The sequence below is a fragment of the Nicotiana sylvestris genome, chromosome 6 (assembly GCF_000393655.2).
Source record: "Nicotiana sylvestris chromosome 6, ASM39365v2, whole genome shotgun sequence".
NCBI lineage: Eukaryota > Viridiplantae > Streptophyta > Magnoliopsida > Solanales > Solanaceae > Nicotiana > Nicotiana sylvestris.
In genome coordinates, this window is record NC_091062.1 from 114,119,234 (window position 1) to 114,191,322 (window position 72,089).

Genomic DNA, 72,089 nt, shown 5'->3' on the forward strand with positions numbered 1-72,089 from the left:
CAGATTTGCTACTATAGGTTCAGAGAATAAAGATTCAGAAAAGAAGGAAGGAGATGAACTAAATTATGAATAACAAACTAATGTTAAGCTCTACAATTCCATTTTTCATTTCACCCTTCAAGTCAAGCATTCACCTTATACAAGTTGTAGAGCGTGTACCTGGAAATTGACAAGGAAAAAGAAGTGAACACTCAGCAGTAAACAACAGAATTCAGCACCAGCAACACCAATGCAAACCAGAAAAATGGATACGAAACAGTACAAGACAGTCTTAATCGAACAATAACCCAAAGCAACCTCAAACCAAACTTCAAACACCCAAAACTCAATTCATTTCAGCACCATATTAATCAGAAATTCTTCAGAAGTTAAAAGTCTTTGAAATTATAGAAGAGAATGAAATGGAACAGTAATTTCTGTTCTCGAAGTCTATGAAGGTGGTAAAATTTTTGCAGTTTCTGTATTTTTAGATTTCCAGCTCTCAAAAAAATCTCTCCCTTCAAAGGCAAGAAAAGCTGTCTTTATAAGCAAGGCACTAGGGCAGCTAAAGGAGGATCAGACTTGCACCTAGACCCTTTTCATATTTTTATTTTTGCTACTTAGTCCCTAAATTTTTGGCTTGTTTACCAAGTAAGCCTGCTTTTCAGTTTCCAGGAAGCTTCCTATTCTGTTATCAGGGAGATTCCCTCAACCAAATGCCCAAACTAACCCTCATGCCCCTGTTATTTCCTCTTTTTACCCAATGGGTATGGGTCAATGCTGACCTAAGGTGAACCAGATATGGGCCTTCGAAAATCCCGGGCTAGTCCCCTTCTTTTGGACCTAGGTCTAAGTGAGAAGTTCAGAAGAGACTAGAGAGTAGAAAGATGAAAGGCAATTAAGATTCATTCAGCCTTTCAAACCAAAAACTCTTAATCAGCCCAAGACTAACGGGAACAGTCAAACAAGCTAAACTAACGAATTCAAACAAAACTAAAGAAGCTAATAACTAACCACTATTCCTGATTTAAAAAGAAACGCATGCAACAAAGAAGAAGAAGAAGAAGAAGAAAAAGATAAAAAATGGGATAGAGAAAATACTAGGAAAACTTGCCAAGTCGAACGGACACAAATCTTGAATAATCTTCAAACGAACCTCTGATTTTTGGCCGAGATAGATTTTAACCGTGTGTTCTCGACTGAAAACACGCGATTAAAGTCGATTTCAGACTCAAAATCTCGAGACCCTTCTACTCTGGTTTTGGGACTTAGGGCTTGAATCTTTGATCTAAAATTTGAGAAACTCCAGGAGGATTGGAAGCAAACGGGGTGGGGATTCAAGATGAGGAGGGGGAGATGGTTGTCTGGTGTGATTTTGGATCCGATTGGACGAGTTAGGGTTTCGGTCATCCTCTTCAATCCAAGATTCGAAGAGTTTTAGTGGGATTAGAGGGAGATGGTTTGGGGTTTTGGAATGGGGAGATGGAGGGGAATCAAGGGTGTAAATTTGGGGTCGATTGGAGTACCGCCGCCGGCAGAGACAATTTCCGGCAGGCGGTTCCGGCGGGGGTGATGAGGGTCTGGTGAAGGAGATGAGAGGGGGTAGGGGGGGCTGTTTGGACACTGATATATCAAACTGACCCAAGCTTCAGGACCGTCTGATCAAGACACCTCGACGGTCCTGATCTGTTGCCAACGAAACGGGGTCGTTTTGATTTAAAGGGGGAAGACCGGACCGGGTTAAGGTGGTTTGGGCCGGGTGAGGGGGTTTGGACGAGTGCGGGGGATGGACGACTTGGGCTTGGGGAATTTCGAATTCAAATGGCCCAAATCAGGGTCTTCTAAATCCAACTCCTTTTATTTTCCTTTCTTTTGATTTTTTTTCTAATTTCTTTTAAAATCAAATTTAAAAATTAAAATAAGACTTAAATTAATTCCTAACCAAATTATCCTATCAAATTGAATTAACTAGATCTAAATAATGCTCACCACCACTAATTAGATACCAAATTAAAGAAAACTAAAAAAAATTCGAAAAATTAAAATTAAAGTGCGAAAAATGAACTATTTTGTGATTTTCTCATTTTTATAAAACACTAAATTATTAATCAGTTCAAAAATACAAAAATTAAATCCTAAATGCAAATGCAGCATATTTTGTATTTTTTCATTAATTAAACAAAATAAAATGCACAGACAAAATGCAAATAATTAATAGAAACTGCCACGAAATCCACAAAATTGCAAACACTGAAAGAAATTATTTTGTTTTGAATTTGTGGGAATAATTCGTATAGGGCAAAAATTACGTGCTCACACATGCATCCTGTACGACTCTGATCTTGTAAGTGCACTTATGTGACTCTTCTCTCCTTTTTCCTCGACCTTGTAGCCAATCTCTAGGCTTTACTTTGTTTACATATACAGAGCTTGAAAAGATGTCTCATTGGGCATTTATAGGTATACTGAAGTTCTTTGCTCGATACTTTGTTGAACTTACGAATATTGCTATATCTTATTTCATAGACCCGATTATCCATTCTTATGACTTTACTGCATTTAGGTAGGTAGGTCATACTATACCATAACTCTTACTTCGATTTAACGTTACTGAGGTCTGCTACTGATCTCCAGGTTACTTTGGTTGCTTATCCTATATATATAAATCTAAGTCCTTTAATGCTTCCTCATTACTGTTCATTTTAAGAATGACGGCCTAATCTCATTTCATACTTTGTGATTTTTGTCCATCCATTATTGATTCACCTCAATATTGATCTACAATATACCACTGATAACATGAAACTTCTTACGTAATACCTTGCCACTAGGGCTTACGTTGCATCAAGGAATATTTGAAGTGATTGGACTGATCCACCTGGGGCGATACCATGGTTTCATAACCGTATCTCACATCATCCCAATGTGATTCAGCTTATGTGGGTATTTGAATCCTCTCCAATTCATGAGATCCCTTTCTTTTCTTCGTCAGATCATTACTCAATCGAAGGCCCAAACGTCATCCTTTATCTATCATAATTACACCCTCATTCTATTAGTAGGGCATCATTCCATCTCTTCTGAATGCTATTAGTCTTAGACTCCTTTGAGTTCATTCAGGCTATAGTGAGCTTTGTATAACTTAGAGAAACCATCTGTTGTTCTTGTTTTCATGGGCTTAATCCTGAGGACTTATCCATTTTCGTTACCTTCTCACTCGCCCTTTCTTATCCTTACTCCTGTCTTCTAGAACCTTGTCGTGTCACCATACAATATCTTGTGACCTACATATATCTATTTATATTACTTGCAACCATTAAACTTGCTTGCATCATAGATTTCCTTATGTCATTTTGGAAGGTCAAGTGAGACATCACATTGTCTCTAACTCTTCTTTACTCTCTTAATCAGGCTTCTCAATACCTAGACCATAGGTTGGAGGATATGCTACTGACGATGCCGCTATTATTCCTAGATACTGAATCCCCATGCATCTAGGCTTTTATCCAAATTATGGACTATTCACGATCTTCTTTCTTTGAGTATCTCGTACGTTGTTCACCTTTACCTTACTTACCTTAAAATCTTGCATCGTATCTTCTATCTCTTTCATGACCTCCCTTCCACCTAGGTATAATTCACGTCCATAAGTTGAAGCTCTATTATAATACTTGCACCTCTGGTGCATACATAATCCGGTGGGAGCTTCGTACAGACTTCTTATGAGGCCGGTACTTTTCTAACCGGTTTTATTGTAGGGACGTTATAGAATATGGTTGTTGTACTATCCCTCTTGTACCTCTAATATTAAGAGTGATCCTGCAGTGTTCTCAATCATGAGGTCTATAATTTTCTAGGTCCAATAATCAGACTCCTGATTTACTTAGTTGATGTAACTCTTTAGTTTCCTCTGCCCTTTGACCAACCTTTATGTAGGCTTAAGCTATCTTCCGATCTACGGCTCCTGGTATTAGTTATTACTTTATCCTTCCATGGACACTATGGAATATCTGTGATATCATCATCTATCAATTCAATCCTTTGTCTGTGCCCTGGGCTCAATTATTTCTTTTAACTTGTACCTGAGGCTTCCATGTCTGTATGATTGTCAACATATATGTTGCATATATAAAACTCTGAACTCCTAGGTGCATTCATAACGTAATTATCTTCTGGATCATTGATCGAATAATCCCTTTCGTTCCTTCTCAACTTTCTTTAATTGCGAGCTATTACTTTTCCTGGTCTTTTTGCCCCCTTGTTGCGTACATACTTAACTTATCTTAGTGCCCACACATATTGGAATTCCATACAACTCATATGATCTTGAATATCACTTCTTATTTTACTCTCCATTCATTAGCCACGGTAGGTGCCACTTTCTTATGGAGTGCATGTAATGTTGTTATGAGACAGTTATTATAAACCATTCCCTTTTTGGGTCACTGAGCTTAAGTTGAAGCCTTCTTCCTTATTTCGTCAACTAGTCTTTTATTTTTGTACTTAGGGAGGACCCTCTGATTCTTGCAAGGCTGCGAGCTTATTACATCGTTTGCCTGGCAGGATTTTTGATGTTCTTTCTTACTTGTAATTATCCTTACTTACTTACCTTCATGCCCTTGTGCTTGTAGGGTAGCTTCTAAGATGATACTTTGATTGTCTTCCCAGTGGCACTCTCTTTTATCTCCATAACATTCATGTGGTACCCTTAACTACCCAACTCCTATCTTAATATTTCTCAAGGTTACGATGTCATATCTGCGAGACTGAATTCCCCATGTTGGGGTTTACTATGTTTATCTTGCACGATCTGTTGGTTTATCTGTATTCCCTTGTTTAGCCATAGTTAGGCTCTTTCTGAATCAGCTGCTAACTACTCATTGGTCCATTCTCATATCAATATTCCGCATAATCTTTGTAAGCACGTGATTTTTGCCCTATATGAGAATTACTCCCAAAAAATTCAAAATCAAATGATTTTTTCTTGGTGTGCAATTTTGTGATATTTTGTGATATTTTGAATAATTATTTGTATTTATCTGTGCATGTTTATTTGCTAAATTAATAAAAAATACAAAAATATGTCGCATTTTGCATATAGGATTTAATTCTACAATTGTTAGTAATTAAATTTGTTTTACAAAAATTAAAAATTACAAAAATAGGCATCGTTTGCATTTTTAGCATTTAATGTCCAAATATACAATTTTATGCTTAATTAATACTTAATTGTGCGTTAATTGTTATTGGGAGTTAATTTGCGCTTTTATAACTTAATTTAGTTCTTAATAATAGTTTAAGTATTTTTATAATTTAGTTTTAGAAAAAATAAAAGAAGAAAAGAGAGCGAAAATATAAAGAAAGTCGGAATTAGGCCTCTTCTTCAATTTCAAGCCACAGGCCCAAAAAATGGTCCAATCTTCCCTACGACCCAGTCCATTTCGAACTGGGTCGACCCAGTCCATAACTCAAAAGACCCAATACCCCTATCTTGCATTTCAAAGACACAAAACAAAACAAAACAAAAAAAAACCAAAAACCCTAAAAATGACCTAAGTCATCCCCCCTATCATTCTTCTTCTTCTTTTCTTCTTTCTTCTCCATACTCTAAAACACACATCCATGGCTGCCATGGCTAAGCTCCAGCAGCTTCATCTCACCCCGTCACTCACGCACACACGCACCGACAACTCCATAGTTGCCCTCCTCCGTCAAGCTTCGTCATCGTCGAGTTTGAGCTCATCCATGGCTTCCCCTGCTGCGTTCAGCTGCTTCTCCTTCTTGCTGCGTTCAACTGCTTCTTCTTCTTCGTGTTTTCGTCGTCATCCATGTCGCTGCTGCTTCTGTTTCAACCAAACATGACCGAACTGCTGCTGCTCGCGCAGCTGCGTTTCAGCAAACACGCCGTCATCCAAACACGCCTATCGCCGTTGCTTCTCCTCCTTCCTCCGCCGTTGCTTCAGCTGCCTCGCGACTGCTGCTGCCATGGCCTCCGCTGCTGCTGCTGTTCGGCATCGATCAACTGCTACTGCTTCACCAAAATACGTTGACAAAGCTCCTCCATTGCCGCAACGCTGCCAGCCCGTCCGTTACTGCCTTGTCTGCTGTTTCAACGACTTCCATGGCCATGTTTCGGTTCTTTCATTGCCATGGACACAGCTAGATTGCTGCGCACGTTGCCATTTCTGCTGTTCCTTCATCTTCTTCGTGCTTCATAGTTGTTTTAAACCGGTTAGTTTGGTTTTGAGTCTATTTCGTTTTTATATTTTTCGAAGTAAAAGCCGATAAGTATTTGATTCTTGTTTGTTTTGTTTATCGTTTGAATTAATTTTTAGTTCATGTTCATGTGTTATTTGTTAAATTAATTTTCAGATTTTAAAATGGAAGTTTAATTAGTTGTTTTCATATTCATGTCATGTTTTGTATTATTGTTTAAGTGAATATTTGTTAGTTTGATGTTTGTTAGATTCAAATTGAAATTTAATCAACTATTTCTTCAATTTGTTTCATGTGTTTATGTATAGTTAGAAATTGTTAATATTGTTAAGTTCAAGTTTAAGTTCATAATTGTTTCTTCGTCGATCTTGTTATTTGTTTAAAGAATTTAGTTGTATTAAAGGAATATATTGTTTTAATCGTTTAATCCGTCATGTTTGTTGTCTTAAAATAGATTCATTCATGTTCATACTTTGTTTGGATGATCTTGAATCCGAATTTTGTATAGTTTGATTTCTTGTTTACCATTTATGATTATTGCTTGAATTGTTCTCATAATCTTGTTTAAAGTTTAATATAAGAATTGTTTGTTGTAATGTTGTTAGAGTTGATTTTAAGTTCAATATGATTGAATTTAGAAATCTTCATACTTTGTTTGTTGTTGTTGTTGAATCCGAAAATAGGATTGTTTGTTGCTAAAATATTGTTCAATCAAGTTTTAGTTGTTCTTTGTTGTTCAATTCGTGTTCATGTGATTTGTTGTTGAAATGTTGTTAAAATCGTGTTCATGTGATATTGTTGTTATGATGTTCATCCATGTTCATATTGTTGTTTGAACATTGTTAGAAATTGATCATATTGTCTATATTTTGGTTAAGTTTGATTAATTGATGTGTTATAGCTGATGGGTAGTTTGGTAAATTTGTAGTACGTTCAGGGGTAGTTTGGTAATTTCAGTAAGGTCGGAAGGGGTAGTTTAGGAATTGTACATTTTGAAATTGTTTATTTGAAGCATGGGGGACAAAATGAAATGGGGTGGGTTGTGATATGATTATTTAATATAAAGGGGGGACAAGATTTAAATTAAAGGGGAATCTTGCATTATTTTAAATAAAGCATGGGGGACAAAATATAATGGGGTGGTGTGATATGTTTATTTAATGTAATGGGGATGAGTGGAAAGATAATGGGTTGAGTAGAGAAAAAGTATTGATTTTAATTAATTAAAAGGTTTATGGGATGTGTTATATATGTGAAGTCTTGAAGACAAATGAAAGAAGAAGAATACAGATAGAGAGAAAAAAAAAACGGACAGAGAATAGAAGAGAGAAAAAATTCCGAAAAATATTTAAGTTTTTCAAAATAAAAATAAAACTAAAAAAAAATCTACTGCTTTCTTTCTTTGTTAGAAATTAGTATTAATGGTTGTTGTTTTATTTAAAGCTTAAAGCTTTTGTTTTTGGGATTACTACTCCACTGGTCTGTTACTGGGTTGTTACTGTTGCTGGGCAGTTGTTGCTATTGTACTGTTATTATTGCTGCTGATTCTCATCATCATTTTCTTTTGCTTCCAATATCAGGTACATATCTGAAAATTCATGTCATGAAAAGCTTCAACATGGCAAGTAAATGAAGTTTGATTATAAGGATGTCTTCTACTCATTTAAATTTTATTAGTTTAAGTTTCAGTTTTGTTTTAGTTGGTTAATATAGTATTAAATCAATTGGTAGATTAGTTCTCTTTCTTAATAACAAATGGCTTAGTTATTTTAGGAACGCGATCAACTCATTTCTTTTAATATATGAAATAATGTCAATGATTTTTTTACAAAATATAGAGTTAACGTTTGCAAATATTCGCATAGGCAGAATATAAGAATTGGTTTATTTATCTCAAACTCAATCTTTGTAAACAAATTAACCAAACAATTATAACTTTGGACTAAAAACAAGTATATGAGAAGGATATGAGATTTACAAGCACGAATTGCAACATTTTATGTCAAGGATATGTAGAAATAGAATTCGCATTAAATGTAACAATAAAAGTTCTGCAGAAACTATTAATTTTTTTATCAAATTAATTCTTTTTCCAGTTTTATATGCGATTCAATTTTTGGATATGTTAATGTTGTATCCACGATAAAAATGGTAGTATTTTTAGTTACATGTTTGTTTCTTTTTCATATCATTAATTCTTTAAAATTTGAATAGTTTTGAGGTATATAATTCATACGCGTAAAATAAGACTTGTAGCAACGCCTAATAAATTTTGAATTCTTTGTCAAGAAATTTGGTGGCATCCCAATCGGTAATTCTCCACGATTCTTACATTTAAAAATAGATAGATGCAATAAACATTTATGGAAAATCTATACTACTATTAAGAATCTTTTGCGTGATTAGGGATGCGTTCGCGTAACCTGATTATATTTCTAAAAGCAATTCGGATTATGCGTTCGCGCAACTTCGAAAGAACATTTAATAAAAAGGGGGCTCTTCGGAGAATATCAATATTAATTTCATATAACTCGAGATGTGCGGTTCAATATTTAATTATACAAGAGCGACGAACGTTCATAATTTTATTTTAGCACAATTTCGAACTTAAGTTTTTTTTTATATAATAAAAAAATTTCGAAAAAATTTCGAAAAAAAATAAATAATAATTATTATATTGTGTATACGTACGCGTGACACGATTTTCACGTTAAAAAATATTAATATATAAAACGAATACACGTACGCGTGATTCGATTCGAAGAAGGGTCTTTAATTATAAACAATTTAAATAGAAGCGGTAACAATAAAATCATGCAATAAAAATGTATTTAATAAATCAAAATAATCAAGCCAAATATAACAGTTGAGCGACCGTGCTAGAACCACGGAACTCGGGAATGCCTAACACCTTCTCCCGGGTTAACAGAATTCCTTATCCGGATTTCTGGTTCGCAGAATAATAAACAGAGTCATATTCTCCTCGATTCAGGGATTAAAATTGGTGACTTGGGACGCCTTAAAATTCCCAGGTGGCGACTCTGAAACAAACAAACAAATCCCGTTTCGACTGTCCTTTAATTGGAGAAAACTCCCGACGCGCCCCGCGGGCGCGGCTAAAAGGAGGTGCGACAATCTTTATTGGGTTATTCTTTTGTCTTAAGTTATCTCTCGCATTGGCCCTATATTAATCAATAACATCTAGGGAAGGAACCCTTACTTCCTCTCCTTGACGTCATATTTGCATAATGTTCTGGAATCGTAGCATATTTGTGGGATTTGGATAAATACAATCTCATTCCTTTCTCATTGTTATCGCATTCTTCCTTTACTATTCCATAGTTACTAGAACCATTTAGTTCTGACTTAATATCACGTCATTCTATATTCCCCCTTTTAGAGGAGTACTAAGAGCTGGAGCTACGAGGATCTACCTATAGATGTCTTACCTCTTCATATTTGTCATATTTTCACATTATCGATGATATTTACTCGCCTTGAGGCAATCCTTCTGTACCAAGGATAACAAAATTCCTTACTCGCGAGGGTGACACTTAGTATAACTGGCACCTACAGTCCCTTAAGCTTAACTTCACTCACATTGCTTACTTTAGGGAAGCATTTTCCTGAATGACCATTCTCTGAATTTCTCATGAATCTTCTTCTATTGTCCATTCTATTATTGCCGGAACGAAATCTGAAATCCTCATGATACCAACTATTGTCAAATCACTCAGTCAATTCATGTTTAGTTTATCCTGTTCACCAGCTCATACTGATTTTTATTACTCTGGGGTTTAACTCTCCCTTCTGGTAGTCGTATTAGAGTCACAAACGTATTTCTCAAAGTGAGGATATGACTTCATGACCAATACTCTTTTGTTATCTCAAGGCATGTCACCTCTCGTATTTCTCTTCACTTGACTATAGACTCTGTAATAATGTCATTTTTTTTATCTACCGTTGTCATCCATGTATCACGTCTTACTCATAGTGCTCCATTAATTCTCTTCTTATTTCTTGCTAATATTTCGGTCAATTACTTTATTCCGAAAACTTCAATAAGACATTCTTTTGCACTTTAGCTCCCATTGCTCCATCCACGGGCTCTTCGGGTTGCCTAACATTCTCTCCCTACTAGGGACGGGAGCCATACTAAGGTAGTATTTATCCATTCTAGGCTTCCACTGCCTATGTTTGTAGTACTCATATCCAGATGTACTATTTTAGAGTGTACCATTTTAGAGTGTACCATCTGGGTGTCTCATAAGGAGAATTATTATCACGTTTGTAATATCCTTAAAAAATGTAAACTAATACAAATAATCCATCCACCATTTTGGGTTACTCTAACCCCAGCCGAATTCTGATATCCCGTCCTTTTCTTAAACCATATATATTAGCTCCTATTGGGAATAACTGAGATCGGTGTGGCCAATTGTACATACCTCTGTTACTGTTGAAGGTAACTAAAAAGGCTTATATTCCTCCGCCTGAGTTGTAAATACTGTTATCCTTCATTAACTGGGCGCCTCGTACTCTTCTTCATCTTGCTTATTTTGCTTCTTGAAACTTGTATTTATCTTCTGAATCTCTCATTGTCTTTCACCATAAAGGTGTATACATATTCTTGCCTTAAGGCTCCTTATCAAGAGGCTTATACGCCTTAGTACACACATGATCTACTAAAGACCTTACATTTACTTATCATAAGCATCATGAAAAATCGAGTTCTTCCGACTCAACTCTTCCATAGTCACATTCAATCTCTTACTACCTATCTTTCTGGATATAGGCATTGTCGTATTATGAATAAGATAGAGTTTAGGAAATTGAGTTCTTACAACTGAACTCTACCACACGATCTAGATTAAGAAGAAAGAGTGATAGTCCTAAATGCTCTATAGCCTCCTGCTTATAAGTGTGGTGCACGACACACCCATAAACAATACTCTACTAGACACGACTTGTAGACTCCCTAGGACAGAACTGCTTTGATACCACTTTTGTCACGACCCAAACCTATGGGCCGCAATGGGCACTAGGTACCTTACTCAACCGAGTACTAACATAACATATCTTTCTTATTGCGCTTTCGTTGGAAAATGGCCCAAACAGGCCATCATGGGCTAACCAGAATAAACATAGGGAATACTCAATATAGAATGACCAATCCTGACATAAAAACGTATATATGTGACATACGGGCCTATAAGGCCAACATGATCATTTGTGAACTCAAAACATAGGCCGACAAGGCCATACAAGCATTCGTATACATGACATCTGTCTACAAGCCTCTAAGAGTATATACTTATCACAAAGGTCAGTGCAGGGCCCCGCCATATCAAACAATACATGTCTAAATCATACTGACCAAACAAGCAACTCCGGAGCGAATGGAGCGCACCAACATCTTCCGCTGATCTGTTGACCTACTTAGAGGACTCTCAACCTGTCTATAGGAACCTGCGGGCATGAAACGCAGCGTCCTTAAGCAAAAGGGACGTCAGTACAAATAATGTACCTAGTATGTAAGGAACATAAATAAGTACATAACAGACATGGAAGAAATATAGAGTAAATGACTCAACCTGTAAGTCTGGATAACTCTGTAAATCATGAAATAATTATAGTATCATGCATATGTATATGAATATCATGTCGTGCATAGGTACATGTTTCATAATATCATCAGCCTCTGAGGGCATCCCATCATATCATTTTGGCCACTGTGGGCAAAATCATCAATGTATACCAGCTGATCAGGTGGTGGTGCGTATATAATGCCATAACCTTTCCCATATCCCATATATATATATATATATGCATACATATATACGCGTATATAACGACATCTGGTCATGGGTCAATGTACATGAATGCAATGCATGAAAAGTACGTTAATAAAATCTTTCGGAATGTCATAAGATCATTTTGCCTTTGAGTAATATCATAAAGTAAACTCTTTTCAACTTTCGTATTTTTCTGAGACCCATGAACAAATGATAGAATATTATGACACATGAAAATTCAAGAACATAGATATTTCTAATACTTCTATGAATAGAGTCATTTATGAAATTTGTACATTTGCTCGTTTTGTTTGTGTCGTATAGATTATACCAAAAGAAAGAAGGGATAGCCTTAACATACCTGAACCGATTCTCTTGACAATCCCTTTAAAACCCGTTGACTGTGATAACATGTAACGGAGGATCGAAGTAAGGGAAAATTCATATGATATTCTTGAGAAAGATTATACCGTGCTCCCTTAAAATCGCAAAATCTCGTTGCTACTACGCTAAGAAGTCTCGGATGAATTCTTGTTGAAGTGATTGACGTTACTAGTGAAAAGTATGGTCTTTGAAGCATTACATAGCAGATGTATGAGACTTCCTATAAATGAATGGATGGCTTTAGAAAGGTCCCTTTTTATAGTGGTGTGGACCCCACTTAATAATGCTTATCTTAGCCATCCAATTCTCTTAAAATGCCATCTAGCAATGTGACTAAGGAGTCATTTAAATCAATATTTTTGGGCTGCCACGTTTGGGAGGATTTATTAAGCCTTATCCAAAATCTTAATTACCCATTAATTTATTATTTAAATAATTAATCTCCCATTAACTAATAATCAATAAACATAATCAAATATTGTCTCAAATTACTTAAAATACTACTCACTTTTAACATACACTGTATACCTTACTATCATGGTCATGTAGTACATTGTATGACACTAGTCCATAAATACCGGGTATTATAGCTCGGACCATATTTTATCCCAAAATGTCAAACTTCGATGAAACTCATTTTCTTTGATTCGTTTACCCTCTAACCTTCACGAATTTACTTATCACTTGTTTGAAATAACATAATACTTATAACCTCAAAAATAATTTCATTCCCAAGCTTAAATCAATTTACTCATGACGTACTTTCATGTACGAAAATATGGGGTGTAACATTCTAAAACTATTTCTGTAGTCAAACTGTATCACATAAATTGAGATGGAGTGGGTCTACTTATCACTCTTTGTTTCACAAAAAGTATTAACTCTTCGAAAAATATTAATTTAGCTTCATATATTTTTTCAGCTGGATGAAAATATGGCAAGAGACGACCATCCATGAGAATAAATTACCAAGTCAAGATAATTAACTCTTTTGAAATCATTCATCTATCCCATTTTATTTGATCTACTTTTAGTTTTTATCTGTCTTAACAAACTTTATTAAATGGAGTGACATGAGTCAAAACTTTCAAATAATGTAAGTGAACACCTAGTGCAGGTAAACTTTTATCAATTTATAATGCTTTCTAAATGAAAGGCTTATAGGAAATCTTTGGGCTAGTATCTCAACACTAATATTATTTACGTAGTTTAATTGATTTATAAAGAAAACTGTACATTTTTCATACTAATATTATTTAATTAAATAGTTGGTATATGAATATTTGACCCGACCTATAAAATAACCGACCCATCTGGATCAACCCAATCCCAAATCCTTCTTCTCCAAAGACAAGTAAGCAAGCAAATGGAATGTACAAGTAAATGGAAAATTAGTATAATACTCCATAGAAACTCAATATACATATTTTCCCATCTCTCACGATCTTCTTCTCCACTTTTTATCAAAGCAATGGGAGACAACTTTGTTCCACACATTGAGTCTGATTCAGCTTTAAATTAATTAAATTTGTTTCTGCTTTCTTTTTCTTCTGAGTTGCGTGTCTGGTTCTGAGAAGTTTGAGGAAGGCATAAAGAGTTCGAAAGCTGACTGTGATTACGCGTTTGAAGCCCTTTGCGTTTGATGCTTCCGTATAAAGGTATTTTATTTTTTAATAACCATAACTTTGTGGTTGATGTATCTACTTTGTGCATATTGAGCTGTTGAATGTGTCTGTTGTTGCATGTCTTGCCGCCTGCGAGGTGTTTGATTTTTTGCTCAGTAGAGTGATGTTTTTACTATGTTCAGTTTCACTCTTTTAACTTTAGTTTTTATGCATAATCTTTGCGTTCTTCTTGCACAGAACTTCTCTACCTTTCCTATGTGTCAAAATGTAAAGCCTTTTACTAGTATAAATGAGAAATTCAAACCCGGATGACAAAGGATCTGCATAGTACAGGATTGTGTGGCTATTATATACTAGCTGAAATATTGCTCAGTATTTTGGAGTTGAAGTATTCTGCAAGTTGAGATTTAAGGTAGTGCATATGACAGGGAATGAGAGAATGAAGAAGAAGATATTTGCTTTATTTGACTTTGGATCCGTGGATAAACATGTTTTGATAATGGTTCCAAATCCAGATTCTGCATGATAATCTTCTAGGTGAATATCACTTTGCTGCGATATTTTAAATGGGCGTACAAGCATCAGTTAGAAAATTACCAGAATCTTCTTTTTTCTTAAATGAGAATTTGAATGACTTAATTGGAAACTTGAAACTTTGAAATCATCAGGTATTAAAAAAGGGCGACAGTGTAGGATTGCCTATAGGTGTTCGTAGCACGCAGCGGAAGACAATAACAATCCTAGGCAGATCTTTTAATGTTTAAAATTTATTTACATGTCAATAGATCGGATCTAAGACGTACCTGGTGAAGAAAGTCTCGTTTAAATTCTTCGATAGTGCGAAGACTCTATGCGTATCCACACCGAGACCGACCCTTGCTATCAACTCTTGGATCAATGAAACCCGCGAACAAAATTGAACGAAATATTGTGTTGAAATTTTTCTCAAAAATCTCAACTCAATGTTATAAGAAGAACAAGAAACACTTTTCTTGTAATTGTATTTTCTCTCTTGGCTTGTGTTGCACTCTCACTTTCACAAAGTGATTTTTCTTCTCAAGAAATTAGTTGGTAAATTTTCTTCCATCACCCTTTATATAGCATCACCTATAAACCCTTTTCCTATTTGGTTGAGGTAATGATTTACTTAGGGTAAAAGTTTATTCCAAATATTAACTTCATGGAATATTTTATATGGAAATTCGTAATTCCATCTAATTGGCATTATGACTGCCGATTTCAAATCCAATTCCAATTGGAATTGAAGTATCATTTAATGTATTATCTTAAAAAGGAATATCAATCCCATTCTTAATGGGATTGAAACGAGCTCACAACGTTCTTTGGCAATCCAATCCTAAATTGGTTTTTCCAAGTAAGTCTTCATCATTAATATATTATATACATCCCATATAAATAAATAAATAGTAACTATATATATCACATATATATTTTGACCAAGAGATAATTTAATTTTCTATTCCAAATAGAAAACTTCAACTTGTTCACAATATTAATTATATCTTCTGTGCTAGCAAAAAATATAATTAATATTTCATTTGGACTAACTAACTAAATTTATTTGACTAATTAAATTCTTAATTTAATTAACAAATAATAAAGTAATTACTCCTTTAGCAAAGATCGGAACACTCGTTAGTGTGCAACCCCATAGGTTCAATACTAAACCGGTAGTAAATTGACCACATCAATATACTAATCAAGGGTGGCGTCTAGCAACACTCCTTAACGACCGGATAACATGAAGTATACAATTTACTCTCAAGAACCAGTAGAAGAATAATGTAGTAATTTCTTCTGTCCTTATAGCTCTGGATCACCCTAGGATATGGTTCAACTGTCAAATCCTAATAGGCGACCAACTATGTGTTCATGTCAAATATAATCGACCATTGAATGACCTAAGAAACTCTTTTCTTCTTTTCATTCAATTGCCCTGGCCAAGGTCTTAATTTGGTCGTTTATAATTCATGACAACATGGAGCTTAAACTCATTACCAAGAGTTGACAGATTCCATCTTGATCAATCACTAATTCTACAAGCATTTAATCATACCCAATATCCTTTCAACTATCGCCCTAGGGCCATAGGTGTCTGGTATCAAAGCACAATAAATAGCTTGTCAATTACTATGACGATCTCAGGTCAAAGGAAACTTTTACATCACATTCTTCAAGAGAATATCCTATTGACAGTTTATGGTAATTCTAACCATTAGGAATTATTAAATGAGTCGGTTCAATAATCATATCTCTATATGCATCATCTATCTATGTAATTTAGTTAATGAGATCAACTAATCTTTATCCCATAAAGACGATTACATAAATATTGATCTAACCGGATTACTAATGTCCAAATTAATAATCCTACGATCAAGAACAAATTTAGATTAAATTATAAGAGACTTTGCTCTCATTATCATGATCTCTATCACGATGACAAATCCCAAAATTTAATCAAGGACCTTATCAAATTAATCAAACAATTGATAATAACTATGATAAAAGAATGCCATATATTTTTATATCAAATAACGTTCACAAAAATATGTTCAAATCATCAAATATGATATTGGATCTAGGGCATATCTACTATATCCCTAACAATCTCCCACTTGCACTAGAGCCAATCGCTCTTGTACTTCATTCCCAATTTCCACTTGTGCTTGTCAAACTCCTTTGCGCCAAGAGCTTTAGTGAATGGGTCTGCAGCATTTTCTTTTCCATCAACCTTTTGAATCTCGACGTCTCCACGTTCAATGATCTCTCTTATCAAGTGATACCTTCGCAGAACGTGTTTGGACTTTTGGTGTGATCTTGGTTCTTTTGCTTGAGCAATGGCTCCAGTATTGTCACACAACAGTGGAACCGCACCTTCTATTGAAGGAACCACACCAAGTTCAGTTAAGAACTTTTTCATCCATACAGCTTCCTTAGCAGCTTCACTAGCTGCTATATATTCTGCTTTAGTCACTGAATCAGCTATTGTAGCTTGTTTGGAACTTTTCCAACTCACTGCACCACCATTTAAGGTGAATACATAACCAGAAATAGATTTGCTATCATCTCTATCTGAAGAGAAACTTGCATCAGTATAACCTTCAAGTTTCAACTCAGAATCTCCATAGATGAGGAATTGGTCTTTAGTCCTTCTTAAGTACTTAAGAATGGTCTTCACCACCTTCCAATGTTCCTCACCAGGATTTGCCTGATAGCGGCTAGTCACTCCAAGTGCATAAGCCACATCAGGACGTGTACATGTCATGGTATACATGATAGCTCCCACTGCACTAGCGTATCGGATCCTACTCATGCGTTCTCTCTCTTCAGGTGTTTTAGGACAATCCTCCCTACTGAGAGTAATTCCATTGCCAATCGGTAGATAGCCTCTTTTGGAATTATCCATATTATACCTCTTTAAGATGGTATCAATGTACAAAGACTGGGAAAGTCCAAGCAACTTCCTAGATCTATCTCTATAGATCTTTATTCCTAATATATAAGCTGCTTCTCCCAAGTCTTTCATGGAGAACTGTTCAGATAGCCAAATCTTGGTACTTTGCAATGCCGGTATATCATTCCCTAATAGCAATATATCATCAACATACAACACTAAGAATATAATTGCTCCCACTAACCTTTTTGTACACACAAGGTTCTTCTTCGCATCTAACAAAATTGAACTTTTCAATTGTCTTGTTAAATCGAATATTCCAACTTCGAGAAGCTTGCTTTAATCCATAAATGGATCTTTGTAGCTTACAAATTTTATTATGATCAGACGGAGATGTGAAACCTTCAGGTTGTGTCATGTACACATCCTCTTCTAGCTCACCATTAAGGAAAGCTGTTTTCACATCCATTTGCCATATTTCATAATCATAGTATGCTGCTATAGCAAGCAAAATCCGAATTGATTTGAGCATTGCCACGGGAGAGAAAGTCTCGTCATAGTCGACTCCTTCTTTCTGACGATATCCCTTGGCAACAAGACGGGCTTTATAGGTCTCCACCTTTCCGTCTGCTCCAATCTTTTTCTTAAAAACCCATTTACAACCTATAGGTTTTATATCCTTTGAAGGTTCAACTAAAGTCCATACTTTATTTTCCTTCATAGATTCCATTTCGGATTCCATGGCCTTTTGCCACTTCTCATAATCAGAACTTTGTATAGCCTCTTCATAGGTCTTAGGATCATCATCATTATGATCAACCTCATTTGATACATCATCTTGTACTATATAATTTAATCTAGTTGGTACTTGACGTTCTCGTATAGACCTTCTAAGAGGTATTTGTACAACCTGTTCACCTTGTGCTGGATTTGGTTGTTGTTCAATATGGTTTGGAACTGGTTCATTAACCTGTTCTTGAACTTCATTTAGTTCTTGAACTTCAACCGTTGAAGATGACAACTTCCTTGGCAACTTCAAAACATCCAATAAAGGTTCTTCAACTTGGGTCTCATGATCTTTACATTGTGTTGATTCATTAGTTTCTTGAACTTCATCAAGTTCAATTTCTCCATTATAATTTCCTTCTAAAAGAAATTCCCTTTCCAAAAAGGTTGCTCCTCTGGCCACAAACACTTTATGGTCAGAAGGGTGATAGAAATAATATCCCATTGTTTCCTTGGGGTACCCAATGAATCTACACTTATCAGATCTTGAGTCAAGTTTATCAGACTGTAGTCTCTTAACATAAGCTGGACAACCCCAAACTTTAATATGTTTAAGGTTAGGCTTGCATCCTTTCCATATCTCATATGGTATTGTAGAGACTGATTTAGTGGGAACTTTATTAAGTAAGTATGTTGTTGCTTCCAAAGCATATCCCCATAAATTTATTGGAAGATCAGTGAACCCCATCATAGATCTCACCATATCTAATAAGGTTCGATTTCTCCTTTCAGACACACCATTGTGTTGTGGTGTTCCTGGAGGTGTCCATTGTGAAAGAATCTCATTCTCTTTGAGATATCTAGTAAAATCTTCACTAAGATATTCTCCACCTCTATCAGACCTTAGTACTTTGATACTTTTACCAGTCTGCTTCTCAACTTCACTACGGAACCTTTTGAACATTTCAAAAGATTCAGACTTGTGTTTCATAAGATACACAAATCCATATCTTGACATATCATCAGTGAAGGTGATGAAGTAAGAATATCCACCTCTAGCTTGAATTTTCATGGGCCCACAAACATCTGTATGAATTAGTCCCAATAATTCAGAAGCTCTTTCTCCACTTCCAGTAAATGGAGATTTGGTCATTTTTCCTTTGAGACAAGATTCACAAGTTGGATATGATTCAAAATCATATTTGTCAAGGTACCCTTCCTTGTACAACTTGTTAATTCTTTTCTCTCCAATATGACCAAGCCTACAATGCCAAAGGTATGCATGATTTACTTGATCATCTCTTTTCCTCTCAAGACTTGAAACATGCATAATCGAATTAGCATTCACATTAGGTAAGACATAAACATCATGTTGGAGATAGCCATTCACATATAAATTATCACTATAATAAATAGAGCAAATACCATTGCTTATATTAATGCAAAAACCACGTTTGTCTAACATAGAAGCTGAAATTATGTTCGAAACAAATTTAGGAACGTAATAACAATCATCCAACATAAGTACTTTGCCTGTAGGCATTATTAAAGAAATTGATCCTACAGCTACGGCTGCAACTTTTGCACCATTTCCAACTTGTAGATTAACTTCTCCTTTCTTTAGCCTCCTGCTTATCTTAAACCCTTGTAACGTATTACAGATGTTATAACCACTGCCAGTATCTAATACCCACAGTGAAGAATTAGTAGTAGCTAAAGAAACCTTGAAAACATTTTTCATTAATGTCTCACCTCGTTTCTTGTCCTTTAGAGTTGCAAGATACTCCTTGCAGTTTCTCTTCCAATGCCCTTTCTTCTTACAGTGAAAACATTCAGCATCATATACTGATTGCAATATCAAATCTTCAGAAAGCTCTTTACCAAGCTTGTACCCCAACTTCTCATGTTCTTCTGTAAGAACAATCATATAATTGACAAGGGGTCCAACTGGAGAGTTTTCAATGTCTAATTGTGTATGAACCATCTTCTTAAGATATTCAATGATTGCAATTGGATCCATATTTTGATGTTTCCTCTGGAGTTCAGAATTCATAGAAGCGAGAATGATGTGTTTAATAGCAAGACATTCTTCCAAGTATTTCTGATAAACCTTGGTGCCTTGAACATCATTCTCTGGTGGGATTATCTTTGCAGGCTTATCAATCACATCAATGAGCTTTTCATGCATGAGAACAATTCTCAAATTTCTATACCAGTCATCAAAGTTTGGTCCTACCAACTTGTTGGTCTCAAGTATTTCGCGCAGTGATATAACAGACATATTGAGAAATCTAAAATATAGAAAAGAAAAGGCAATAATATAAGAACATATTTGCATATATCATAAAGACATGGACTTTTATCTAAATGATATTTCCACTAATTATTTTAAACTATTTACCCTCATTATAGTTTACGAAATCTTTATTTCTATTAGTGGAGTAAAGGAATCCTTTAACAATATGTATGAGCCCCTTGGAAGTCAAGTCGTTTCTCACATATATTTTAAAGGTAGGTACTCTTACCAATTGTATCCCCATACAATTTCCTTAAATAGCTCTATGTCAAATAGTCCCCTGGTAGTCAGGTCGATCCTATTGGCATAGTTGAGTTCAACCATCATGATAACAAAGAACTTATTAAATGTTATACTCCCCCGGGTGGTCCAGGCGTCTAGTGTAAAATTGAATAATTCTTTCAATCCATACATCTAATGCAATAAATAATTTTAACATATTCTCAAACTATAAGTCTCCTGGTAGTCAGGCCGCTCCTTATAAACAAGAAATAAGTAAAATTGTTTACCTTGATGGATAGCTCCATAATAAAATATCTTATATTTTATTATTTAAGAACTCAAATTTTAGTAAGAGGGAATTGTTACTAAAATAATTTTTAATAACATGAAGATCAAATCTTTTATAGCGTGTGAATTTAGTTCAAGTTGTCTACGTGCTTAGTCCTAAAATAATTTACATCACATGTAATAAATAATTCAAAATTATATAATGAACAAGTACGTGACATAAAAACGAAATTCAACATCTTCTAACATGTTTATCTTATATATCACATATATCACAAAAGTATAATCCATGCCAGAATATTATTATTAATTAACATATCATGAACTAATAACAATAGAATCATATAACCTATTATAGATTCCCGTCGTATCTAGTACAAAATTTTAAATGTAAGTTACGAACTATCTCAATAGTTTAACTTATATGTATATGTATTTTATTCACAATAAAATAATATCAATCCATATGCATTCAAACAATTTGACTATAGCACAAGACACATGTATTATGGTTTGAACGCTTCAAATATAATCTTAAAATATTTCGTAAATAAATTTTAGACACAATAAACCACGGCTCTGATACCACTGTAGGATTGCGTATAGGTGTTCGTAGCACGCAGCGGAAGACAATAACAATCCTAGGCAGATCTTTTAATGTTTAAAATTTATTTACATGTCAATAGATCGGATCTAAGACGTACCTGGTGAAGAAAGTCTCGTTTAAATTCTTCGATAGTGCGAAGACTCTATGCGTATCCACACCGAGACCGACCCTTGCTATCAACTCTTGGATCAATGAAACCCGCGAACAAAATTGAACGAAATATTGTGTTGAAATTTTTCTCAAAAATCTCAACTCAATGTTATAAGAAGAACAAGAAACACTTTTCTTGTAATTGTATTTTCTCTCTTGGCTTGTGTTGCACTCTCACTTTCACAAAGTGATTTTTCTTCTCAAGAAATTAGTTGGTAAATTTTCTTCCATCACCCTTTATATAGCATCATCTATAAACCCTTTTCCTATTTGTTTGAGGTAATGATTTACTTAGGGTAAAAGTTTATTCCAAATATAAACTTCATGGAATATTTTATATGGAAATTCGTAATTCCATCTAATTGGCATCATGACTGCCGATTTCAAATCCAATTCCAATTGGAATTGAAGTATCATTTAATGTATTATATTAAAAAGGAATATCAATCCCAATCTTAATGGGATTGAAACGAGCTTACAACGTTCTTTGGCAATCCAATCCTAAATTGTTTTTTCCAAGTAAGTCTTCATCATTAATATATTATATACATCCCATATAAATAAATAAATAGTAACTATATATATCACATATATATTTTGACCAAGAGATAATTTAATTTTCTATTCCAAATAGAAAACTTCAACTTGTTCACAATATTAATTATATCTTCTGTGCTAGCAAAAAATATAATTAATATTTCATTTGGACTAACTAACTAAATTTATTTGACTAATTAAATTCTTTAATTTAATTAACAAATAATAAAGTAATTAGTCCTTTAGCAAAGATCGGAACACTTGTTAGTGTGCGACCCCATAGGTTCAATACTAAACCGGTAGTAAATTGACCACATCAATATACTAATCAAGGGTGGCGTCTAGCAACACTCCTTAACGACCGGATAGCATGAAGTATACAATTTACTCTCAAGAACCAGTAGAAGAATAATGTAGTAATTCCTTCTGTCCTTATAGCTCTGGATCACCCTAGGATATGGTTCAACTGTCAAATCCTAATAGGCGACCAACTATGTGTTCATGTCAAATAGAATCGACCATTGAATGACCTAAGAAACTCTTTTCTTCTTTTCATTCAATTGCCCTGGCCAAAGTCTTAATTTGGTCGTTTATAATTCACGACAACATGGAGCTTAAACTCATTACCAAGAGTTGACAGATTCCATCATGATCAATTACTAATTCTACAAGCATTTAATCATACCTAATATCCTTTCAACTATCGCCCTAGGGCCATAGGTGTCTGGTATCAAAGCACAATAAATAGCTTGTCAATTACTATGACGATCTCAGGTCAAAGGAAACTTTTACATCACATTCTTCAAGAGAATATCCTATTGACAGTTTATGGTAATTCTAACCATTAGGAATTATCAAATGAGTCGGTTCAATGATCATATCTCTATATGCATCATCTATCTATGTAATTTAGTTAATGAGATCAACTAATCTTTATCCCATAAAGACGATTACATAAATATTGATCTAACCGGATTACTAATGTCCAAATTAATAATCCTACGATCAAGAACAAATTTAGATTAAATTATAAGAGACTTTGCTCTCATTATCATGATCTCTATCACGATGACAAATCCCAAAATTTAATCAAGGACCTTATCAAATTAATCAAACAATTGATAATAACTATGATAAAAGAATGCCATATATTTTTATATCAAATAACGTTCGCAAAAATATGTTCAAATCATCAAATATGATATTGGATCTAGGACATATCTACTATATCCCTAACAGACAGATTCTGGTAAAGAAAAAAGTCATAATCCATAAAATGGTTGGAGACTTTCTCAACATTTTATTTTACCATAACTTTTTAACATGACTATACCTGTGCTAATCAGCTACATGCGACATGAATGGTAGGTATTCTGTCTGAACCTTATTTTGGGTGGTTCAGTGCTCCAAATAAGCGTATTTATCCTCCTACACTTAGATCCCCACAGTGTATTAGATCCCCATAGTGTATTTTCTCTTTTATGGATTGTTTTCATATTTAATATAAATGAACAGACCTTGAAACCCCTCAAAATTGGGTGAAAATGATTGGTAGCCATAAAAATCTCAGCAGCTTCTCTGCAGTGCTCTCACTCTCGGGTGGCGACCTTTTCCCGTATTTTTTAATATACTCCTTGAAAGCTCCATTTGGGCTTATGGAGGGATGAGTTCTTCTTTAGCTGCTATCATTTCTGAATTGAGTGTTCATTATGTTTTCTTTCTTTCTCTAGGCCATGTTGTGCTTGATGGATTCTTTAATTGGATTATTGCGGTTGTTTTACCACTTTGCTACTGCCAATTGTCGTATGACAAAGTGCTTTCACAGCATGACATTGGAACAACCATTTCATAGATTTAAGTTTAAGTAGGTTGGACATAATAAGACACAACATTTGATGAATTCTATAATGTTGTAGGAAAGACTTTATAAGCGTAGTTGCAAAATGCAATTTAGTTTACACTTTGAAAATTCTCTAATTGGTGTCTATTTTTCTATGATCATGTGTTGTATGGCTATGTAACTGATTGATTGCATTCTTTGGTCCAATGTTAGTTGTGTAAACAGGTGTAAATAGGAATATCGTGAATTTAGACTCTTTTTTTGTTGTCAATGTGAATAATGGGGCCGAGGTGGAAAGGAAAAGGGGCAGAAGTTAAAGCTCTTGCAGATCCCATTTCAGAAATAGTCATCCAGCTTCAATCTTCTCTGAACTGCTCAAACTCTCGAGGACTGCTTTCTGGTACGAATGTGCTTCTTACAGAACAAACTGAGCTCCTCAATTGTGCATATTTTGGTAGGCCTAGGGTAACGGCAGAAAAGAATGAGCAATAGTTTCAGCTCTGCATGGAAGAAGCTTTTTACCTTCAGTATTCTCTAAAATGCATTAAGGTTGTTGACCACAATGACACTGAATTGAACAGTGATGAGTTATGGAGGCATATGACATCCAGGAGGGAAGATTTTCCTATCTTATTCAGAGCTTTTTCTCACCTTAGAAGTAAGAACTGGGTGGTTAGATCGGGCTCTCAGTACGGGGTTGACTTTGTTGCCTATCGTCATCATCCTGCTCTAGTACATTCTGAATATTCTGTGCTTGCTTTATCTTCACAAAATGGTAGTGCAAGTGGTCGCTTGAGGGTTTGGTCTGACTTCCATTGCACTCTTCGACTTTGTGGTAGTGTGGCGAAAACGTTACTAAGTCTTGATATTGAGCAACAGCAAAATTGTGCAACTTCTCCGTGCTTAGATAACTATGTTGTTGAAGAGAGAACAATCACAAGATGGAGTCCGGAGCAAGGCCGCGAAACAAAATCTAAGTTTGACCCAAGTAAAAAAGTAGATCGTCTGGTTCAAGATTAACTCCTACTTCACATGGTGTACTAGTTTAGCAATTGTAATGTGATTTAGAAGCATTACGATTAATACTATGTATTACTATTAATACTCTGCATACTGTATTTATTCCCCCTGCTTTGTTGCAGGCATTTTGGGCCGACTTTTATGCCCAGAAAAATGGTAAACTGTGCCTTCTGATTTCACCCTCGATGCTCTTTTAAGTAAAAGTCAAGCTTACATGAATGTTTTTATCTCTTATAGCAAGTTGCTACATCCAGAAAGAACTAACCTACCTCCAAAACCAATTCAAAGAGAAACCCAGGCATAAAAGGGAATTAATTATTAAAAAAAGAACAAAACAACTCATACGAGATTTACAGCCAATTCCCTTTGGGGGAGAAATGGAGCATATGAAAGTATGAAGAAAGCATGTTGTTCTAATAAGATAGAAATGCCAAACATAGGGCTACATTTCAAGATTTACTGTATTGTCATGGGGAAGCTCTTAGAAGTGTATCCTGCTAGGTTGGGATTTCTCCATCCTGGTTTCTCCGTAAGGCTCGTCGTTATCGATCTGCTTGTTGTGTCTAAAGGCTGCTATGGCAACAATATACATGGTGACTAGAATGATCAATATGACAATGTTGATGACAGATACTTTCCTCCAACTCTTTTTCAGACTTGCCAGAACACCAGCTTTACAAGAATTGCAGTTATAGCAGAGCTGCTGTTGATCATTGTTCCATCTAACACAATCTGGATCACCTCCTACCAGCGCTCCTCCGGAACTCCACAATGTCTCATTCATGTAAGTATAGCCGCATTCTGTAGGGGGCTTGCAGCAACCAGACTACATAAAAAGTTCCAAGACTTTGTCAGAGAAGTTGTCTTTACCACTGTACTATATACCGACTAATGTTAGAGCAAGAGTAGTTTTGCTCATGAATGCTCCTTAATCAATATTTTACGCAACAGTTTGGGGATTTACAAGAAGGAAGAGTCCAACCTGAGGAAATTCTTTGTGAGTATTCTATTCTATTCAGTAGTCAGAGGATTCACCAAGTTAGACTATTTTTACATCCATAGTCAACCTACAGCAACGCTCTTCTTTTTATCCAGGTTTAGGACGGGATACATTTGCAAAGATCACACAGACGGAGTTAATGTGTTAGATATTTAAACACATAGCCTCTCTTGCTCTTCAAGCTGTGGGGCAAGTGCACAGATAGCCATTCTCAGGGATACTATTTAGAAATTAACCCTTACTTATTTTGTCCTCTAATTTTAAACTAAAAATCTTAACTTCAGGACACTTTTATCCCAAAAATTGAACTAGAAAACTGAAAATTCAAAATGCACTGGCTAATTTCTTAATAGCAGCCCTTTAAAGTGGCTACCTGGTGTCGTTTCTACTCAAGATGCATATATGTGATGTCGACAACTGGGGCCCTAATAATTGGAGCTTGCTGGGAGTTAGGCTTCCATCTATTCCAACCAAGTATATTCATAAATATCAACATCAAACTTATATACACTATTTTCATATAGTAGCGTAGGTGATGGATGCCAAAGGCAATAAAATATCAGGCAGTGATTGAAGCAATAAATGTTTTCATAACCAATGTCCCTTTAAGGCCACTTGGAAAGTAAGATCGACGACATATACATTTCCTTCTTGTACAAACTCTTACAAGTGACTCATAAACTAGAGAAGCTTCTTTCTTTTCGTGTTGGACCACTTAATATGAAATCTCTTGCTACATAACCTACTGTGCATAAACTAAAGCAGTCACCTACCAAGTTTTCTTAATTTTTCATGCATTACAATTTTCTCCCACATGTGATCATAAAGGCTATTAAATGGAATAGTTAATTTCCTTGGATGGTCACCATGTAAATAAAGAGCCTTTCTTGCAATTTCATATTCGTATATGTAACAGTGGCGGACCCAGAATTTTGTGCAAGCGGGTTCAATTTTAGAAATATATAACTTTAGTCGTAAAATAGTAGTTGTCATGTGGGTTCAAATAAATATTTATATAAAATTTACACAGCTTTTAATCCTAATTTATACATATTTTTTGGTGAAGCGGGTTCAACTGAACCCGCTAACTACCACTTGGGTCCGCCACTGATATGTAAATTGAAGTGTGAAACTGAGATTAATTACAAGGGCCCAGCTATTATCAGGGTAAAGTGAGGGAGCACTGAAGATGCTTTGGGCTATTAACATTCCTAACAAGTTATGAACTTATGATCCAAAGATGCAGCAATAGTCTTTCTGAACAAATTAAAGAAGACGAAATGTTAGGCAAACTTAAAGCAAACAGATTTTCTTTTCCAAAGTTGCTGCTAAAAGAACCATAAATTAAAGTAGGATATTCAACTAATAGAAGTAAAGCAAAATAGGGATCAGTCCGAAGTAGCTAACATCCAGGCTCATAAAACATGCATTTTGTCACAGGTCAAAAATACCTCTTTATTGAAAAGTAGGTAAAATGTCTCGTCACTATATAAAGATTAAAGAAGAGTGTTACCCCAACTCAATTAAAAAGCCAAGAATGGAAAAGAAAAAGAAACCCCCATAGAATGTTCATTTTAATTGTCCCACACTTTCTTTTGTCACTGACCAAGCCAATTATTCATTCAGTTGAAGTTGATAGCATTTCTCTCTCTTGTTCTCTTTTGGCTTTATATCGTACTTGGTAGGTCGGAAATTGACAAGGGGTATATGTTGGCACCTCACATGTTATTTACCTATAATCTAAACATGGAAAACGTAAACATGTATAGTTGGCATTTCAGTGTCAATGCCGTAATAACAGATCATGTACATGCAACCCTACGCACTTTCATAGTCATGTTTGGTGAAAGAAATTAATTTCAAAAAGAAAACTTACTGCAATTTCAAGATTCAATAGAGCCCAACAAATTAGCATATTTTCTTCTTAAAATATTATTCGTGCTAGAATTCAATCATATAAACAACCAAAAAAAGAAGAAGATGTTATTGGTAATTACCTCAAGAGGACTAAGCTTTCTACGGTAAAACATTTCAGCAGGCTGTGGAATTCCGTTATTATGTGTTCTTCTCATCTTACCACAAGCATGAGAATCCCTAATACAAGAACTGATTTTCATCCAATAGCTCTGACTTTTGACCCTTTCCTCTAGCCACCCAGAGTAATCTTGCAAATAATACTCCAAGTAGCCCCGGTTCATAACGGGTCGACCCGACCCTTTATCAGTGACAGCATAAGCAAAGATGATAAAGCCAATCAAAGCAGTTATGATGAAGAACATAGCCCATAGATAAAGGTACATGAGAAAAGTGTTCCTATAGCAAGCACCAGCAAAACCAGCTAAAGAAACTACCATAATAGCAACCCCAATAATTATTAAGGGCCATTGAAGGAATTTTAAGCAGTCTGTGTTGTTTGCTCTGCTACTTAGCCATATTCCACCACCCAAGATTGGAATTGATGCAAGAAATGTGAAGAAGTTCACTAGACCTATCAAGTGGTTGCTTGTTCTCATGGTGTAAAGCTCCTATTTTGTTTGGCTCTCTTATGTCTAAAATTTATATATATGGGTAATTCTTGGAAGTTGATACGAGAGTGTTGAATCAAGAAAAAGCAACAGTTTCTTTATTAAGTTAAGAAGGTGGAGGTGAGGATTGTTGAAAGAGCAAAGAAAAGAGGAGGCTCTTTCCTCTTAAGTCATAAGGGGCAAGTGATAAGTGAAAGTGACAGAAGCACCCTCTTTGTCAGCATTCTGCTTAGTCCCTGCATTGACCTGGAACAGTTGAGATGAGGGTGAAAATAATTTTACACTTCGTATAATTTAATTTGTTTTAGGCTTGTCTTGTTTCTCCAACTCTAGTTATACCGTACATATTTTATGGACGATTATATGTATATTTATCTTTTACATGACTGGATATTTGTCGCATTGTCTACTAGCAGGGGCAGCTTAAGTATGTGTGTGGTCTAAAACCACCAAAGTTTTATTCGAGACCTTAATTTTTAAAAGAATATTATGATATATCTTTTTCTTGACGTCTATTTTTCTACCTTTTTGAGATGCAAAGTTGTTAATAATTTTTTTTATAATCGAGTTCCTCTTGTAGTTCCTTTTCAATTAATAGTATAGCCAACTTATTTAATCTTTCTTAAGACAATATTGATTTAAGTAAGATTTATCAATTATACTTTTGAAAAACTTATTTTCTTTGAGGCAACTATTATGGAAATTAAAACCCTACTTTTGTACTAAAAGTACTAAATATTTTTTTAAAATATTTATAAACCTATTATTTCTAAAAATAGGGCCTCCAAATTTGGGGGCCTAAGTAACAAGTCTTACTTGTGATAACCTTAGAGCCTGCACTGTCTTTGAGTAAAATTAAGCTCTTAAATCTATATCTATATTATATTAAAAGGAGAGTAGTATGCATTGTGGTTAAGCCAAATGACAAGCTAAAATGAAGTCACTTGGCAATTTTAGGACAACATTAATAATTAAAAATTATATATAAAAACATAATTAACGGATGTAGTTTAATGAATCTTATACATAATCTAAATAGATCTAGATAAATCTAATCTATATATCTATATTTAAATTAATATGTATATTTGTATCATATCTATATCTATATCTATATTTATATCTATATATTGATCCACTCATAGATTTTCTTCTATGTTAGCTAGAAATATGGAGGTAAAAAATTAATTAAAAACTATAATAGAATATATATATATAAAGACGTAAATTGAGATAACCTATGATTATTTATACTTTGGAGTAAGTTAAAATATATAATAAAACTAAAAATTACTGAAGATATTAAAGATTTATTGAGTTTAAAAACTAAATAAAGTCAAACAGCAAAATAAGATCTTACATAAAGTATTACAAATTAATTATAAGGTAAGAGAAAAATTAAATAATCAGCATAAGATATTCTAATACTAAGAAAAATAAATTCATATTAATACTGATAAATCTTGAAAACAAATATTTTATACGTAAATATTACTACAACATTTAGATATAATGTGTTCAAACAATTAAGAAAATATTTTTCTATGATTAATATTTGAATTGAGTTTAGTTAGTTTAAGTTTGAAAGCATACCATAATTTTTTGAAAATATGGTCCAATTAAGAAAATAGAATGATAAAAATTATTTGAATTTGAGATGAGAAAGTATTTTAATTTTTATCTATATTATATTAGAATGAGTTAGGTAAAAATAGATATTAAATTCAAATAGGCTAATAAAAATTCACATGACAATGTAATAATATTAGGCATTGAATAATATAAAATCAATAATAAAAAATAAATTGAAAAAAACTAAGATTTTTATCATAGGAAAAAGTGTAAAACTTATTTAAATTTGAGATGAAAAAGTTTTTTATATTATGACAAGAAAAGTCATAATATAAGTCCACATAACTCAAGTCTAATAGTAAAATAAAAAACTAAAAATACTGAACAATAAAAATAAATTAGAGATAATGTAAGGACATTTATAAATCTTAAGTTTAGAAAATAAAATAAAGTAAATATACAATACTTAAAAATATTATTAAATTTTAAATAATTTAAAATTTTTGAGCAATATATATGAAACAAAATAAATATTTATTTTATAATTTAAAAAGTATATATTTATCTTATATTATTAAAAAAAGTAGTTGAGAATGATATTAAATAAAGTTACGAGGTAATGAAAAGCCACATAAAACGTAATAAGACTATATATTAGATTAAAAAAATAGAAAAATTATGTTAACTTATTAGAAATGAAAAGAAAAGACTATTTGAATTTAATATTAGAAAGTTCTTAAAACTGTGATGCGAATACTCAAATTATGAATAGTACCACGAAATTGAAGTCTTATATGAAAAATAAAATAATAATAAAAAATAAAATTTTAAATTATAAAATAAATTTCTAATATAGGTAATGTTACAAAAATTAAATTTGTATCTTAAAACTAAAAAAGAAAAAAAATTTAAGTAAAGAAGTAAAATGACAGTGAAAATATTACTACAACATTTAGATATAATATGTTCAAACAATTAAGAAAATATTTTTCTATGATTAATATCTAAATCGAGTGCAGTTAGTTTGAGTTTGAATGCATATCATAATTATTTGAAAATGTGGTCCAGTTTAGAAAATAAAATGATAAGAATTATTTGAGTTTGAGATGAGATTTTTTTTTTGAAAATATTACGTAAAGAATTAAAATGACAATAAAAATATGATTACAATATTTAGAAATAATGTGATCATAAAATTAAGAATTTTTTTTTCTATGATTACATAAATTTTTAAAAGTACAAAATAAATTTCTAATAGTGGTAATCTTAATAATGAAAATTAAAAATTAAATTTTATCTTATAGCTAAAAAAGAACAAAAATTTAACTACATCTAATACAAAATTAATTATAAGAGAACTCAATACATTTGGAACATAATAATCAAATAACTTATGTATTAATATTTTAGACTTATGATTAATATCTGAATCGAGTGCAGTTAGTTTGAGTTTGAGTGCATAGCATAATTTTTTGAAAATGTGGTCCAGTTTAGAAAATAAAATTATAAGAATTATTTGAGTTTGAGATGAAATTTTTTTTAAAAACATATTACGTAAATAATTAAAATGATAGTAAAAATATTATTACAATATTTAGAAATAATGTGTTCATAAAATTAAGATTTTTTTCTATGATTAAATAAATTTTTAAAAATAAAAAATAAATTTCTAATATTGGTAATCTTAATAATGAAAATTAAATTAAAATTAAATTTTATCTTATAGCTAAAAAAGAAAGTAAATTTAACTGCATCTAATACAAAATTAATTATAAGAGAACTCAATACATTTGGAACATGATAATCAAATAACTTATGTATTAACATTTTAGACTAATTAAAAGTTACAATTTAAAACAAAATATGACATTATTTTGGTTATAGGTAAAATATTAATATAAAACTAATTATTTATAGTAGGAAAGAAAATGTATATTAAAAAGAAAATAGAGGTAGTGTGAGGATACTTATACTTTAAATTAATTTTAATATAGATAAAATAAAATAATTAATTATATTTAAAAATATTACTGACAAATTTAAATGATTAAAATATTATGAATAAGAGGATAAAAGCATAAAAATATATCAAATTTCAAGAATAAAACATTTATTTTTATCACATACTATTAAAAGGATAATAAGCAAGACATTAATTTAATTATAAGCTAACAAAAAATTATATGATGTTATAATAATATGAAATATTAAATAGGCGAAATGGCTTCCTGGCCACTTAAACTTGCCGGGTTTTTTAAAGCCGATACATAAACTTATAACTTTCCCATTTGAACACTCGAACTCATTTTTTCCATAACTAATAAACACATTTGACCATTGACCATGCTCATGTGGCGTCAGTTGGTCCTAATCAGCAGCCCGCGTGAGGAACACGACGCATAGGAGCGTGAAAATCCCCTTCCCAACTCCCAATAGTACAAAATACCCCCTTCCTCCATTTTTAAAAATCTGAAGCTCTATTTTCAATTTTTTTTCATTTTTCAGACCGTGAAAATGGTGGAAAGTTGTATATTTTGTCATTGCAGAGTTGAAGCTAAGTTTTGAACTTCCCCATAACTTCCCCTTCCAAGTTCGTTGATTGAAATCCTTCAAAAGCTTTCTGTACTCCTTCTGGATGTTCAAGGTGATGGTAACAGCCCTGTGGAGGAACTCGACAATCTGCTCAAAGTCATTCTCAACCAATCCCCTTGATGTCATTGCAGGAGTACCTGTAAATGAGAACTTCAGTTAGTTAAAAATGTCTAATGAAGGACCTTAACATTATACATAGAAGAAGAGATTCTGGGGGATTTCAAGTTTCAATAAGGAGGGCCTTCAGATTCTCTCTGAAATTCCAAGTAAGTTTGGCTTTTGCTTTTGTATAGAAATAGATTCATTGAACTAAAACATTTTGAAAATTACGAAACTGAACCACCACAAACCTCCAAACAGCAACCTCGGCTTTTGATTGAGGAAAAAAATTGATCAGGTGGAGTGTTGTGTGGTGAAGGGTAGAAAAAGGAGCAGAGATAGGCGTTCTTCTGTTGCTTGGGGTGTTGGAATTAGCTTGAAATGGTTGATGAAGAAGAACGCTAAAGCAGTCAAAGAGAAGGAGTTGTTGCTTGACTTTTCGCGCCCTTACGTGTAAGACATCCATTGGTCATTTGCTGATTGGATGGACGCGTATGTGTATGTGTAATACACGCGCACATGGTCAATGGTCAGATGTCTTTATTAGTTATGGAAAAAACGAGATCGAGTGTTCAAATGAGAAAGTTATAAGTTTATGTATCGGCTTTAAAAGAACCGACAAGTTTAAGTAGTTAGGAAGCCATTTCGCATATTAAATAATACAATAACTATAAGAAAAGGACAAAAAAAATTACGTAAAAATGATGTGATGAATAAGACATATTTGACTTCCTGATAAAAATAAAGTGATTGTAAGAATTTTGTTAAAATAATATGATCTAATGTGCTCGAACAAGACATATCACAATATGACATGTTTAGTATTCTTTAACATCGACAACGGAACGAAATGCAAGTACTAAAATTAAGGGATTGGTTTGCTACAAATATATGTTAAAAAGATTGGTTATCTACTACGAGATTTGATCAATAATTTCATATCCTCCTTCATTATTAAATTCTCATGTTATATAATTTTTATCTGAGAGATATATATTTTAAGGTTATTTGTACATGATTCAAACAATATACATCGTAATTTGAAATGATTTGTCCGCGCATCGCGTGGGTACTAATACTAGTTATATTAAAAGGAGAGTAGTATGCATTGTGGTTAAGCCAAGTGGCAAGCTAAAATGAAGTCACTTGGCAATTTTAGGACAACATTAATAACTAGAAATTATATATAGAAACATAATTAATGGAAGTAGTTTAATGAATCTTATACATAATCTAAATAGATCTTAGACAAATCTAATCTATATATCTATAATTAAATTTATATGTATATTTGTATCTATATCTATATCTATATCTGTATCTATATCTATATCTATATTTATATATTGATCTACTCATAGATTTTTTTCTATATTAGCTAGAAATATGGAGGTAAAAAATTAATTAAAAACTATAATAGAAAAAAATAAAAATATATAAAGATGTAAATTGAGATAACCTATAACTATTTATACTTTGGAGTAAGTTAAAATATAAAATAAAACTAAAATTTACTTAAGATATTAAGGATTTATTGAGTTTAAAAATTAAATAATTTCAAGCAGCAAAATAAGATCTTACATAAAGTATACAAATGTAACACCCCAGAAATTTTTTGAAGTACTTAAGCTATTAAGAAAGTTGATGTGCTCTAATTATATTATTTTGTGTGCAAAGATGGACTATTAATATGATGGATATCAATTGGATATGATAATAAGTGTACGAAGTATATTATAAGTGATTTGGGGTCTAAGGAGAAGCCTAAGTCTAAGCCAAGTTGGAAAATTTAAAGATAGACTAAAATTCTAAATGAGCACGCACAAGATCACACTTTGGACGAGCATATCTACATATATATAAGGTGTTATATGATGAACAACCTATCAAATTAAAGGTCTTTGAATATAGTTTCAAACGCTTCAAACCGTTCATCATTTGGACATTTGTACAAAAAGTTATGATTGATTTACTAAAGGCGGGTAATGCTGTATTCAGGGGCAGAGGCAAATCGCTGTTACCAAATGCGATTTATAAGTCGTATTCGACACCTGCGACTTGCCTGGACAGATTACAAAATGCGAGTTTCAGCCATTTTTAACACATTTGGAGCTATGGAGCTCGGATTGAAGCGATTTTTGAGGAGATTTTCACCATATGGATTGGGGTAAGTGATTCTAACTCGATTTTGGTTAAAATACATGAATCTATTGTTGTTTTTATCATGAAATTAGTGAATTGGGTTGAAAATGGTAGAAATTCTCTATACCTTAGATTTAAGATTTGGAGGTCGATTTGTTGTTGAAATTTAGTAATTTTTGTATGGTTGGACTCGTGGTTGAATGAGCGTTCATATTTTGTAACGTCGGATTCCGAGACGTGGGCCCCACAGGCGATTTTTGATCTAATTTCGGATTTTATTGGAAAATTTGGTATTTTCACATGGGATTGATTCCAATAATTTGTGTTGATTGTATTGAATTATTTTTGGCTAGATTCGAACCATTCAGAGTTAGATAATCGAGGAAAAATGTCAATTATTGGATTGAGATAACGTGATTTGAGGTAAGTATCTTGCCTAACTTTGTGTGGGGGAATTTCCCCTTAGGCATTGAGTTTTATGTGGAAATTGTGTGATTGAAAACCATGTACGCAAGGTGACGAGTACGTACTTGGTTTATATGTGCAAACTATATCGGTTAAAATTCATAGACAACCTTATGTATTAAATTAGAAAATTATTGGGACTTATTAAATCTCTTATTTGTCATGTCTCATTCCTTATTTGTCTAGATTATTTTTATATGATAATTTGGTGCGATTGCTACTTGACTTTTATGTGAATTCTGTGTTTGTTTGAGTTGCTATTTTTATGGAAATAATTTTCATTATTGATTTTATCTACATGCAATTTAAATGAGAAATTTAGTTAATAAGATGAATAAATCTATTTATTTCATGAAGTTGTAAATAAAAAAAAAGTGTTGTCCCTTGATGAATTTCTTTTCAATTCATGTTGTTGAAATTGATATTGAGTTATAAAGGCTGTAAATCATGTTGAGGCGAAGTGTTAAATTGTAAAATATTATTTTGTTGAGTTTTCACTCCCAGATATTTTGTTAGAATTTTTGTGCGCATTATGACCGAGCCGTGGGCTTCTTATTGTGGAAAAATAATGTATTGTTGATTCATGTGACAAGTTGTAATATTTGGGCACCTGATGTGCAATTTGTGATATGTTGTAATATTTGAGCACTTGACGTGAAATTTGTGATATGTTGTAGGATTTGAGCACTGGATGTGAAATTTATGATATGTTGTAATATTTGAACACTTGACGTGAAATTTGTAATATGCTGTAAGATTTGAGCACTGGATGTGAAATTTGTGATATGTTGTAATATTTGAGCACTTGATGTGCAATTTGTGATATGCTTTGATATATGATCACTTGAGGTGCAAGTTGTATTATGCTGCGATAATTGGGCACTTGCGGTGCAAGTTGTATTATGTTGTGATATTTGGGCACTTGAGGTGCGATTTGTGAAATATTGTGATATTGATACGCATGCGGTGATATAAGGCCAGAGTGTTGAAATGCATGCGGTGAGATAAGGGTGACTTGAAACGCATGGCTAGTAGGGGAACTACTAGAAGTCATGCGGTGTGATAAGGGTGGCTAAAACGCGGGATGCTATTTCGGGGAAAATTGTTTTATTTAAAATTATATGTGAAGGCTCCCGCGGTGATATAAGAAAATGAGATATTGTGAATTTATTTATGATTTAGGACTACGAGGCGGTACCTCGGTAGTGCCCTGTTGATATTTCTTTATTTATGTTCTTGTCTTTGGTGATTTTGTTTCATTAATATGTAAATTTTTATCTTCTTCCGTGATGTACTAGTTGACATTATTATTATTATTATTATTATTATTATTATTATTATTATTATTATTATTATTATTATTATTATTATTATTATTATTATTATTATGTGTTTTGTGCTCCTTGTTGCATTGTGTTTGCTTTGACTTTTTAGTACGAGACTTTGAAGATTTATATTTTTGGTTTTTAGCGATTTTCAATGATTGAGTTGTTTTAAATAAAAGAAATTACTATTATGTTTTAAATTAATAAGTTTTACATCCAAATCAATAGTTTATATGATGCTTTAATTTAAGTGCAATGTCATTTTCTTCCCTCAAACTATTTGTAAAGTAAATTGGTCGTGCATATTTTTCTTATATATTGATATTTTTGGCATGTGAGTTGTCCGTGTAGTTGTGATAGAAATATGGGCACGAGGTGCCGTGGAAATATAAAAGTGGGCTGAGGCCCATATTACGAAAAATATGAAGGTGAGCTAAGACCCGTATTTTTATGATTGTGAAATGAGGTATCACAATGTGACTTTTATTTGAAAGAATTATATTCAAAATATTATTTCAAAGAATTAGATTTGAAGGATATTTATTTGAAGGAAGTATATTTGAAATATATTTATTGGTAAGTGTCACACCTCCTTTTACCTGCGCCCGCAGGGGCGTAGGGGAGTTTTTTCCAATTAAAGGACAATCGAAAAGGGATTTATTATTTAATTCAGAGTCGCCACTTGAGAGATTTATGGTGTCCCAAGTCACCGGTTGAATCCCGAATCGAGGAAAAGATTGACTCTGTATTACAGTCCGCGAACCAGAAATTCGGATAAGGAATTCTGTTAACCCGGGAGAAGGTGTTAGGTATTCCCGAGTTCCGTGGTTCTAGCACGGTCGCTCAAATGTCATATTCAGCTTATTTATCTGATTTTAATACATGTTGGACCTGTGCGCAAATTTTAACTCTTTCCCGCTTTTATTGTTGTTATTTTAAGAGAGAATTGCAATGTCGTGAAAACACGTCTCGAACCACGTCACATCAATGCACCCGTGGTTATTGACACATTTCGACTCCGTTGAGATTTGGATTTGGGTCACATAAATGTGCACCCGAGTTTAAGAAAGTAATTTATTGAAAGCGCGCCTAAAGTGACTAGCACATTATTATTTTGAGGAAAGCCGTGAAATTCATTAGACGGTCCGTCCAGAAATCTAAAGTATTTTAATGCAATATTTACTGAGGGCCCCGCAACTTCTGCGTTTTATTTGGCGAGGCTCGTCTCATTTATTATTTAAAGGCTAATCCTAAAATGACTATTATTCTTCTATTTATTTGTCTTTAAAGAAATAAAGGGGGCCCCAATTGGTTACTATTAGAAAATCCTATAGTCTATCAATTGAAAATTAGTAGACCAAATGCCATTTCAACTTTAGGTCCAAAGAACCCAATCCATATGCTGGATCGAGTTTTGAACTACACGACTCGGTTATTTGATTCTGCTAACATTCATAAGTTAACTGATTCAAATTCAAGTAGACTATTGATATCAACCATTAACATGCAATTACTTGTTCCTACGTCGAAATAGTGAGCTTAACGAACAAAGGAGAGGACATCAATAACTAGCATGTCGGGCTATTTTTTTTAAAAAAAACGCGTTTAACCTGAAATCAGAATAAGCACCACATGTTGACTTCTGGATTAATTGTAGGTCCAAACAATACTGATATTCGATTTTAATTCAATGTTAACTGAAATCAGTACCAAACTATACTAAGTCTACAACTAATGTACACGAATTAACAGTTTAAACAGTCCTAATTAGGTACAAACTTCACAGTCCACATTTCATTGAGTTATAGATCAAATTGGACTATATAACTACTTATCATCTATATCTACTGAGCTACAGATACAACATCAAATAATTAAGGGCCCGAGCACTTCCATTTCATGTTTACATCTCAAGGCTACATCAAATTGAGCTTAGTTGTGTACCTGGATTGGAGTGAACATAAGAATAAAGAGGAAGTCAGCAGCAATACAGCAGTAATACGAGCAGCAATACAAACAACAATCCACAAACAACCCAGTAACATATGCAGCAAACCCAGGTGAATTTGAAGCCAGTTAAAACCAGAACACTCAAACTTAAACAGCTCAAACGACCTCAGAAATGAAATCAGAAAAACACACTACTGCAACACTACAACCAAACTCATCTCAAGCTGTCTCAAAACCTTTGAAATCTCGACAACAACAAAACTCAATCGAAAACCTACTCAACTTTGTTCAAAATTACTCACCATGAAACTCTAAACCAATGTAACAACATTTTTTTATGGAACAGTAGCTCCTTGCAGGGTTGAATGCTATAACTTTTAAGAATATTATCTAAGACCCGACCTGAATGCAACAGTAGAACCCAAGTGTGTATGTCTATATTCTCAGCATATTTTTTCAGCCTCAAATACTCTGTTAGCAATGCTCTTACAATACTCTCCAAAATGTCCCCCCTTAGACTGATCCCGGACTCCTCCCTTTATACCCAAACACTGACCCTGCCAGCCCGCAAGAACACTAGGCAGATTTAGAAAACTAATTCTGCCCATGATACCTTTAGAACTCCACTAGAGTATATTTTGTTCCCCATTAACCCTTTTCTTTATTTAAAGTTCAAGTAGGTATGGGCAATATATTTTAATCAATGCCTTTTAAATCTCCCCATACCATTATGTTTTGTTCCCCACTAACACATTAGATTAATGGTTAATTAAGTACTTTACTGACAGCCCACTAGCAAGACCATTTGCCAAATTTTGAATCCCAAATTACCCCTAAAATTACTTTGATTTACTGTCCTAGTCCCATCCCCTGTACCTCATCAACTATAACCAATTTCCTTAATCAAAATCAAACAGCAACTCAAACTACACAGATTAGATCAAATAGCAAACTGATATTAAACTGCTAAGATGCACATGTATATGGGAATAACTCACTACACTCACAATTCTAAACCAAACCTAGACAAAAATGAATGAAACATTGTAATATCACGAATTCATATGCAACAAACTGATTGGCAACGGAGAGGAAAGAATCAAACATAACATAATAAGACATTTTGAACCAACAGTAATATCAAACGATCACAGTTTTATACAATCACTCACTAAACTTGCCTAAATTGAAATACTCAACAATGTAAAGAAGAAACTAATCCAGAGTGAAACCAAACAGACAGGGGTTCGAGTGATTTCAACTAAATCCAATTAACTATAAAATCCAATTAATACAGTGATGAAAATTTGGACCAGAAAAAGGTCCGAAAGAGGGGGAAGAAGTAATTGACAAACATAGCAATGAAACCTAATTAGGCAAACAACAAACAACAATCAAAAAAGAAAATGGAAAAGAGGAGAAATACCTCAAAATCCGAAACCAAATGAACTCCGTTCTCATTGACCTTCGTAATTCTGACTTGAACTTCTGAGGCAAAAAATGGACCTTAATCGACTGAGAACACTCGACTAAGGTCGATTAACAACCTCAAAACTCTCCTAATTTTGGACAGGTTCCAGTTTTGGTCTTTTTAGGGTTTGTTAGTCGATTTAAGATTCGACTAGTTCTAATGGGATTCGAACAAAAGTAGGGGTGATTTGGGAATAAGGGAGGTCAGGTGGCTTAGTGGTGTAAGTTTGGGGTTAATCGGAGAAGGTGAGATTTTTTGGACGATCTTCGATTGAAGATTCGAAGAGTTCCATTGATATTCGAAGTAAACGGAACATGGATTCGTGGAGAGGGTGGCTAGAAGGTTCAGGGGTGTTATTTGGTGGCCGGTGGCGTTGTTGCCACCGGGTTTCAGGTGAAGGGGCATAAGGGCGGCTAGGGTTTCAGGGGGTCGTTTGGTCTCTGGTTCTTGGAGACGAAGGGGAGGGGTTTGGCTTGGGGGCTGGGTAAGGGATTAAATTTATATACCAGAGGGGGAAACGAATCCTGGTCGTTTGATCTGATGAGATCAACGACCTGGATTGATCATTTAAGTGGAACGACGCCGTTTAGGTACTCCTGAGATCGGATCCATCTCCGGTAAACAGGTCGGGTTGGGGAATGGGTAAGGGAGAGATGATCTCGGTCGTTGGATTGATTTAACCCAACGACACTGATTGAAAGTGACATAAACGACGTCGTTTGGGATGTCTGAGTGGGCTGATCAGTTGGACCGGGTTAGACACAAAATTTGGGCTGGATTTGGTCAAAATTAATATGGCCCAGTCCGATTTATCTTCTATTTTTTATTTTTGTTTTCTTTTCTTTTTAAACTAATCTTCAAAATTAAAAACCCAAAAATCCTAATTTAAATTGTAAAACCAAAATTAACTTAAAATGCAAATTAACTCTTAAAAACAAATATCACACAAAATTGAATAAAAGAAAATCACACAATTTTGACAATAAATATTAAAACGCGAAGTACATTATTTTTTGTGAATTTTTTCATTTTTGTAGAACATACTTAACTACTCCTAATTACAGAATTAAATCCTAAATGTCAATGCAACCTATTTTTGTATTTTTCTTTAATTAAAACAAAGATGAACACGCAGAGACAACACGAATAATTAACAAAATGCAACGAAAATTCTCCAAATTGCGTACAAAGAAAAACTATTTTATTTTTGAATTTTTGGGAGTAGTTCTCATAGGGCAAAAATCACGTGCTCACAGCTGCCCCTCTTTGTCCGGAAACACGAAGAGTTTACGTGCAAAGATAAAGTGAGCGGATATGAGCGATTTTTGCCCGTTCGGTTACTCCGTTTGAAGAATCTTTGAAAGATTTGACCGAACCTCTGCTTCAAAGGTTTCCTACATATCCCTGGCTAAAAGGAAATCAGGTCAATGTAGTTCGGGAAGTTTTGGTAGCTGGGACTGCTAGGGAGCTGTGGTTTTACTGTTACTGTTGTTGTTGCTGCTGCCGCTACTTACTGACCTCCTTATTACACCATGCTAAAAGAAAATAAGAAGCTAGACTAAACTATAGTCTATGAATTACAAAATCTTATCTAGATCTTCAATCTTGCTCTGGTGTCTCTTGTTGCTTTGATGTCTTGCTGACTGGTGTTTCCTCTGACGTTTCTTTCTTTCTGTCTTAACTCATAGTCTTCTCTTGATTGTCGAATTTGAACTACTTATTTCCTTCTTGTGAGCTTCGAATTATTTTTCCTTCGAAGCTTGAACTGCCTTCTTCTGACTAGTGTTGCCTTCCTTTCGACTTCTGAACTTTAATTTATGCTGGGGATCTTTGTTGCAACCCTCCACTCTCCGGGTGGGCTCCTGACTTCTGCTATGACTTAACAAGATAATACCTCCATTCTCCAGGCGGGCTCCTGACTTCAATAAACCTTAAAATATAACACCTCCATTCTCCAGGCGGGCTCCTGACTTCAACAACTTCTTAAAAATATAACACCTCCATTCTCCAGGCAGGCTCCTGACTTCAACTACTTCTTAAGAATATAACACCTCCATTCTCCAAGCGGGCTCCTGACTTCAACAACAACTTAAAAATATGGCACCTCCATTCTCCAGGCGGGCTCCTGACTTCGACTATAACTTGAGAATATAACACCTCCATTCTCCAGGCGGGCTCCTGACTTCAACTACTTCTTAAAAATATAACACCTCCATTCTCCAGGCGGGCTCCTGACTCAACAACTTCTTAAAAATATAACACCTCCATTCTCCAGGCGGGCTCCTGATTTCAACTACAACTTAAATATATAACACCTCCATTCTTCAGGAGGGCTCCTGACTTCAACTACTTCTTAAAATATAACACCTCCATTCTTCAGGCGGGCTCCTGACTTCAACAACTTCTTAAAAATATAATACCTCCATTCTCCAGGCGGGCTCCTGACTTCGACTACTCCTTAAAAATATAACACCTTCATTCTCTAGGCGGGCTCCTAACTTCAACTACTTCTTAAATATAACACCTCCATTCTCCAGGCTGGCTCCTGACTTCAACAACTTCTTAAAAATATAACACCTCCATTCTCCAGGTGGGCTCCTGACTTCAACTACTTCTTAAAAATATAACACCTTCATTATCCAAGCGGGCTCCTGACTTCGTCTACAACTTGAAAATATAACACCTCCATTCTCTAGGCGGGCTCCTGACTTCGACTACTCCTTAAAAATATAACACCTCCATTCTCCAGGCGGTCTCCTGACTTCAACTACTTCTTAAAATATAACACCTCCATTCTCCAGGCGGGCTCCTAACTTCAACAAGTTCTTAAAAATATAACACCTTCATTCTCCAGGCGGGCTCCTGACTTCAACTACTTCTGAAAAATATAACACCTCCATTCTCCAAGCGGACTCCTGACTCAACAACTTCTTAAAAATATAACACCTCCATTCTCCAGGTGGGCTCCTGATTTCAACTACAACTTAAAGATATAACACCTCCATTCTTCAGGCGGGCTCCTGACTTCAACTACTTCTTAAAATATAACACCTCCATTCTTCAGGCGGGCTCCTGACTTCAACAACTTCTTAAAAATATAATACCTCCATTCTCCAGGCGGGCTCCTGACTTCAACTACTTCTTAAAAATATAACACCTCTATTCTCTAGGCGGGCTCCTGACTCAACAACTTCTTAAAAATATAACACCTCCATTCTCCAGGCGGGCTCCTGATTTCAACTACAACTTAAAGATATAACACCTCCATTCTCCAAGCGGGCTTCTGACTTCCAGATAAATTTCAAAATGAAAGAAAATTTTCTGCCCCAGTTTGACAATCTTTCTTGTGGCATGTCTTTCTGTCATCAATAACATTTCCTGTCCCTGCTTAAAATCAAAGAGAATTTGTTAGTTTAAAACGTGAGGATGCTCCTGCTGGGGACGGTTTTCCCTTTCGCTCTTTTCCATTGCTCTGCGTTGTTCGACCATCTTGAAACTTGGCTGATAACTTCCGACCTTCTTGATGATTCTGTATTCACCAACCTCTCAACCATTGTTTTCCACCTTTTCTCCATACTGTCCCCGAAAACTTAGACCAATCCATCATTTGGCCTTACAACGACGTCTTTCTCGTCCCATCACATTATCCTCGCCTGTCTTATCCCCATTTACCTTGCACCATGTTGGCAACTGTTAGTTGGCTTTGAAAATCCTTCTTAAAAACAAACTACTACTAACCAAAAAAGAAATGGAAAATGATGACTTCGAAAGATAGAACAAGAAAAATCTTTCTGAGCAATTGTTTGAAGAGAAAATAACTTATCTGAATGGAATAACCGATCCCAATGGTCATGTTGTGCATTTTTGGATTAATCAACCCAGTCTATTTACATCAATCAATCTTTTTGATGTCCCTACTTTGCTTTTTAAAGGTCTCGCAACCCATTTTCTTTTGCCGAAACAACATCTTTATTCTACTTGATGTCTCGACGGATCCTTTCCATCAAGCTTATCTCGTTTGCCACCTTTTAATTCCTTGTCGCCTTATAGTGCCCTTCGAGGGGTTTTCACTAATAAGACTCTCTCGTTTCTCTCAACTCCCGTTGCCTTATGGTGCATGTGAAGGTTTTCACCGATAAGACTCTCTCATTTTATTTCTCTCAACTTCCGTCGCCTTATGGTGCCTGTGAAGGTTTTCACCAATAAGACTCTCTCATTTTCATTAATTTCCCTGCTTGGACCGGAGTATTACCCTGATATGAATCATTTCTATTTGTTTGACTTGTCATCTCTCGAAAAACTGATAAGAAGGTCTTTCTTTGGACCGTAATGTGGGCTTTTGGATGGGATTAGACAAAAAGGTATCAAAGGCTCAAAATAATTTGACATGGGTTTAAAATTACAACTTTTGGAATCACATTTCTTATTACAATACAACCTCTGCCCCAGTTTCTTGTTTGGGGATCTTTGGATATTTTATATCACTTTGACCGAGCCGTAAAGTTTCCTACGTACCCTTTAACAGGGATCAGGTCAAACATAGTTCACACCTGAATTTCCTTGTTGTTATATTTTTCACTTCTTTTCTTTTCTCTTTTTCTTTTCTTTCTCTTCTCTCTTTTTCATTATTGATTCCAAAAGAGGGGTATGAAAGAAATAAATAAGGCTCAAAAAGGGGAAAAAGGGTAAAGTGTTTAGATAGTAGAACAAATTGCCTTCGTCATTTCAATCTTCGAAATAAGGCCAAATACAAACAATCAACAATTATACCAAAGAAATCATACATAATATCTTTTTACTGCATCAGAATTGATAGCCATGTCTATGCATTTTCCTTCGATATCTGTTAAACATAAAGCACCATTGGACAATACTCTGGTTACAATGAATGGCCCTTGCCAATTCGGGGCGAACTTGCCTTTTGCCTCAGCCTGATGTGGAAGGATGCGTTTCAGCACTTGCTGACCCACTTCAAATTTCTGGGGACGCACCTTTTTGTTGTATGCTCTTGCCATTCTCTTTTGATATAATTGGCCATGGCACACAGCTGCCAATCTTTTTTCATCAATCAAGTTCAACTGCTCCAAACGGGTTTTGACCCACTCATCATCATCAATCTCAGCCTCAGCGACAATCCGAAGGGACGGGATTTCAACTTCCGCTGGTATTACTGCTTCAGTTCCATATACCAACAAATAAGGAGTTTCCCCTACTGAAGTATAGACAGTAGTGCGATAACCCAACAATGCAAATGGTAATTGTTCATGCCACTGCCTAGAACCTTCTACCATTTTCCGAAGTATCTTCTTTATGTTTTTGTTGGCTGCCTCAACTGCTCCATTCGCCTTGGGACGATATGGGGTGGAATTGCGGTGTGTAATCTTAAACTGTTGACATACCTCTTTCATCAAATTGCTGTTAAGATTAGCACCGTTATCTGTGATAATCACCTTCCGGATTCCAAATCGACAGATGATATTTGAGTGAACAAAGTCGACCACTGCTTTCTTGGTCACAGACTTGAAAGTTTTGGCCTCAACCCATTTGGTGAAATAATCAATGGCTACCAGAATGAACCTATGCTCGTTGGATGCTGCTGGCTCAATTGGTCCAATAATATCCATGCCCCAAGCGACGAAGGGCCATGGCGCTGACATTGTGTGTAATTCCGATGGCGGAGAATGAATCAAATCTCCGTGTATCTGGCACTGATGACATTTGCGCACAAAACTAATACAATCTCGCTCCATGGTGAGCCAATAATAACCTGCTCAGAGAATTTTCTTTGCCAATACATATCCGCTCATATGTGGTCCGCAGACTCCTGAATGTACTTCAGACATGACAGACGTAGCTTGTCTAGCATCTATGCATCTTAACAACCCCAGGTCTGGTGTTCTTTTGTACAAAACTCCTCCACTCAAGAAAAATCCGCTTGCCAACCGTCGAATTGTTCTCTTTTGATCCCTCGTGGCTTGTACTGGGTATATTCCCATTCTGATGTATTCCTTGATATCATGGAACCATGGTTCACCATCAAATTCTTCTTCAATCATGTTGCACTAAGCATGTTGATCTCACACTTGAATGTGCAAAAGATCGACATAGGCTTTGTCCGGATGGTGCAGCATTGATGCTAGGGTAGCCAAAGCATCGGCGACCTCATTATGGACCCTTGGAATATTCCTGAACTCCACTGATCTAAACCGTTGACAAAGATCATGCAAGCATTGTCGGTATGGTATGAGCTTCAGATCTCGCGTTTCCCATTCTCCTTGAATTTGATGTACCAGAAGGTCCGAGTCTCCCAAGACCAAGACTTCCTGGACATCCATGTCTGTAGCTAACCTTAAACCCAAAATGCATGCTTCGTACTCAACCATATTGTTGGTACAATAAAAATGAAGCTAAACCGTAACAGGATAGTGATGCCCTGTTTCAGAAATAAGCACAACTCCTATTCCGACTCCTTTCATGTTAGCAGCCCCATCAAAGAAAAGTTTCCAGCTTGGTTTTTTGGCATGTTCTAGTTCATAAATATGCATCACCTCTTCATCAGGAAAATAAGTCCTCAGTGGCTCATACTCTTCATCTACCGGGTTCTCGGCCAAATGATCGGCCAATGCTTGGGCTTTCATCGCAGTCCGAGTCACATAGATTATGTCAAACTCTGTGAGCAAAATCTGCCATTTTGCGAGTCTTCCTGTCAGCATAGGCTTTTGAAAGATATACTTCAATGGATCCAAGCGTGAAATGAGGTAAGTAGTGTAGGATGACAAATAATGCTTCAATTTCTGTTCCACCCAAGTTAGGGCACAACATGTCCTTTCTAGGTGAGTGTACTTAACCTCATAAGCTGTGAACTTTTTGCTGAGATAATAGATGGCTTGTTCTTTCCTGCTGGTAATGTCATGCTGCCCCAGTACACAACTAAATGAATTTTCCAAAACTGTTAAGTAAAGAATCAGAGGTCTCCCTGGTTCTGGCGGAACCAGCACAGGTGGGTTTGACAAGTAACCTTTTATCTTATCAAACGCTTCTTGACACTCATCAGTCCAATTGATCGCAGCGTCCTTCCTCAACAACTTGAAAATAGGCTCACAAGTTGTAGTGAGCTGAGCAATAAACATGCTGATGTAGTTCAACCTTCCTAACAAACTCATCACTTCAGTCTTGTTCCTCGGAGGGGGCAATTCTTGTATGGCTTTGATCTTTGATGGGTACAACTCGATGCCTCGCCGGCTGACTATGAATCATAACAGTTTTCCGGATGGCACACCAAATGCACACTTGGCGGGGTTAAGCTTGAGGTTATACCTGCGAAGCCTCTGGAAGAATTTCCTCAAATCCTCGACGTGGTCGGCTTGATGTTTTGATTTTATGATCACATCATCTACATATACCTCAATCTCCTTGTGTATCATATCATGAAACACAATAGTCATCGCTCTCATATAAGTTGCCCCAACATTCTTCAACCCAAAGGGCATTACTTGGTAGCAATAAGTTCCCCATGACGTGATGAAGGCTGTCTTTTCTGCATCTTCCTCGTCCATAAATCTGATGATACCCGGCATAGCAATCCATAAAATATCCAATCTCGCACTTGGCACAATTGTCAATCAGAATGTGGATATTGGGTAGAGGGAAGTTATCCTTCGGACTTGCCTTGTTGAGATTGCGGTAATCGACGCATACTCTGATCTTGCCATCCTTCTTCGGCACAGACACGACATTAGCCAACCAAACAGGATATCGGGTGACCCGGATAACCTTTGCATCCAACTGTTTGGTTACTTCTTCTTTAACTTCACACTCATATCAGTTTTGAATTTCCTCAACTTTTGCTTGACGGGAGGGAATGCTGGATCAGTGGGCAATTTGTGGACTACTAAATCAGTGCTTAAACCCGGCATGTCGTCATATGACCATGCAAAAACATCTTTGTACTCGACGAGTGCTTTGATTAACTCCTCCCGGATTTTTGGCTCGAGGTGGACACTTATTTTAGTCTCTCGAACATTGTCCGTGTCCCCTAAATTGATGGCTTCTGTGTCATTCAGGTTGGGTTTGGGTTTTTCTTCGAAGTGAATTAACTCCTTACTAATCTCTTAAAAGGCTTCATCCTCATCCTCGTATTCTGATTTGTAACCACAATCTACCTTTTGAACTAACATTTCGGAATCAGATTGATTTTTAAGACCGGGCTGAGGATTCCTTATGCATGATATGTCATTAGAACTAGCGTAAAAAGAACTGTATAGAAAAGAAAAGAAAACAAAAAGGAAAACCATCAGGAATGATGAAGAAAAGGAAATTGTATTTCATTGAATGATAAAAGATAACAAAGTTTGCACACTCAAACAGACTGAAAAGAAAAACAAAAAAACGAAATCTGGATTAAAACCCTGGAATAATCCGTACAGACTTAAAGGAAAATCAAAGCGAACTACCAAGACTCCTTCCGAGTATGGAGAGGAGTAGCCTTCCAATTATTAAGCTTTGTTTTTGGCCCGACAAACTGCACTTCCGTGTTGCTAGAACCCTCTTCACTTTCCACCATGTTCACACTATCGAACAACTTCTTAAATCTTTCAATCAACTCCTTGTCAGGATTAATCATAGAATTGGGAATTGCTGTCACTGAGCGACTCCTCGTACCGAACTTGACAAATGATCTGGAAAGACGTGGGACCGGCTTTGGAAGGACCCATGCCCTCTGTTTCAATTTCTTGGCTCTTTTAATATCTGCGGCTGTGGGCTTGAATCCTAGACCAAATGTTCCCAAGTTTTCAGGAAGTGATACGGGCTATATGATGCCTTGCAACGCTGATCCCAAACCCTTTCCTGGTACAAAACCATTCTTCAACATTTCATATGCTACCATGACTGATGCAGCGTTTATCTTCGGACTTGGGATACACTTCCCTTCTGTAACTTTCTCGACTGACATTGCGTCAGAAACTTGGTAGACCCATGGTCCCTTGTCATCTTCCACTTCAATGAAAGGCACAATGGTGCTGTTGTGAGCGCACAAATTATCTTCGTCGTGCACCACTATTTCCTGTCTGTCCCATTCAAACTTGACCATCTGATGGAGTGTTGATGACACTGCTTTAGCGGCGTGAATCCACGGTCGCCCTAACAGCAAATTGTAGGAAACAACATTATCCAGCACTTGGAATTCCATTGTGAATTCTACTGGACCTATGGTCAGCTCCAACATTATGTCCCCGACTAAGTCTTTGACTCTGCCGTCAAATCCCCGCACACAGATACTGTTCTTATGGATCCTCTCCTCTTCTACTTTCAGCTTGCTTAGAGTGGAGAGAGGACAGATGTTTGCACTTGAACCATTATCAACCAATACCCGGGTAACCACGTCGTCCTCGCATTTCACTGTCAGGTAAAGGGCTTTGTTATGCTCAGTACCCTCCACCGGCAATTTGTCATCGAAAAAAGTGACTCTGTTTACTTCGAAAATCTTGTTGGCTATCTTTTCCAGATGGTTTACCGAGATCTTGTCGGGAACATGGGCCTCGTTCAGGATCTTCATCAGTGACTGACGGTGCTCATCTGAATGGATTAGCAACGAGAGTAATGAGATCTGAGCGGGCATTTTCCTTAACTGTTCTACAACAGAATAGTCATGCACTTTCATTTTCCTCAAAAATTCCTCTGCCTCTTCTTTAGTTACAGCTTTCTTTACCGGCGTTGAATTATCTTTAGCTCTTCTTAATTCCTCGGGAGTAAAACACCTTCCTAAGCGAGTGAAACCTTGTGCTTCGCAAACTTCTTCCTTGATTTCTTTCCCCTTGTAAATCACCATCACCCATTCATAATTCCAAGGAACAGCCTTGCTGTTGATTGCTGGAAGCTGAGTCACTGGTTTTATAATAACAGGCTATGTGCGAGCACCCTTCACGACCACAACAGGTTTACTTGCGACCCCTGGTATTACCACTTTAACTTTCTCTGGTTTCACTGCAACAATGCTTGACGACCCTCTCTCGGCTACCACAGCTGGCTTATCATCTACCCCTCTTAACTGGACCACTGATTTCCCACTGGTTACTTTTTCCTTTGAGGTGGTTTCGCTGGAACGGATCATCATTACCGTCTGTGAGGGCTCCCCCTCTTTGTGTATCAACTCAATCATGTATGTCTCATGGTGAGTTGGCAGTGGGTTCTGATTGATATTTGGTGCTTCTGGGGCTTGAACCTCGATCCGATGAGTATCAATAAGCTCTTGCACAACTATTTTTAATTTCCAACACTTCTTTGTATCATGCCCAGGGACCCCTAAACAGTACTCACAGCTTACCGAGTGGTCAAAATTTCTAGGGGGAAGATTTGGCATTTTAGGCTCAAATGGATTCAACATGCCCAACTGCCTCAATCTGTGGAAAAGACTGGTATATGATTCCCCCAGTGGAATGAAAGTCTTTTGCTTCTGTGACCTCTCATTCTTGAGGGCTTGGTTTGGTCGGAAACCTATCCCGGGGGGATTTATGTAGGCCCTTGGGGGTGGATATGTGTTTTGTGGAGCTGGGTATGGATTTTGTGGAGCCGGCGCCCGCCATTGCGCGTGTGTCGGAGTTTGGGTATAGGTTTGTGCATGATGGACGAAAAAATGGGGATCTAGCGGTGGGTAGTAATGTTGTGGAAGGCTATATGGAGTATGGGGTAATTTTAGTGGTAGGGTCGTGGTTGGCTATAGTAGGGTGATGGGCTTCTAGATCCGAACCAGGCTCCGAACTCAACAGTCGCGACATCTTCTTTCTTCTTCTTCCCAAGTACACCCCCAGTGCCGCTTTGGATGGCCTGAGTGGTCGCCTTGATCGCTGAATAACTCATGATTTTGTTGGACTTAAGCCCCTCCTCGACCATGCCTCCCATTTTTACAACCTCATTAAAAGACTTGCCAATTACGGACACCAAATGACCAAAGTAAGTTGGCTCCAAAGCCTGCAAAAAGTAATCGACCATCTCGCTCTCTTTCATTGGGGGATCTACCCTTGCTGCTTGCTCCCTCCACCGGAAACCATATTCTCTAAAGCTTTCACTGTGCTTCTTCTCTAGTTTAGTCAAAGATAGTCGGTCTGGAATGATCTCAAGATTATACTGAAAGTGACAAGCGAATGCTTGTGCCAGATCATCCCATGTGTACCATCTTCCGTGATCTTGGCGGGTGTACCACTCCAATGCTGCTCCGCTCAAACTCTGACTGAAGTAAGCTATTAACAATTCATCCTTTCCTCCAGATCCCCTCATCTTACTGCAAAACCCTCTCAAATGAGCCACCGGATCACCGTGCCCATTGTACAAGTCGAATTTGGGCATTTTGAACCCTGCTGGTAGTTGTACATTTGGGAATAAACACAGATCTTTGTAAGCCACGCTTACCTGACCTCCTAGCCCTCTCATATCCCTGAAGGATTGTTTTATGTTTTTCATTTTCCTGAACATCTCCTCATGTTTGGGATTTTTGGCTGGTCTCTCAGCTTCTCTCGGGAGATTAGAACGTGGATCGTAGGGTTAGGTTTCAGGAGCTTTGAAGGTGGGCTCCGGGGGATAATACTGGTTGTCCTGAGCTTGGAACACGGGTTCACTCAGGGATCTATGGAGTGCAGCTGGTGGAGATGTCACAAAGGTAGGGGTGATTGGTGAAGGAGGGCATGGAATCGATTTTGGCGGTGGAGCTTGCGGCATATGAGAAGTAGTGCCATGGTAGTGTTGATAAATGAGAAAACCTGGATTGGTGGTAGGATGATCCTGAGACTGAGCTAATGGTGGGGTAAAAGCCAGGTTAGCAGGGTAAGCTGGCGGTGATTGCCCTTTGGACGAGGCCTGGTACATTTCGGCCATCTGTTGCTTAAGCTTGCGCATCTCCTCTTTCATTTTATAGACGTCCAACTCCTCTACCTCAACACTAGTGTCGACATCTGGGATAGACATGATTTCCGGTATTGGTCCCTTCGATCTGGTTTGGTAATGATAATGTGCCAGTATCCTCTAAATAAACTAACGGCTTGAATTATCTGGATTACAACAACTTTGTTAGTTTTAGAGTTTAACATATATGCAATTACACGTTGGGATGCAATGCACCTAGGCAATTAACCATTTTCTATCATGCATTTGCTTCGATTGCGTGCGTCATTCCGGCCTCTCATAATTGTGCCCCTTCTTTTAAGCTTCCTTTATTCTATCCTTATTTATTTATTTTTCATTTTCCCCTTTTTCTTTTTTAGTGGTGGTCGAATCCTATAGAGATTGCCTACATATCATGTCCCCGCATGAATCAGACCGTGCGTAGTTCTGTCAGATAAGTGTGCAAGTAAATAAAACATTTTGGGATTTTTAGCTTTTATAAAATAGATGCTTCGATTACACAGATTCAATATCAACAAATTTAAAAAGACCAACAGACTCTGACGCAAAGACGACAAACAGACTCCGAAATCAAGATATCACACTCTAAAGAAATGCAGACTCGGAACAGAAAGAAAATACAAACCCAACATGACTCACAGACTCTGACAGAAAAGGAAATACCGATTCAAACGGAAAATTATGAGTACATCAATGTTCCTGGTGTCCGTGGGACATCGTTCGGTCTCGCCACAGGCCTATGTGCAAGATCCCTTTGAAGTCGGTCCAAATTGTTCATTATTTGCTTAACAAAGGTCATCACTGTTGCAAAGAATGTAGTGCGAGTCATATCCTCACAAATGTGGCACTTCATAACGATGTAGTCAGCGATGTTTCTAATTCTCTCTCTTATGATGCCTTTCTCCTGAAGCAACCACCCTATTTGCTGATTACGGGCTTCTAACACTCGAGAGTCCTGCAGGTGTTGATTTTGCAACTGCTGCATTTCTTCCTCTATCCGAGCCACCTGATCATAACAACGTTCCCTATCAGCTTTCAAATCTTGAGCCTGCTTGACTGCCTCATTCTTGAGAGTGGCTATCCTTCTTCTTAGAATAGTGATGGTCCCTTCATAAAACCGTGCTTGCTCTTCTGCCTTCTTTATCCATTTTGCCTGGATTCTCACTAGACCAGCTTCAAATTTTTCTAGGTTTTCTTGATACTCGAGGGCTTTCTTATTCAGACCGTTTATGAGCCTTTTATCAGCTCGGCTTCTCTCCAGGTTTCTTTTCATTTTCTGGATTTGAGCTTTGAGGACTTCATTTTCCTGAGCTAGTTTTTTCTTTTCTCCCTTGTTTGCAGCGGCTTGAACACCATTTTCAAACTAAAGCTCCATGACTTGCTTCTCCAATCTGCCTATTGCGGCTCTATACTCATGTTCTTTAGTCAACCAATCCCACTGTCCTTGTGACGCCTCGACGAACTCCTAGAGATGGGGTCTTTTGGCTGGCCTCCCAAACTCGATTTCTCTCCTATACCAAGCAAGGTATCCCGGCGAAACTTCACCTTTGGACCGATCACGTACACACGTATTTGCCGTTAAGTATTGACACTTGCTCCAAATTTGGCGGACTGCTGCTTCATGAAATTGTCCGTTGGGCCCGATCTCGACTATTTGGCCACTAAGATCTTCATCTTTCGGAACTATTTGGCATCTCCCCAACTGCCTCAAAACTCGATAAGTGGTATAGGGCTGGATACTCCTGAGCCCCATCAAAAGGAAATGAGGTCCAGTGGCTGGCATATATAAGATTTCATCCACAGGCAACCATCCAAATGTCCATTATATTTGGCTCGCAGTGACAGAACGGAGGCGCGATGTCCACTCTGTGACCCCTTCTGGTAAGCTGATTCCGTCAACCCTCGTAGGAAATTCCTCTATGCACATTTTCTCCGTCGACCCATAACTCATAAATTGAGGACGACGACATAGGTGTTCGATCATCCACATCTGCAGCAACGCGTTGCACCCCTCAAAAATGTTTCCCCCGGCTTTGCAGGCTGTGAGAGCGTGGAAGATTTCAGCTACTATCATGGGTGTGAGGGTGTTGTTGGCCTGAGTAAGTAAAGTGCTGACAACCCCAGATACTCGTATGTCAATGTTCCCGTCTTTTCTAGGAAACACCAAGAGTCCCAAAAAGACTACCATGAATGCAATACACCTATGTTCTTCCCACTTAAGGCGGTTTCCTTTGCTACAGATTTCGTTTTCCGGCTTGTTGAACCCCCCTATGTGTCCATATCTGTTGTATATAAACCGCAAAGTACAAAAACCAGCTGCCAAGTCTAGGTTGTGGACCCCCCTGCTTATTTTCAAAGAGTCTAGGAACCTGTGTACGGCTATGGCCCTTGGCGCAATCAGGTACTGGTGTCTCAGAGGAACCTTGGGACCCCCGATGTATCCGGCTATTTCTTCCAATGTTGGGGTAAGTTCAAAATCCGAGAAGTGGAATACGTTGTGAACCGGGTCCTAGAATGCGACCAAGGCCTTTATGATATCCCCCCTAGGATTAATCTTTAGAAACCCAGTGAGGCCTCCCAGGTATAGATTGACTGTGTCGCGTCCTGATTCGCCCAAGTCAGCCCACCACATGTGCAACTCCAAAGGGATCTTGTTCACAATTGTTACGTGCAAATTCTGACTTGTGCTCATTCTACACATTTATTAGGGTGGTTAAGCAAAAATCATGATTCAATTGACTCAAAGATAACATGGACACTTTTCTCTCTTTTTTTTCATTTAAAATAAGACCCGGTTTTGCCAATACGGCCTTTCAGCACCTCGGGGTCGAAGATTTTAAGGCTGTGTCGGCTAACCGGTGAAAGCCTAAAAAAATGACCACAGGCGGCTGTTCTTGCAAAAATAGCATTCCGGCGCCCTTTTAGGGACATTCGGCTATTTCTAGCAAGAATGACATCACCCTAATTATTTTCAAATTAAATTTTTGTTCTTTTGGCTAATTTCGCAAAAAGTGAAGTTAGACCCGATGGGGGTTGCCTACGTATCTCACACCCTGTGGGAATCAAACTGGTGTAGTTCGGGCCGATAAAACAAACTTCTTTTGAAAACAAGACTCTTTTCATCGGCAAATAAAACTATTGTTTTTTTTTTTTTCATTTTCTCAAAAATTCAGCAGAGTTTCGACACTATTTGGACATTTTTTTTTCAAAACAGGCGATTAACTCTCTTTAACCCTCGTACCTCTATCTCTCTTTCCTCAAAATATTCAAAAGCCGGTCAGTATGCAAGTCCGAAGCAAACAAATGCACAAGTAGCAAGTAAGATACATCAGGATGGTCTTTTGTCATTTTTGGTACACCTGTCCTAGACAGACCCAACCCCTGTGTTGAGCCTCCAAAGTCAAATGCACGTGATGCAAACAAACGTTCCTACTAGGGATCCGGCATGAAGCTGAGTTATTCTAGGTTCATAACCTGGGTATTTGTTCTAGATTGTGTACTCGAGCGGACAACTCGAGTCGAGGAGGGGGCTACGTACCGGGAACCAAAAGGCCATCCGGCTTAGTAACTTGTCCGAGCCTTTTTCTTATTTCAAGGTATGACACTAACAGAATAGAGAGTCTCGACCAGCGAGCACATCCCCGAAGATGAGAAGAGAAGGGCTTCGTAGCAGTTTATATGCAGTTCAGATAATATCAAAGCGGTAAAAAGCATCACTTAGCACATTAGGCTCAAACATGTAAAAAATAAGAAAAAACAAGCCAATTATAACAATTATTTAAAGCTCGAATTCTGAACCCTGAACCAGATATTCTGGGTTCCGTCCCCAGCAGAGTCGACAGAGCTGTCACACCTCCTTTTACCTGCGCCCGCAGGGGCGTAGGGGAGTTTTTTCCAATTAAAGGACAATCGAAACGGGATTTATTATTTAATTCAAAGTCGCCACTTGGGAGATTTATGATGTCCCAAGTCACCGGTTGAATCCCGAATCGAGGAAAATATTGACTCTGTATTACAGTCCGCGAACCAGAAATTCGGATAAGGAATTCTGTTAACCCGGGAGAAGGTGTTAGGCATTCCCGAGTTCCGTGGTTCTAGCACGGTCGCTCAAATGTCATATTCAGCTTATTTATCTGATTTTAATACATGTTGGACCTGTGTGCAAATTTTAACTCTTTCCCGCTTTTATTGTTATTATTTTAAGAGAGAATTGCAACGTCGTGAAAACACGTCTCGAACCACATCACATCAATGCACCCCGTGGTTATTGACACATTTCGACTTCGTTGAGATTTGGATTTGGGTCACATAAATGTGCACCCGAGTTTAAGAAAGTAATTTATTGAAAGCGCGCCTAAAGTGACTAGCGCGTTATTATTTTGAGGAAAGCCGTGAAATTCATTAGACGGTCCGTCCCGAAATCTAAAGTATTTTAATGCAATATTTACTAAGGGCCCCGCAACTTCTGCGTTTTATTTGGCGAGGCTCGTCTCATTTATTATTTAAAGGCTAATACTAAAATGACTATTATTCTTCTATTTATTTGTCTTTAAAGAAATAAAGGGGGCCCCAATTGGTTAATATTAGAAAATCCTATAGTCTATCAATTGAAAATTAGTAGACCAAATGCCATTTCAACTTTAGGTCCAAAGAACCCAATCCATATGCTGGATCGAATTTTGAACTACACGACTCGGTTATTTGATTCTGCTAACATTCATAAGTTAACTGATTCAAATTCAAGTAGACCATTGATATCAACCATTAACATGCAATTACTTGTTCCTACGTCGAAATAGTGAGCTTAACGAACAAAGGAGAGGACATCAATAACTAGCATGTTGGGCTATTTTTAAAAAAAAACGTGTTTAACCTGAAATCGGAATAAGCACCACATGTTGACTTCTGGATTAATTGTAGGTCCAAACAATACTGATATTTGATTTTAATTCAATGTTAACTGAAATCAGTACCAAACTATACTAAGTCTATAACTAATGTACACGAATTAACGGTTTAAACAGTCCTAATTAGGTACAAACTTCACAGTCCACATTTCATTGAGTTATAGATTAAATTGGACTATATAACTACTTATCATCTATATCTACTGAGCTACAGATACAACATCAAATAATTAAGGGCCCGAGCACTTCCATTTCATGTTTACATCTCAAGGCTACATCAAATTGAGCTTAGTTGTGTACCTAGATTGGAGTGAACAGAAGAATAAAGACGAAGTCAGCAGCAGTACAGCAGTAATACGAGCAACAATACAAATAGCAATCCACAAACAGCCCAGTAGCATATGCAACAAACCCAGGTGAATTTGAAGCCAGTTAAAACCAGAACACTCAAACTTAAACAGCTCAAACGACCTCAAAAATGAAATCAGAAAAATACACTACTGCAACACTACACCCAAACTCATCTCAAGCTGTCTCAAAACCTTTGAAATCTCGACAGCAACAAAACTCAATCGAAAACCTACTCAACTTTGATCAAAATTACTCAGCATGAAACTCTAAACCAATGTAACAACATTTTTTTTATGGAACAGTAGCTCCTTGCAGGGTTGAATGCTATAACTTTTAAGAATATTATCTAAGACCCGGCCTGAATGCAACAGTAGAACCCAAGTGTGTATGTCTATATTCTCAGCCTGTTTTTTTCAGCCTCAAAGGCTCTTTTAGCAATGCTCTTACAATACTCTCCAAAATGTCCCCCCTTAGACTGATCCCGGACTCCTCCCTTTATACCCAAACACTGTCCCTGCCAGCCCGCAAGAACACTAGGCAGATTTAAAAAACTAATTCTGCCCATGATACCTTTAGCACTCCACTAGAGTATGTTTTGTTCCCCATTAACCCTTTTCTTTATTTAAAGTTCAAGAAGGTATGGACAATATATTTTAATCAATGTCTTTTAAACCTCCCCATACCATTATGTTTTGTTCCCCACTAACACATTAGATTAATGGTTAATTAAGTACTTTACTGACAGCCCACTAGCAAGACCATTTGCCAAATTTTGAATCCCAAATTACCCCTGAAATTACTGTGATTTACTGTCTTAGTCCCATCCCTTGTACCTCATCAGCTATAACCAATTTTCTTAATCAAAATCAAATATCAACTCAAACTACACAGATTAGATCAAATAGCAAACTGATATTAAACTGCTAAGATGCACATGTATATGGGAATAACTCACTACACTCACAATTCTAAACCAAACCTAGACAAAAATGAATGAAACATTGTAATATCACGAATTCATATGCAACAAACTGATTGGCAACGGAGAGGAAAGAATCAAACATAACATAATAAGACAATTTGAACCAACAGTAATATCAAACGATCACAGTTTTATACAATCACTCACTGAACTTGCCTAACTTGAAATACTCAACAATGTCATGAAGAAACTAATCCAGAGTGAAACCAAACAGACAGGGGTTCGAGCGACTTCAACTAAATCCAATTAACTATAAAATCCAATTAATACAGTGATGAAAATTTGGACCAGAAAAAGGTCCGAAAGAGGGGGAAGAAGTAATTGACAAACATAGCAATGAAACCTAATTAGGCAAACAACAAACAACAATCAAAAAAGAAAAAGGAAAAGAGGAGAAATACCTCAAAATCAGAAACCAAATGAACTCCGTTCTCATTGACCTTCGTAATTCCGACTTGAACTTCTGAGGCCAAAAATGGACCTTAATCGACTAAGAACACTCGACTAAGGTCGATTAACAACCTCAAAACTCTCCTAATTTTGGACAGGTTCCAGTTTTGGTCTTTTTAGGGTTTGTTAGTCGATTTAAGATTCGACTAGTTCTAATGGGATTCGAACAAAAGTAGGGGTGATTTGGGAACAAGGGAGGTCAGGTGGCTTAGTGGTGTAAGTTTGGGGTTAATCGGAGAAGGTGAGGTTTTTTGGACGATCTTCGATTGAAGATTCGAAGAGTTCCGTTGAGATTCGAAGTAAACGGAACATGGATTCGTGGAGAGGGTGGCCAGGTATTGGAGATATAGGACTCGGAAAGAGTTAGAGAGTGATCGCAAGGATTCAAGGTAGAGCTGCTTGGTCGTCGTAGTCCCTTGGAGTCTTTCCCTTTTATCGTACTATCATATATTATTCGAGCAATATTGTATATTTAATTTCCTTCAGATCATTTCATGTATTCAGTTAGAGTTCGTGACTCAGTACTACCGGTCTTGGGAGGTTGTATCTTTATTTTTGCTGTTGGTTTCGATTATCTATTTTAAAAACAAAAATGGCTTGAATTGTTATTATAACCGGCTTACTTAGTCTTAGATACTAAGTGCCATCACGACTCATATGGTGGGATTTTGGGTTGTGACAACAAATTATTTAGAAGGTAAGAGAAAAATTAAATAATTAACAAAAGATATTTTAATAACAAGAATAATAAATTCATATTAATACTGATAAGAAAATGTCTTCGAACAATTAAGAAAATATTTTTCTATGATTATATTTGAATTAAGTTCAGTTGTTTAAATTTGAAAGCATAACATAATTTTTTGAAAATATAGTCCAATTAAGAAAATAGAATGATAAAAATTATTTGAATTTGAGATGAGAAAGTTTTAAATTTTTTATCTATATTATATTAGAATGAGTGTGCTAAAAATAGATACTAAATTCAAACAGACTAATAACAATTCACATGACAATGTAATAATATTAGGTATTGAATAATATAAAATTAAAAATAAAGAATAAATAGAGAAAAAATAAAAATTCAGATTTTTTTTCATAGGAAAAGGGTAAAACTTATTTAAATTTGAGATGAGAAAGTTTTTTATATTATACTAAGAAAAGTCATAATATAAGTCCACATAACTCAAGTCTAATAGTTAAAATCAAAAACTAAAAAATTGAACAATAAAAATAAATTAGAGATAATGTAAGGACATTGTGACGACCCGGCCAGTCGTCTCATGAGTTACCACTCCATTTCCCCCATTTCAGCTTCTTTACGCTTCGTTATCCGTGTTTTATGTGATCGAGTTTATTAGTTCGAGTTCGAAGAGGATTTGGTAAGAAATGAGACACTTAGTCTCTTTTAAGAAGGCTTAAGTTGAAAAAGTCAACTGGATGCTGACTTATGTGATAGAAGGCTCGAAAGTGAGTTCCGATGGTTCGGTTAGCTTCGGGAGGTGATTTGTGACTTAGGAGCGCGATCGGAATGGGTTTTGGAGTTGTAGAGAAGATTTAGGCTTGAATTGACGAAATTGATATTTTGGCAAATTCCGATTGATAGGCGAGATTTTGATATAGGGGTCGGAATAGAATTTCGAGAGTTGCAGTAGCTTCATTGTGTCATTTGGGATGTGTGTGCAAAATTTCAGGTCATTCGGACGAGGTTTGATAGACCTTTTGATCGAAAGCATAATTTAAGAGTTCTTGGAGTTCTTAGGCCTAAATCCTATGTTAAATTGGTGATTTGATGTTGTTGTGAGCGTTCCGAAGTTTTGAGCAAGTTTGAACAATGTCATGATATGTGTTGGTACAATTGGTTTGAAGTTCTGGGAGTTCCGGGTAGGTTCCGGGATGTTTTAGTGCAAAAATCATAGCTGTAGCAGGTCTACAGGGGTTGGAGGCCCCAGAACTCACCCATGCGGTCCGCACATAAATGAGTGCGCCCGCGGTGAGTGCTGTGCGGACCGCACAAAAGCGGGCGCGGCCGCGGTAGGCGTCGCGCCGACCGCACAAAATGGTGTGCGGCCGCGGTGAAGAACATTCCGCTAGTCCTACTTCGGAAGCTCATATATTTTGATCCATAAGGAAGTTTGAGGTGATTCAAAAACAAAAGTTGTAGCTCTTCGTGTCTAGTTTTCATAAAGGTAAAGATATTGCAATTTGGACATCTGTATAAAAGGTTATGGCCAAGACACTAAAGCCTGTCACTGCAGAGGGAGGCCTGTGCGGCCGCACGTTGCCTTTGCGCGGACCGCACTGGCTTGCACGGACCGCGTGAGTTTTGGTGCGGCCCGTGGTAGCTGATACCTGAGGGGTACCTATAAATACGATGTTTTGGGTTTTATTTAATATTTTGACCTAGAGAGCTCGGATTTTGGCGATTTTTCGAAGGTTTTTCAAGAAATTCATCGGGGTAAGTGATTTTAACTTAGATTTGGCTAGAATACATGAATCTATCACTGAATTCATCATTTAATTCGTGATTTGAGATGAAATTTAGGAAGAAAATTGTGAAACCTTTCAAAAATGTAAAGTGATGATTTGAAGGACCAAATGGTATCAGAATTGGATAATTTTGGTATGGTTAGACTCGTGAGGGTATGAGTATTCTGAAAATGTAAATTTTACCCGATTTCGAGATGTGGGCCCGGGGCTCGGGTTTTGCTAATTTCGATATTTTTGATATTTTTCGAATGTTTTTGCTTGGGCTTTGTTCCCTTATCATATTGTGACGTATTCGTTCTGATTTTGGATAGATTCGACGCGCGTGGAGGCCAATTCGAGGGGAAAAGGCGTCGCGAGCTAGAGAATTAGCCAGTTCGAGGTGAGTAATGGTTGTAAATGATGTCCTGAGGGTTTGAAACCCCGGATTACACATCGTAGTGCTATATTGAGGCAAGATACGCGCTGGATGATGAGCGTGGGGTCTTTCACTACTGGGGATTGTGACTTGGTCCATCTCGATTGATGACTTTACTGAATATTTGACTGAAATTCATTTATTATCATCATGATTTGGGCTGATTGCCATATTTGGGCTTCGTGCCAACTATTTGAACCCTCCGGGGATTTTTATCACTGTTTCCTTACTGCTTGACTTATTATTTGAACTCAGTCCTGTTGATATCTACTGTTTTACAAACTCAACCACTTTTACTCAGATTTGAAACTTAAATGATATTTCTACATCATGTTTTGGGCTGAGAACTACTGTTTTACTAATGCCCAAGGGCTTATGATGATTTCTGGACTGAGTGAGGCCGAGGGCCATATGTGAGGATATGCTGAGTGATATGAGGCCGAGGGCCTGAGATACTATTTATGCCATGCGGTGGCTTGAGTGATGTGAGGATATGCTGAGTGATGATGCCACAAGGTGGCTTGATATAGCGCTTGGGCCGTAAGGGGCCCCTCCGGAGTCTGCACACCCACAGTGAGCGTGGGTACCCATGTGATTTGAAACAGTGGTAACAATGACATTGTATGATGCAATTTGGTCAGGTAACAATGGCTGGCCATTATGCTGAGTGATTGTGAGGTAGCCCGAGGGGCTGATACTGTACTGAGAGTGAGCCCGAGGGGCTGATACTATGTTGAGCGATTGATACTATGCCCGAGGGGCAGATTTCTACTTGTTAATTACCTATTAAATTACCTGTTTTACTTGTTTTAAAAAGGAATATCATTTGATTTCTTCACTGATTTACCGCTTTAAGTGATTTACTGCTTGATATGGAATTGCTTTGTTCCTTTACGCGTTTTCATACTTTCAGCCATTATTTGTAATTATTACTCACTGAGTCGGAGTACTCACATTACTTTCTGCACCGTGTGTGCAGATTCAGGTATAGCAGAGTCCGCACCTGAGCGTTGATTCCTTCTAGGCTAGGCAGTGATTTGGAGTTACGAGGTAGCTGTTGACGTCCGCAACCCCTTGCCTCTCTTATCCTCTATCATTTATGTTTTCTTCAGACTGTTGTATCGGATTCCGTACTTGTAGACCTATAGCAGATTCTATAGTAGCTCATGACTTGTGACACCCCGGTTTGGGCTGTGTCGGGATGGTTCCTGCTGTTATTATCGTTAAATTCTGCAATTTATGAATATTATATTATATGTTACTATTGTTGATGATGATTAACTATTTAAAAGGGGTGTTCCATTTTGGTCTGGCTGGCCTTGTCTTCACGAGAGGCGTCATAACGACCGGGTTCGGGGATTGGGTCGTGACAGACATTTATAAATTATAAGTTTAGAAAATAAAATAAAATAAATATACAATACTTAAAAATATTATTAAATTTTAAATAATTTAAAATTTTTGAGCAATGTTTTTAAAACAAAATAAATATTTATTTCATAATTAAAAAAATTATATATTTATCTTATATTATTAAAGAAAAGTAGTTGATAATGACATTAAATAAATTTACAAGTTAATGAAAATCCACATAAAATGTAATAAGACTATATATTAGATTAAAAAAAATAGCAAAATTATATTAAATTATTAAAAATTAAAAGAAAAGACTGTTTGAATTTGAGATTAGAAAGTTCTTAAAACTATGATGTGAATGCTCAAATTATGGATAATACCACGAAATTGAAGTCTTACTTATGAAAAATAAAACAATAAAAAAAATTTAAATTACAAAATAAATTTCTAATATAGGTAATTTTACAAAAATTAAATTTGTATCTTTAAACTAAAAAAGAAAGAAAATTATGTAAAGAAATAAAATGGCAGTGAAAATATCATTACAATATTTAGATATAATATGTTCAAACAATTAAGAAAATATTTTTCTATGATTAATATCTGAATCGAGTGCAGTTAGTTTGAGTTTGTGACGACCCGACCCGTCGTCTCATGAATTACTACTCTGTTTTCCCCATTTTCAGCTTCCTTATGCTTCATTATCCATATCTTGTGTAATCGAGTTGATTTGAAGTGGTTTTAATAAGAAATGAGACACTTAGTCTCTTTTAAGAAGCCTTAAGTTGGAAAAGTCAACCGGACGCTGACTTATGAGTTAGAGTGCTCGGAGGTGAATTCCGATGGTTCGGTTAGTTCCGGGAGATGATTTGTGATTTAGGAGTGTGATCGGAAGTGATTTTGGAGGTTCGGTGTAGAAGTTAGCCTATTTTGGCGAAGTTAGGATTTTGGCGAAATCCAGTTGGTATGCGAGATTTTGATCCGAGGGTCGGAATGGAATTCCGAGAGTTTCTGTAGCTTCGTTATGTCATTTTGGACTTGTCTGCAAAATTTGAGGTCATTCGGACTAGTTTTCATGTGTTTCTTCATCGGTTGTGAAATTTTAAAATTAAATAAATTCTTAGGCTTGAATCCATGCATAATTGGTGATTTTGATGATATGTGATGTGATTTGAGGCCTCGACTAAGTCCGTGATGTATTTTCAGACTTGTTGGTGCTTTTGGTTGAGGTCCCGGGGGCCTCGGGTGTGTTTTGGGTGAGTTTTGAGTGAGTACGGACACCCCGGAACTTAGAAAAATGGAGAGGGCAGCAGTGGCGGCGCGGACCGCGCTCCTTCTCGCGCTGGGCGCGCGGCCGCGCAAGGGAAGAATCTGCAGGTCACTGGTCCTACTTCGGAGGTTCATATCTTTTTATCTACAAGGAATTTTGAGATGATTCAAAAATGAAGGTTGTAGAGCTTTGAATCTAGTTTTCAGAAAAATATTATAAGAGGCATTTGGACATTTGTAGAGAAAGTTACGGCCTAAATAGTGAAGCCTGTCACTGCAGTCAAATTGCTGCGCGGCCGCGACCATTTTTGTGCGGTCAGCACTCCCTGGGTGCGGACCGCGGTCATTTTTGTGCGGTCAGCACTGTCGAAATCCGAGGGGTACTCTATAAATACGAGATTTTGGGTTTTATTCGTTATTTTGACCGATAGAGCTCGGATTTTGGCGATTTTTCGAAGGTTTTTCAAGAAATTCATCGGGGTAAGTGATTCTAACTCAGATTTGGTTAGAGTACATGAATATACTATTGAATTCATCATTTAATAAGTGATTTGAGATGGAATTTGGGAAGAACTAGGGCTTGAGTTTTGAGATTCTAAATTAAGGACTTAAGAGGTCATTTGAACTCCGATTTTTACATTCTTGGTATGTATGAACTCGTGGAAAGATGAGGAATCAAAATATGTAAAAATTTATGAATTTCGAGAAGTGGGCCCAGGGCTCGGGTTTTGGTAATTTCGGAATTTGTGCCCGAATTTGATTGTTTTCGCTTGGGCTTTGTTCCCTTAGCATATTATGATATATTCGCTCTGTTTTTGGTTAGATACGATGCGCGTGGAGGCCGGGTTGAGGGGCAAAGGCGTCGCGGGCTAGAGATCTCACCGGTTCGAGGTGAGTAATACTTGTAAATGATATCCTAAGGGTTTGAAACCCCGGATTTGCACATCATAGTGCTGTATTGGGGTGACTTGCACGCCGGATATGAGCGTGGGGTAGAGCACCGTTGGGGGTTGTGACTTGGTCCGTCCCAGTTGTTGATTTTACTGCGTATTTGACTAAAATTACTTGTTATCATCATAATTTGGGTTGATTGCCATGTTTGGGGCCTTGTGCCAACTTGTAGAATCCTTCGGGGATTGATATTATTGTTTTAGCATAATTTGCATATTATACGGTCTCAGACCAAGGTTTTGAATACTGTTTTGCAAACTCAGCCATATTTCTAAGTTTTAAAAACTTAAATGATATTTTAAATGTTATTTCAGGCTGAGGACTACTATTTTATAAATGCCCATGCGGCTAATAATGATTTTTGAAATGTGCATGGATCGGGCTGCGCGCCGCAGCAGTATTTATTCTGAGATGAGCATGGATCGGGCTGCGCGCCGCAGCAGTGTATATATATTGGATCGGACTGCACGCTGTAGTAACATTGCGCTTGGGCTGTAGGAGCCCCTCCGGAGTCTGTACACACCCCCAGTGAGCGCCGTCGACGTTAAATGGATCGGACTGCACGCCGCAGTGGGTACCAGAGTGTACCGCCATATGCATTGCATTGCATTCATACATTTGTGCACTATTTGTTGTTTATGTCATTTCTTGAGATATTTATTTGTTGTTCTGAGATTGTCTGACCACTTTCAAAGTGGATAAATTTGAGACATTGGTAACAGTGACACTGTATAATGTATAGGGGTCAGGTAACAGTGGCTGACCAGCGGTAAGAATATTGCCTGAAGGGCGAGTTATGAGTTCAATTAGACATACTTGCTTGTGCACGAGAGGCTGACTTTTGTGCTAACTTGCACTACCTGTCCTGCATTTACTGGCTTAAATTGTTGGAAAAATGATATTTTCGAATGTGATTTTAAACTGAGGCAGATATTTTCTAAGGAATTTTCCCGGACTTACTGTTTTCTCAAATGGTTGTGTTGCCCCATATTGCATGGTGGAGTGCTCTTACGTGATTTCTTGCCTTCAGTTATTATTTACTCTTATTACCACTGAGTTGGAAGTACTCACTTTACTCTCTGTACCTCGTGTGCAGTTGCAGGTATTGTTTGCCCGGTAGCGGCTTATTAGCGGATTGAAGATTTGTTATCGTAGCTGAGCCAGGTGACTGCTAGCGTCCGCGACACCGGATCTTCTCCCTTATTTTATGTTGTTCATATTAATTTCAGACTTTGTTTCCAATTTCCGGACTTGTAGTTCTTTAGTGAATTCTGTAGTAGCTCATGACTAGTGACACCCCAATGTCGGGCTGTGACGGGATGGTTCCCAGTTGTTATCGTTGTTTTCCGCGCTTTTGATTATGCTAATCATGTTTTAGCTTTATAAATGGTAAATAACTGTTAAAAAGAAGCGTTTGTTTTGTTGGCTGGCCTTGTCTTCACGAGAGGAGCCATTACGATTGGGTTTGGGATTTGGGTCGTGACAGAGTTGGTATCAGAGCCTAGGTTACTAGGTCTCACAAGTCATGAGCAGGTTTAGTAGAGTCTCGCGGATCGGTATGGAGACGTCTGTATTTATCCTCGAGAGGCTGCAGAACCTTTAGGAAAACTTCACATTTTTTAATTTTTATCGTGCGTTCTTGATTCAGCTTGAAAAGTAATTCTTGAAATTCCTTCCACGCGTTTGCATGCGCAAACGAGCGCTCAATATCAGATGAGCCTTGATGGCTTGTGATTCCATGATTGAGGGGCGAGACATGATCGCTTTGAGTTTGATGTTGGGCCAGTCTGGAGGACTTGAGGCCGGATCTTTGCTTATGGCTTGAGCACCAAGGTGCTGATTGTGCGAGCTAGTGTTATGAACTTATATGTTCAGTATTGTCCATATTAGTGGGAATGATGGCTGGATAGTTACCTGAGGAGTATGATAGTACTACGAGATCTATCTATATGACTTGGAAGTGACGAGGAAGGTCTACTGGATGATTGATGAACTGTGGAGTGTATGATTTCCATTGTGATCGGATGTGTAGTCCCAAGTTATGGGCGCGTGAAGATCTTTCCATGTCTCCTGGTTGGAGTGGAGTAAAATTTCATGTTACGGTATGAGTTTAGACTCAGGAATATTAAGTGATTGTGTAATGTGTATGGAAGTGGAAGGTATACAAAAATATTAACTAAAGGTAAAGCTAGTGGGTAATTGGCTTATGAGGGGAATCTATTTGTCATACTAGTTAGATAAGTCTGGGAGCTGAGATCGTTTCTGTAAATGTATTATGACGAAATCTATGAGTCGAGGAGACCACCTTGAAAGTCGAAAACATTAAAGAAAGAATATGTTCTTACTCGGTTGAATAGCCCAATAATGGAGGATTGAAAGGTATTTCTATGTGTTATGATTCAAATAGGTGCAACGCATGTCCATGTATCAATTTTGATGATATAATACTTGTAATATTGGGAGTAGTGTTGTTGATATACATTGTGATGCTTTGTCAAGTTGTGGACATGTTGTTAGGATGGTTTTGGTGATTCTCTAGCAGGTGGATAGACCCAATTACAAAGGAAACTCTGCCAAAATTTTTGAAATATTTGGGACTTAGTAAAATTTTGGTCGCCTAGAGAGTAGGCTTGACTGTTATGTGAGTGAATGCAACAAAATGCAGAAGAGTTAAAAATTCCAGATAAGCTTATGAAAGAGTGAGTTTAATCTCACTATGGTATTATGACATCAATGGAGTATATGCGTTATGAGTATAGTGTGTTGTGATATATGGCTTCGAGCCAAGTTGGGGAGCTTGCTATTGGTTAGCGGATTGTATGGTTATGTACTATGTTAGTTCCGATTTGATGCATGCTGGTGAATCAGTTTTGGTTGTGGAAATTGGGCCGAGAATGGCTAGAATAAAAGAAAATTTTGACAAAGGTTATATTATGTTTCATGGGGTATGAGAATCACGGAATGTTTAGAGTTGCGGTAGGTAGAGAATGCTCGGTGCATGGAGCAAGAAGATGTTTGGTTGTATTGGAATGAGGTCATACCCTGCAGTGTCAGAGTGCTAATGAGGCATGGGTGGTTTTGTTCGTTGGATCAGGTAAATTGCAGTTTGAATAAGAAGTAAATGACTCTCGAGAATGGTTTTATTATGTTCAAGATTCTAAATGTAACAATAAGGTGTCTTAAGGTTGTGTATGTGGTTAGAGACTGTGTTTTCACTAGAAAAGGTCAAGACTTGTGGTATTTTTATGTTAATTATGGGATCCTATATATCAGTACCTGGAAAGTAAAGGTAACACACTTAGATTCGCAGGAAGTTCTTCATAGTAGAGTATTTTGGAATGTGGTGTTTCTAGGAATAATTGATAGAAGATTCAGTGGCTTATGGGTCTTCGACAGTGTGGTCTTATTCTCGGGTCTCGTGTAGTGAGCTTGGGTTGAGGAACTGAGGTTCTATAACAAGAGGGAATATCAAGTCAATGATGGATTAGAAGGGAAATTAGATAGATGAAATAGCTTGATAGTAGACCGAATCAGTATGGTAAGGATATGATTAATTCTTCGTATGTGTTCGAGGTAATGAGCCCTTACAATTATTTTTGCAGCGATGCTCTTGGGTTTTGATGGCTTGCTTAGCTTGGTTGAGTTAGAAGGATTCAGTCCTGGCAGGTCTGATTTGTGCAAAGGGAAAATCGGAAAGTTCTTGATGGTTTCTACCGTGGTTGAAGAGATGCATTTTCTATGGATAAGAGAGACATGTGATGTGTAGTGATTTTTCTTCTAGATGGGATCAATGGAAGTTCTTGACTAGTTGAGTGCATAAACGTTCCTGGTTCGGAAGGGAGGTAAAGTCCTCATGTTACCTTAGGATGATATGATATATGCGATATGTTGTGAAGGATTGAGAATTGCATGTGTAAGGTTATGGTTCAGTTCTAAATGGAAATTCATAACATTCTTAGGTGGTACGGGCAACTTTGGGGTGAATGATCTTCAGATGATTGAGGAAATTGTATTTCTAATCATAGTGATTTGTAGAGGGTACATGTTTCAGAAAAAGAGCAATGTGATTAAGTTGATGGCACTTCAATAGTATTGCGGCACTTTTAAGGCTGGATCTTTACTTGTTGATATGTTAGATTTTGTATGTGATGTCAGAATTTAGACTGGTTGTCTTAGCGTCGGGAAATTTGTGAACTATTGTGCCATGGGCTATGCCGGAAATGCCACGGGTTGAGTGGCGAGGTGCGTTGGATTATGTTCTATCAGGTTTGCGGGGTATGTGTTATTTGATTCACCGTGGGTGTAATGAATTGCTCTGGATCCGGACATCAATTGATTGTGGTTGTCAATTTCAAGCCTAGTCACTTGAGGCGTTTCATGTGGAGTAGTACATAGATAGGATTGCGCGTTGCAGCAAAGCTTTGTAAAAAAAAAACATGACCTTGCGGGTCAAATCTGTGTGTCCTATTTCTATGATGTGAGACAGGGTCTCAGCCTTGTGTTGTGGCAGTACTAGTGAGTTTGAGGTACAACTCTCTCAGTTGAGTCATTTTCATGCATTGAGTATGTTCAGACCGTTTCTTATGGGTGTGCGTATTACGCAAGTTAAGGCTTAGGCCTGTATTGAGGTGTCATATCACCAGAGAGGTGTGTTGGATTCGAGGTGATCGTTGGGGTCATTGATGAACACGAACAGATTTGATTTCGGCTTGTTAGAAGGATAATATTGAGGTTCGACTCGAAAATCTGTTGTGGTATTAGTCAAAAGGGAAGTGGTTTCATAAGTGGTTGATCTGAGAGATGGTTATGGTTTGATGCGTGTCTCATTTATCGTTGGCAGTATATGAAAGTGTTGGAATAAGACTTTAGCTAATAAGGGATTTTCTATCGATATTTGGTTGTTGTGGGCAACTACTATGAATAGAAGTCATCGTTTCGAGTGCTTGGATTACACGGTAGAACATATGATTTCACCCGAGGGTGCATGTATGATTTATCACAGCTGGTTCGAGACTATTCAAGGTATAGGTGTGATGTTTTGATCATATCGATGGTTTCAGAAGTAGAAAGGTAGTTCTATGATTTATGGGCTAGACTGGATTGGGTAATTTCGATTTAAATGTGTTATCGGAACTATATGGGATATAGTGACGTGGGATCACCCTCGGGTATATGCTTAGTAAGGTTACTCAGCTTTTGGTTGGATTCTAGGGCAACTCTGGGTACGCTCGAGGACGAGCATTTGTTTAAGTTGGGGAGAATGTGACGACCCGACCCGTCGTCTCATGAATTACTACTCTGTTTTCCCCATTTTCAGCTTCCTTATGCTTCATTATCCATATCTTGTGTAATCGAGTTGATTTGAAGTGGTTTTAATAAGAAATAAGACACTTAGTCTCTTTTAAGAAGCCTTAAGTTGGAAAAGTCAATCGGACGCTGACTTATGAGTTAGAGTGCTCGAAGGTGAATTCCGATGGTTCGGTTAGCTCCGGGAGATGATTTGTGATTTAGGAGCGTGATCGGAAGTGATTTTGGAGGTTTGGTGTAGAAGTTAGCCTATTTTGGCGAAGTTAGGATTTTGGCGAAATCCAGTTGGTATGCGAGATTTTGATCCGAGGGTCGGAATGGAATTCCGAGAGTTTCTGTAGCTTCGTTATGTCATTTTGGACTTGTTTGTCAAATTTGAGGTCATTCGGACTAGTTTTCATGTGTTTCGGCATCGGTTGTGAAATTTTAAAATTAAATAAGTTCTTAGGCTTGAATCCATGCATAATTGGTGATTTTGATGATATGTGATGTGATTTGAGGCCTCGACTAAGTCCGTGATGTATTTTCAGACTTGTTGGTGCTTTTAGTTGAGGTCCCGGGGGCCTCGGGTGTGTTTTGGGTGAGTTTTGAGCGAGTACGGACACCCCGGAACTTAGAAAAATGGAGAGGGCAGCAGTGGCGGTGCGGACCGCGCTCCTTCTCGAGCTGGGCGCGCGGCCGCGCAGGGGAAGAATCTACAGGTCACTGGTCCTACTTCGGAGGTTCATATCATTTGATCTACAAGGAATTTTGAGATGATTCAAAAACGAAGGTTGTAGAGCTTTGAATCTAGCTTTCAGAAACATATTATAATAGGCATTTGGACATTTGTAGAGAAAGTTACGGCCTAAATAGTGAAGCCTGTCACTGCAGTCAAATTGCTGCGCGGCCGCGACCATTTTTGTGCTGTCAGCACTCCCTGGGCGTGGACCGCGGTCATTTTTGTGCGGTCAGCACTGTCGGAATCCGAGGGGTACTCTATAAATACGAGATTTTGGGTTTTATTTGACATTTTGACTATAGAGCTCGGATTTTGGCGATTTTTCGAAGGTTTTTCAAGAAATTCATCGGGGTAAGTGACTCTAACTCAGATTTGGTTAGAGTACATGAATATACCATTGAATTCATCATTTAATAAGTGATTTGAGATGGAATTTGGGAAGAACTAGGGCTTGAGTTTTGAGATTCTAAATTGAGGACTTAAGAGGTCATTTGAACTCCGATTTTTACATTCTTGGTATGTATGAACTCGTGGAAAGATGAGGAATCTAAATATGTAAAAATTTCTGAATTTCGAGAAGTGGTCCCAGGGCTCGGGTTTTGGTTATTTCGGAATTTGTGCCCGAATTTGATTGTTTTCGCTTGGGCTTTGTTCCCTTAGCATATTGTGATATATTCGCTCTGTTTTTGGTTAGATACGACGCGCGTGGAGGCCGGGTTGAGGGGCAAAGGCGTCGCGGGCTAGAGATCTC

General features: G+C 36.7%; 1 protein-coding gene and 1 pseudogene across 1 annotated transcript; one reads left to right on the forward strand and one right to left on the reverse strand.

The window, feature by feature from the left end:
* Positions 1-13,699: 13,699 nt before the first annotated feature.
* On the forward strand, positions 13,700-25,282 carry LOC104245393 (tRNA-splicing endonuclease subunit Sen2-1-like; annotated as a pseudogene).
* A 118-nt stretch (positions 25,283-25,400) lies between these two features.
* LOC104245392 (tetraspanin-3-like) lies at positions 25,401-28,824 on the reverse strand. Its single transcript, XM_009800996.2, has 2 exons — positions 28,101-28,824; positions 25,401-25,929 (listed from the first exon to the last, which is right to left on the reverse strand). Exons 1-2 carry the CDS (start codon positions 28,614-28,616, stop codon positions 25,585-25,587), a joined length of 861 nt encoding a protein of 286 aa, XP_009799298.1. The 5' UTR covers positions 28,617-28,824; the 3' UTR covers positions 25,401-25,584.
* Between the last annotated feature and the right edge of the window lie 43,265 nt (positions 28,825-72,089).

Coding starts and splice junctions, on each gene's coding strand:
- LOC104245392 (XM_009800996.2), bottom strand. CDS start 28,616: ATGAGAACAAGCAACCACTTGATAGGTCTAGTGAACTTCTTCACATTT. Junction 25,930..28,100: donor GAAAGCTTAGTCCTCTTGAG/GTAATTACCAAT, acceptor CTTTTTATGTAG/TCTGGTTGCTGCAAGCCCCC.